We start from the raw sequence: 72,089 nt of genomic DNA, 5'->3' as shown, positions 1-72,089 counted from the left end.
AGGCACACGTGTGAAGTCGGCATGAGTGGTTATGTCAAAAGATTACATGTCCATGCGAGAGATGAAAGGAAGAAATGATGCGTTTACGAATCATAATAACACGTGCTAGATTACGGCCGATTGGAAGATGTACGACATACGACGGCTAGTTTGGTAAGTGTATATATTCTCTATTGCAAACTCTTATGCAAATGCTATAGGTATTCATAAGGTAGTCCATGTTCTTTTACGATGAGGAAGAGAAGGGAGTTTGTCTCACATTACTCCATATTTAGTGGATGACTACGTAAAGGATTTAGAGACCTCCGTGATTCAATTGGGGTGAGCCCGCACGCTCGACATGAGGAAGAAATGCCTCTATCAATGGGACATGACGTCAATGAAGATTTTTGCATGGATGAGATCATGGGTGACTTCGTTGAGAGAGAACGAGAGGAGGAGCCGCAAGCCACACTTGATGAAGATGAATTATGACAAGCTGCTTGCACTCCACTCTAACAGGGGTGTATATATTCCATCTTTCGTGCAGCCTTGGAATGACTAAACTTGCAAACCATTGATGGTTGGAGAAGTGTTAGTGTTACGAGCCTCTTTTGGTAAGTCCTTAACATTTGTGATTCACAATTCTAACATACCATACCCTTTATAAATAATATTTGAAATTCACTCAAACATTTTGTACACTCATGAAGAAGATGCTTCCTTCGGACGACAAGATGCCATGCACAAGGCCGCATGCTATGAGAGTATTGACAACACTTGGCATGGATTACGAATGTATACATGCATGTGCCAATGACTGTGCACTATTTGAGGGTGCTCATACAGATGCAACTCAATGTCTGAAATGTGGAGAGTCTCATTACCGAAGTGATTTGCAAGGTAGGAGGTTTCCTCTATAGGTGTAGAGGAATTTTCCTATCATACTCCACACTCAATACATGTTCTGTTACAAGTCTATTGCTGAACTCATGACATGGCATGCACACAATCGTTCCACTGATGGTATGAGAAAGGTCCCTACGGTTCACCGACACATGGCAACATATAGAGGAGAAGTGGTGAGAATTCAAGGATGAGCCACATCACTTACAACTTGGACTAGTTATGGATGGATTCAATCCACGTGGTCTCAAATCAACACGATGGACAACATGGGTGATAGTAGTGGACTACAATCTCCCTCCTTTCGGAAGTCAATAAAAATGGTCATAGGATGCTAGCTCTTCTTGCACCCGCAAGCATAAGGTTAAGAACATGGATATGTACCTTAAACCTTTGATCGAAGACCTTGAGACACTTTGACGTGCCATCCATGTGTATAATGTGTCTCGACCACTTACACAACGCAGCAAAGAGGTGACCGTAATTTTAATGTGGACGCTTGATGACTTCTCAGAATATGGATGGTACTTCAGTATGTTTTCTATTATCAATCACCTTCCATTTAGTTTGAATTATCAAATGTTAGATGGCTCTAAATATATTTGATTTGTGAATTATACATAATTAGGACTCACAACATCCGGTCACAATGCTTGTTTGATTTATGGGTCGTCACTTATTACATCATGGCCTCTGCATATCAAGAAGGTCGTCACTTATTACATCATGGCCTCTGCATATCAAGAAGGTCGTGTATGAAGACCATCATCATTTTTTTTCATTTCATGATGAGACATTTGTTCCATGTACAAAAGGAGTCCCCCACATCATCTAAGACTAGGAGATTGGAAAGTATTTTGAAGAGGATCGTTCCATACACCACTATCGGGAATGACAAGGTACTCAATATTCCTTGGTCTACCACATTGAACAAAGCTAAGATTCAATCATCTTCTAGATCCGATGCACATTATAAAAAATATATTATTGAATATTTTGGACCACACAATTAGAAAGAGAGATTCTTTAGTGGTTCGGTAGTAGGAGGACTTGAGATTAATTGAACACCTCCCCACCACTAATTGGCCAATAGTTCAAGAGAACGGGAAGGTAATTTGACCTAAAGAACGTTGGATCTTGACAAAGAAAGAGGAGAAGAGAGTAAAGGATCAAATTGCCTTCTTTTGTACCCCTACGGGTGTCATGCATAATTTAAAGGGAGCATTTACGAATACAAAGAAGAAAGGAGCAACTCAATTGTATAGTCGAAAAATGCATGATTGGTACAGGATGTCTCAAGTATATTAAATTTACTTATATAAGTGGCACGATGGTATTTCATTGTAATTACATTAATTGTAATGTTTTATGTTACATAGTTCATTCTTCACATATGCATTAGCAAGTGTGGGGATCAAAAAGTGTGGGAGGCCATCTACAAAATGGGGGCGGTGTACAGGTATGAAAATCTAAAATTCTAATACAACTTTATTTTATTGTTGTACTAGTTTATTAGATATGTCATGCTAATTAAATGGCCTCAACTCCATCTTAGGTACATAAGTTTGAAGGAGATGCATCCATCCACTATTGATGCAGCTCGAGTAACGGCAATGGAGGCAATGTGCATGATAGATGAGAACCTCCCACGAACTATCCTCACTACTTGTTCTTAGTCATAGAGCGAGAAATTACATATCAATTTATATTACCATAGAATTCTCTTCAACAAATCCCATAATAACTTATATCTAAAGTCCAAAAAAGTCCTTGTTCTTAATCAAGCTGCAACTTTGAAATATCCATCAAACTTTAAACCACAAACATATAAACATCCCATTGCTTTTTCGAGCATAAACTACATTGCCATGCTGCTAATATCCTCAGATTCTAGTCAGGATCACTACAAGGGATCGGGCTCATACCCGCGCTCCTAGCCGCTAAAAATGACTTGTGAAAAAAAGTAGCGGCACTACTACATATTAGCCTAATACCGGGGCTTGTACCGGCGCTATTAAACGGGGTCTAAAAAAGCCTCGTCATCGGTATAAGCGCCGGTATAAGCGCCGGTATCGTACCGTCGGTATACCTGTCGGGGGATAATACCGGCGCAGATAACGGCGCCTATACCGACGCTAACCGGGGGTAATACCGGCGCTTAAACCGGCCTTTATACCGACTTGTATACCGACGGATAAACCGGCCCCTATACCGTATCATATACCGAAGTGTAAACCGGCATCTATACCTAGCTATATACCGATGCTGATACCAGGGCAAATACCGACGCTGTAGCAGAAATTTTTTTTTGGGCAGAATAGTGCTGCCTGGCTGTTGCCTAGCTGCCTGCAATGAGCAGGATCAACAACAGCAGACAGACAGCACCATTCTGTCTACAATAGAGCACAAAAACAACCGTGCTCGTTTGCATATTTTCCTGATATCGACAAACAAGAAATTAAATTAAACATTAATACTCAAGAATGTTTTGATCATATTTCATTAGTTTGAAGGTCATCTTACATCATGGTAATGCCTCCCAATTGACGGTCTCTCCTTCTTCTTCAAGCATCTCAAACAAGGCCACAAGGCCATGTTTGTGAGCGTACTTCTCCTCTCGCCTGCTTGGTGGGCGATTCATGGCCAACTCCTGCACACACGATTAACAATTATAACTTTTAAAAAATCAACATTTAGCCCACATACATACATTCAAATAAATAAAATTGCTACAAACACTTACGAATTCATGGCGCATGGTTTCGTAACCACCACTCCCGAGATGAGAAGCCCCTATTGTTTGCAGTCTTGCCCTTGCCGCCTCTCTTTGTTGTTGAAACCTGTCTGGTGTCTCGGTGAGCTCCTGAGCAATGGCTACCCACTCCCTGTCATCTAGCCAAACAGGTTTCTCCTTCCCCTCTCTGAATGCGTCCCTCGCCTCTGACCTACGATGCCCCATCAAAATGCGAGCTGTATACTGTATCCACTCATTAGAGACGACATTCATAGGGTCAGATGGCTGGAACTCTTGCTTTATCTTTGTGTTTATATAATTTTTCTTTCCCTTGTCTTGCTGATCCCATTTAGTCATGACAGAGTCATGAAACTGTATAGTGCACAATTGTCGAATGCGTGTCTTCATTGCCTTCCCTGCACTATCCATTATTGGTGCCCCATCCCTAATTGTGTAAATCTTGCTGTTGTCATGGTCATGTGCACCCCAGGGAGTGGAAGGTGACCCTATGGGTGTGCTATCAACAGATGAGAGCGAAGGACGACGCTCACGTGGTGGTGGTGTCACAGCATCTGTGGCACTACCACCACAACAACCTCCACCTGAAGACCTACTACGTGAGCGCCGTCTATGTGAAGACGTGGTAGATCGAGCTGTAACAGGAGTGGAAGGCTGTGTGGTACGAGGTGTGGGAGCTGCTGTCGTACCCACGGGTGTGGGAACTGGCGTCGGGAATCCAGATGGTGAGGCAGATGTCCCTGCTCCAGAACCCCAATAACTCTGAGCCATGGCTCTCTGCTCTGGAGTCATGGACGAAAGAAAACCATATAACTGCTGGGGACTCATGCCCTGCGGTGTAGGATTAAATGAGAAATCTGGACTGTAGTCGTAGGGCGGTGAGTCACCCATGGCCTGTTGGACAAAAAACCATATGACAAACTTGTACGGAATGAAAATTACACGGTAAACAATGAATGAAAGAACCATAAGATAAACATTAACATTGATAAACAACATTGGTAAAACTCATCAATAAGTGGTGCCAAATATACATCCATGTTCTTCACCTTGTACTTTCCTGGAACTATTAATGAGAGCAACAGATGACCTTTCTTTATTGCTAACCATGGCGGAAGATTATAATTCACAAGGCAAACAGGCCATGTGCTCCATGAAGAGCTCCTTAAACCAAAAGGGTTTACACCATCCATTGCTAGGCCAAGACGGAGGTTTCTAGGTTCTTCCTTAAAAGCCGGCCATTTCTCTTCAATGTGTCTCCATGCGGGTGAGTCTGCAGGCACACGCATCACTTCATCTGTGGATCGAGTTGTGGCATGCCATGTCATCAAGCTTGCTATTGATTTGCACCTGAACATGCTTTTTATCCTTGGAATGATTGGAAAGTGCCTGAGAACCTTTACCGGGACAGCTTCCCCCTGAACATCTTCTCTATATCTGTTAGAGCCACAATGGGGACATTCTTGCAAATGCTCATATTCATGGCGGAAGAGGCAACAATCATTGCGACAAGCATGAATATTATTGTAATCCATGCCTATGGATTTCAATAACTTCTTCGCATCTGCACGAGATGGAGGCATCTCGTTACCAGGGGGCAATATTTGATCTTTCAAAAGCCTGCAAGTATGGCAATATCTGATCGTTACTATTAAGATTTTCTCAAGTACAAGTTGATAATTTAACATTTCAACAGTAGGTGTAATCTCCAAAAAAAGACCTTACTTGAATAGTTCAGTGACACTTGTATTAGACCATCCAAAAACTGACTGCAAATTTAGCATCGTAAGAGATGCACGCAATACAGATATGTTGGCACCATTGTATAATGGAAGGCGTGCAAGTTTACGCATGGCCTCTTCCTCTGGTTCATAATTTGACCGTTGAGAATGTCGTGGTTGATGATCTTCATGTTCATGCTCCTCGAAGAGAGCTTCTTGTTGCTCGATGAAGGCATCCAACATTTCTTCCATTGGACCTTCTTCCATTCCCTCGGGTGCTGTTAATTGAGCTCCCTCTGTCACTCCCTCCTGCGATATCCTCATCCTTTGTTGGGGACGAGAATTCACAGGCGCAATGTTATCAAGATGCGGCTGCACACTTGCTTGGTTGTACGATTGAAACCGTAAATTTTGCAAGCGCTCCATTGGAAATATTCCAGCATCATGAACATGCTCGTTGCAAATCCTTCGTTTTCGAAAGATTTGGTACTTACATCGCATGCATGGACACGCTATTCTCTCTTCAAGATTGAGAGGCTCCATCTAGCAGGATAACATGTATATGCAGCTCGTTAAACACAAATCAGCTTATCTCCTCTCCATACAAAAGTAAATAGAATTTGCACAAGGATGGAGAGAGAAGCTATCTCTATTCATAAATAGCTGTTTATATATAAAGACCTTATGCAATAATCTAAATGCATATTATAAGTATAAGCTTGCATAATAAGGCTGCAAGACTTATGCATAAGCTCTATGCATAAGCCTTATGCATAAGTCTTATGCATAAGCTCTATGCATAAGCCATATGCATAAGTCTTATGCACACGCTCTATGCATAAGTCTTATGCGTAAACCCTAGGATTGAATTACGGTTTTGTAAATTCCGCCAGAGTCTCCTTTGTAATTGAAACCAAATCTCAATTGAAAATGCAACTTCTTAAAACTTGTACGCAATACTCTTTGCATCCCACAATGTCATGAAAGATCATATGCATTTGCAATATCCACACAATATGACAGAAAAGGGGCCCCATTGCCCAAATGCATCCACAAAGTCGATGGTGAGGATTGTTGAGGACGCGCGTTGAAGCTTGCCGATCTCCCGGCCAAGCTCTTCTCACCCCTTCACCGAGTTTTCCTCCAAGGTGAAGGTTGAGGCCATTTCTTCACACCGGTGTACCTAATCCCCCTTCGTACCGCTTTACCAAGCAATCACGGCACAAAGAGTTCAAGCCATTCTCCCCTTGGCCTCTCCAACCAATGCCAAGGTACCCTTACACATTGCTAGATTCTAAAGAAACTTGAAGTGGTTGCAATGGTGAGTGTAGGTACAAAATGATGTGGATAATATCAAATGATAGAACAAGTTTGTTGGCTTACAAGCATTGAGCATGACTCATGCCCTTTTACAATTTAGAACTCAGCAATAAAGCATGGACTCATGCCTCAATCCATCATCCAAAAGCTCCATTGGAAATTAACAATTCACAATGCCCTCACCATGGCATTTGCATAAGCATTTGTTAACCACAATCAAGGCATTTGCAATTGCATTTTAACAATCCCTTTCATATAAGCCATATGCATAAGTCTACCTGCGTACGCTCTATGCATAAGCCATATGCATAAGTCATATGCATAAGCCTTATGCATACGCTCTATGCATAAGTCTTATGCATACGCTCTATGCAAGACTTATGCATAATCTCTATGCATAAGCTCTATGCTATATGCCTTATGCACTATTATGCTAACCCTTAATCCCTTTCACATAAGCCTTACGCACACGCTCTATGCATAAGCCTTATGCACACGCTCTATGCATAAGCCTTATGCATAAGCTCTATGCATAAGCCATATGCATAAGTCTACCTGCGTACGCTCTATGCATAAGCCATATGCATAAGTCATATGCATAAGTCTTATGCATACGCTCTATGCATAAGTCTTATGCATACGCTCTATGCAAGACTTATGCATAAGCTCTATGCATAAGCTCTATGCTATATGCCTTATGCACTATTATGCTAACCCTTAATCCCTTAAACATAAGCCTTATGCACACGCTCTATGCAATTACGCTCTATGCATAAGCCTTATGCACACGCTCTATGCATAAGCCTTATGCATAAGCTCTATGCATAAGCCATATGCATAAGTCTTATGCGTACGCTCTATGCATAAGCCATATGCATAAACTCTATGCATAAGTCATATGCATAAGTCTTATGCATACGCTCTATGCATAAGTCTCTTGCATACGCTCTATGCAAGACTTATGCATAAGCTCTATGCATAAGCTCTATGCTATATGCCTTATGCACTATGCTAACCCTTAATCCCATCACCCAATGGTGTAATAAACATGATCTTGTTTTACGTACATGGATAATAAAGATTGCAAGCTTATTATAGGTTTTATGCATAGATATTAAATTAATCCTATGTGTTGTAAGCTTACAAGAACCCAAAACTAACCCTAAACCATAAAACAAGGATGCAAAAATTCATATGAAATAGCATAAACAAGAAAAATCAAAAGAGGATCTACCTCTTTTTCGCAAAGCTGAAGGAGAGCTCGAGGATTGGTGAAAGATTGGTGAGGTGAAAGAGCTGCAAAACAAAATATTAAACAAACTAATTAGTAAATTAAACACAAAAACAAGAACTAATACAAAACCCTAAAATCTCTATGCATGCATTAGGAGATCTATGCATACATAGAGAGCTCTAGATCTCAACATGCATAGAGAGCCAAAAAAAACACAAAACCCTAAATGTCTTAATTTTTCAATTGAAAACTAAAAGCAATTGCAATAACATGTTAGGAGAAGGAGAAGAGGAGAAAAGAAGAATGAAGGAGAAAAGAGGAGAGAGGAAAAAAGAGGAGAGAGAGGGAAAGAGAAGAGGGAGAGAAATTACCTCTTCCGCTTGATTACTAGCGCACCCTCTGCGAAAAACCAGAAAATAGGCTCTCGGCTGTGAAAAACTTACGAGCGCCGGTATATGCGACGGAATATGTGTCGGAATATTCGTCGGTATATGCTACGGAATATGCGTCGGTATCGGCGTCGGAATAAGCGTCGGTATAGGCGTCGGTATACGCGACGGGAAATGAAAATTTAAAAAAACCCCGCCATACTTGTCTCCTCCAACATGACGACGGACATACCGACGTTCGACATTTGCGTCGGTATTTTGGCGTCGATATGTCCTCAACCTCTTGTAGTGCGGGCCCATGTATCAACGCGTGTATCATCGCGGCCACAGACATGCATGTAAAAGCGCGTGTATAGCACCTCTCAGACGCGCTTATACATGGGTGTGTAGCCGCGTTCTTTTCACAGACGCGTTAATACATGCAGCTATACACGCTTTTTTTTAATTTAGACGCGCTTATACACGAAAGTATAGCCGCGTTCTGTTCAGTTCAGATGTCTCAGACGCATTGATACCTACGTCTATACACGCGTTTCTTTAATTTAGATGCGCTGATACACGCGTAATTGTCAGTTTTGACGCATTAATACACGCGTATTTTACAGAGTATCTACGTAGATACACGGGAGTTTTAGCAGTTCTGACGCGTTTATACACGTGAACAGAGAGCAAAAAAAAAAATCCAGAGAGTGCTATTTGGTGCCTGAATACTGTTCCAGCATTCCAGCACCCAATAGCACTCTCTGGATTTTTTTTTTTGTGCATTAGACCATCCACGAAGAACATATGCACGAGGGAGATTAAGACAAGAACGACATGAATGCATACATTGTCAATACACGATTCAAGACAGACATGAATGTAATACTATCGATCAATCAATTCAATATTACTATCAAAATTTCATACATGTATACAAGGGAGTCCATATCTCGAAGTAGCCCATGGCTTCAGTTTACAAAAAAATATATACAATCACATCCTCAATATGGAATGTGATACTATAAGTCTGAGTACTACTCAGACCGAGATGATGACTCGGTGCTCCCTCCATGCTCAGATGAGCTCACATCGGTCGGAATGTCCGATGAGTGTAGTGCTCACGTCCACCCTCTGCAGTGGCGACCGGTGGATCATCAGCAGCTTGTGCCTGTTCAAGTAATATATAGTATATAAGTATATATATATGTAATTCAATAAACCAAAATCATTCGTTTAGAATTTTCAAGTACCTGTCGACCGTATGGTCTCATGGCCATCTCAAACTGCGCGTCCGTAATACGTCCCTCGACTCTGAAGATGGCCCACGTGTCACGTCTGCTATGCCGGCGAGCATACGCAGTATCGTGGGTTGTGGGCTTCCTCCCCGTAACCCGTCGCTGTATCATAATCAACACAATTTGTAAGATTAAAACAATCATAGAATCAATGAATTAAGTAAACAATCAAATAAAGTGGCAAGATACTTACGAACTCTGCCTCCCATGACTCGACGCCACCAGATCCGAAATGCGAAGATCCAATGGTCTCCATCTGGATCCGTCGTGCCTCCACATGCTGCCTGCTCTTCACGCCACCCTCTGCTCGTTTCTTTGCCTCCTTCCACTCGCGTTTGTGCGCAGTGGTGGCAGGTTTCTCGGCAGGATAGCCACCCGCAGCTACATTTAGCCGGTCATCGTACGCGAGTTTTTTAAGGTGAGATCTTTTATTACTTAAGATCTCCCTTATTCGCGTCCTTCCCCATACATCCGAGAATGTAGCATGTGGGGGATTGGGGTACCGACTATGTACAGCCTCTATCACCTCCCCAACTAATCGGCTATTTTGATCTTTAAATTTAATAAAACAATTTCTATATGAGTTTGATACTACCCCACGCATGTACTCCATTACCTCCCTCCCTCTCGCATCCATCACTATCCCGCCCCTATCCGTCACATCATAGCAGACCACTCTCTCCATCTCTCTCATCTCCTCCTCTTCCGAACTGTCTCCTCTAACTCTTCTCCCTCTATCTCCTCTCTCACCGCGTGCCCTACTACCTCCCCCACCTCCCCCACCAAAGCACCCGCCGCATCCTCCACTCCCACTCTTCCTACTGCTGCGGGTGGAGTCAAGACTGGGAGATTGTCTACGTGACGGTGGCTGTGAGCCCTGACGTGACGGTGGCTCTGAGGGAGCACATGATGGTGGCTGTGAGGGTATACGTGAGTGTGTCTGGGACGAGGTATGTCTCCTCGGTGTGAACGTGGAAGAGGAGAAGCTGCATGCCGTCTTGTCGGACTCGGAGGAATAGACGGCACTGGAGTGCCCTAGATACTCGCGGTAGGGGTATAGACACCAGGCAGGGAAGGAGGGGGATGGGCATACATATACTCTGTAAGCTCAACCGGACCAGGATGGCGCCCAAAATGATTCAGCATCTCCATCAGCCAATTGCTGTACGCAAATGGATCGGATGAAGAACCTGGAATATCCATAAAGAACCTGCAACAAACATCTTCATGTACATCATGGGCTGTCTCTTGACTCACACAAATATCATCATTCAAGTCAGCTGTGTTGCCTGCAAATCATGAATTCTAAAACACAGTCTCCTGCAGAAACGCGTGTATACACCCGTCAAAAAATGCGTGTATACACCCGTCAAGAAACGCGTGTATATCCGCGTGAACAGACTCTGCAGACAGAGTACACGCGCTTTTACACGCGTTTCTACACGCGACCTGCGAAAAAAAATTTTCAAAAGGACCGACCCCCGACAAAGACAAAGTGTCCTTATAAAAGGACCATTGTCGCCCCTGCCAGAATGTCAGAATCATTCACCCAATCGTGTGCACAGAAGCAAAAGGACGGAGACAAACCCAAAAAGCAAAGAGCAAATAGCATAAACAAATCTGAGGAAAGAGACAAGGCACAGGACAAAGTGACTCACCTCTGAAAAAGTGAGTCTTCTCTGCTCCTTCTCTGCTCCCTCCTTCTCCCGTGTGTGCTCCTTTCTCTGCTCCCTCCTTGCTGCTGGAAGAGGCGAAAACGGGCGAAAACGCAAGCAGTGTTAATATGTTAGTTCAAAATCTATATTTGGGGAAGGCGGGCTATTTTTAGTTTAAACATACCGTCACGTCTATAAACGCGTGTATATTCGCGTGTATGATATTTTAGCTGCGTTTATACACGCGTTTTGCAAAAATTACCCGCATTAATACATGCGATTTTTAGAAAGTAACCGCGTTAATACACGGAATTTTTAGGAAATAGCGGCGTCAATACACGCGATTTTTGTACTTTCATTAAAAACATATTATGATTTTGTGTTTTCTGGTTTGTACACAGGATGTCATCAACCTCTTCAAGCAGTTTTGGGAAAGATGAGACAATGCGTCATCGTAATCGCGATGTGCGGTTGGGACAACGGATCAAATGTATGTGTAATCGATATCAAGGATGCATTGTACGAGCACGTCGAATTACCTTGAATCACATCTCCATGTATGGAGAATGGAATCGAACAGGTTTAGAGGTGAGTAGATGTAAATTGATGGTATTCAAATGACTCATGGTATCCAAATTAAATTAATAGAGTTGTAATATATAAACTCTAATTGAAGCAGGATGCAGTACCACACCCTAACATGGTACCCTATGCGCGACGAGAGCACGTAAAGCGTCGACGAGATGATGCTGGAGCTTTGGGATCTATTGTCAGAGATGAGTGGGAAAGGGATGACAATAGCCCTGCACCCCACGAAGTTGTGGAAGAGGAGGTGCTTGATGATATGGTGCGGAATCTTTTTAAGGATGATCCCAAAGGTATGGACGACGATGATATGGAACAAGAGCATCTTTATAAGGCTTCATCGACACCGGTGTTTGAAGGGTGCACATTCTCTGTTTTACGTGCTTCACTTGAACTACTTAATATACAAACAGTTTATGGATGGAGCAATGCAAGTCTTGACGCATTGTTGAAGTAAGCATTCTAACTTACAAATTTGAATTAGTGGTTTAAGGTTTAGGATTTAAGACTAATTATAATTGATGATATTGGATGCAGGCTATTATCAAACATGCTTCCAAAGGAAAATAGACTACCCACCTCAAGAGACATAGCGAGGCGCTATGTGACATCTCTTGGAGGACTGGATTATGATAAAATACATGCATGCGTCAATGATTGCATTCTCTTTCGTGGGACGCATAAGGAGGCTCTACATTGTCCCACTTGTGGTGAAGCAAGGTACAGAACAGATATGAAGAGTTTTGATGTACCTCGTAAAGTCTTGCGACACTTTCCTATAATTCCTCGCATCAAACACATGTTCAAGTGCAAATCCATAGCAGAGCTCATGTCATGGCATTCCTCACATCGATCGGATGATGGCATGTGGAGAATTCCCGCAGACACTCCTGCTTGGAAGCATATTGAAGATGAGTGGCCCAGCTTTAAAACAAAGCCCAGAAACTTGAGACTTGGCCTGGGTATGGATGGAGTGAATCCATTTGGTTTCAAAAGCACCGCATACAGCGTGTGGCCAGTTGTGTTGGTGAATTACATCCTTCCACCATCAATGGCGATCAAGAAGGGACATCTTATGTTATCCCTTCTAATTCCAGGGAAACATAAAGTCAAGCATATGGATGTCTATCTTGAACCACTGATTGATGAGTTGGAGGAACTATGGAGAGGTGTTGCGGTGGTGGACATTAGTAGGCCTCCCTCCTCTCGACACTTCGACTTAAAAGCAGTGTTGATGTGGACAATGCATGACTTTCCAGGATACAGCGATTGTTCTGGTAAGAATTCTAATTACCTCCCTACCCTATTACTATTGGCTATATATATTAATTAGATGGTTTGACTTTATTATTCTAACTTTTATTTATATTTTAACAGGTTTGAAAACATCGGGTAAACATGCATGTCCTATTTGTGGCCCTTCGTTAGTACATGAGTATGCTGACGGTTTGTGTAAGACTATATTCGATAATCATCATCGATTTCTCCCCTCAGATCATCCTAAATATGTTGCTAGTAAGAGTAACATTCCTCCACAAACACTTCGTGCAAAAGATTGGAAGCGTATTTGGGAGTCTACAACTATTCTTCCTCCAGATGGCATGAACAGGTATAGTGATGTTTTTTTCAATCTTGTTTTGTGTAGTCTCTAATTGGATTAAAGGTCACATAGAGCAATCCCTTGTGTAGGTACTCCATTTTTTTTCGGCTGCCATATTGGACCCATCTTAAGATCAACCATCTTCTTGATCCCATGCACATCTTCAAGAATGTGGGATCTGGTATTTGGGAACATATTATTGGTAAACGAGACAATGTTAGCGTACGTGAGGACTTGCGGGTTGCAGGACGTATGCGTCAAGCTTGGCCACGAGAGGTGGGTGGGCACGTTCGTCTTCCGCCTGCACCATGGATTATATCAAAGAAAGAGGAGAAGCAGGTAAAGCAGGCCATCACCACTTTGCGTACTCCCACTGGATGCATGAGATCATTGAAGGGAGCCTTTACAACCACTAAGAAAAGAGGCGTTGAGCAACTATATGGGTTGAAGTCCTACGATTGGCACAAGATGCTTCAAGTAAGTGTTTTCCAAGTCTTGTACGTACGTTGAAATTAAATTTTGTAATGCCATAAACCATACATACATGTGCTCTTATGTGCGCAGTTCATACTACCTACTAGCATCGACCATTATGCAAATAAGAGTTTGAAAAAATGTATTTATAAGATGGGCGAGCTTGTGAGGTATGTAAAACCCATGCTCAGATCACCATTCATTATACCTTGCAAAATGAACGTGCATGAGGTATAACGTACTATTTATTTATTTTTCAGATATGTTAGTTCCAAAGCAATTGATCCAGCCACGTTGGATGATGCGCGTGTTATGGCAGTGGAGGTGGTTTGTTTGGTAGAGGAGACTTTTCCGCAAACCATTCTCACAAGTCAATTACATCTCATTGTGCATTTAGTGGACGAAATTGCTTTATGTGGTACTGTGCATGCACGCTGGATGTTCTTCCTAGAGCGTTTCATGAAGACCTTAAAAGACTTTGTGAGGCAAAGTGCAAGGCCTGAAGGAAGCATGGCCGAGGGTTGGTTAAAACAAGAGTCTCTTGTATATATTTCAGAATTTCTTGGTCAGGTGGACAGCTCTTTGCCACGACTATGGAGCAATGAAGAGGACTTGAGGATGACCTCTATTGTGCCTCAAGGAAAAGGACAGAGTAAAGTAATTGACAGAACATTGATTGATGATCTCAATTTCACTTGTATCCTTAATAGTGATGTGATGAGCAGATGGGTTACAAGATATGAGGATGCAAAGACAAAAAGGCAAGTAGAAAGAGCTCTCTTTCGGAGGCAACATGGCTCTCGGAAGGTGTACCCTAAGCATCTAGCAACACTTCCGAATGATATCCATGTTGATTGGTTGCATGAGGAAATGGAGAGAGCAGAGAGCGACGAGGGGCTGCATATCACGGCGGAAGAATGGGAGTATGCACGAGGATGCATGTCAAAGGTACATAGAACTAATGTTTTGCATTAGTTGTAAGTGATTTGCTTTTAATATTTATTCACATTGCTTACACAAATATTGCTTCTATTTTGGTCCAGTGCACTATGTTCAATGCTATATGGTGTGAAGGCAAGCATTTTCGAACACAAAGAATTGATGAAAAGAGAAATACACAAGATTGCGGTGTCATTAGTAGCTTTGAGGGAGCTAATGGAAAAATGGATGATTATTGTGGCATAATCCAAGACATATTTAGGCTTGACTTTCGTCGCTTCTTTGTGTATGTTTTGGATGTCAAATGGCAAATGAACGTGGTGGAAAAAGGGCCTGATGCAACGATAAAACGCCATGCAAGTGGATATGTAACTATTGACTCTACAAAGTTCTGGCAAACAAAGAAAGATAGGCTCGTATTGCCACAACAATGTGAGCAGGTATGCATTTTTTTACTAATGTGTTTCATGTACATATATATCTAAGCTCGCGTACCCCTTGACTTTTGATATGCTAATTAATTACTGTACTATGTGTATTTGAGTAGGTTATCTATCTACCAATGGTGCATGACATCAAATGGTGGTACGTCATCCCTATTGCACCACGTTCCAAAGTGATGTATAATACATTCACTGATATGGAGCATATGGAGGATGTAACAAGCTGCAATGAAGATGATGTCGAACATGCCATTGAAGATGTTGTGATCGATGATCAAGAAATAAGAGATGATCATGATAATGAGGATGAGCATGGCATTTCTCATGATCATGAGAATGACCCTACCATTGAGAATGATGGTGATGTTGATGAGGATGATCAGGACATTGATACCATTATCAATGGAGTACAGAATATCGATAGTGGAATAAATTTAATCGTAGCCTTACAAATTGATCAAATGGATATTGATGTTGATCGTTGGGCAAGGATGGATCTTATTGAAGATGAGATCGAACCCTAACCAATCCGTCACTAAATTGATGACATTTCTATCATCTCATATGCATGATTTATTTTTGAATATATTTCATTGTTGTAAATGCATGTAGTGGGATTGTGTAATGATGTATACTGTAATGTACTATGAGATGGTTTAAAGAAAATAGTTTTTAATTTTGTAAAGGAATTCAGTTTTTCTTCAGTTTTTCTCTGCCATGCGTGTATTAATCCGTGTATAGTGGCGTGTATTATTCCGTGTATAATAGCGTGTATTAATCCGTGAATATTATCGTGTATAGATGCGTGTATTACTGCGTGTATATAAACGCGTTTATACACGCGTTGATAAATGCAAATATACATGCGAACTTAAATGCTAAAATACACGCGCTCGATTCTATTCAAATACAGGCGCGACCATACACGCGTTCGTAATTTATTGCGTGTATGAAACGCGTGTATGGCAGCATTGTCTTGTAGTGGATCTTTTTCGTAAGCATGTCTCTATATATTCCGTGGATCTCCTAGCTGACTAAACTACCTAATGTTTTAGAGATAAGACGATAATAATTTTATAACTTGACTGTATATTTCTATTCCTCACACATTGGTATACAATATGATCCCTATTCATGTCTCTTGTTCACTCCAATATGGCCCCCCACACACTTAGAAAATGACCATGTACTAGCCTAGAAAATTGTAGAAGACGTGTTTCTTTTTTTCCAAGTATCTAATATTGGGTATGTTTGTAACTACACGTGTTCCTTGTCTTAATTCGAGCTTCAGGTTTGTGCTTTTCTCTAATGCCCAATCGTAGAGAAGTTATGGTAGGCCTATAACACTGAGTTAATTGAACATTGACTAGACAGAATAATTATCAAAGACAGCAGCCATTTTTCTCAAGCTGGGAACCTTGTTGTATTCATCGTGTGGCGCGACCGGTAGAGAGGACAATAACGCTGAGAAGCACCCCAGGACAATGATAATTCCAAAGGAAGCCAAGCCAACCCGTGACTGCACATGGGCACACTGGAGGCGACGCTGCACATGAAGGCTGTCAAAATGAAAGCGCGACGCTTCACATGGAGCAATGTCTGATCATGTGAAAGAAGGTGGGGCCATGTAAGGAGGCTGTTGGCTACTGGAGCAATGTTCGATCATGTCAAAGAAGGTGGACCCATCAACAGGGCCGGCAGATGCGGCGACCGGTACGGTGACTGCCACCGTACCCAACGTGGTCACGGTGACGGTCAATGTAGCAAACCTCGTGGTTATTACCGCTAATATTGGTCTATAGTGCTGAGGGTGGAGCTGCCTCACCCAAACCTCTAAATAAAACTAGTATAAATTAAGCAACGTCACTCTAGTAGTAAGCACGTCCAATATTGCATATCTGATCGTCTGCGTCTCATATTTCATGTACAATAAGTAGCCGATTATGCTTCTCAAACTCTCTCATCGCTTGTGTGTGTTACAGATTACCATATTGTATTTCATGTACAATAAATAGCCGATTATGCTTCTCAAACTCTTGTGTGTGTTACAAATCACCATATTGTATTTCTGTTCTCTTCTCTCTTTTTATATAAATATGTGCTGATGCTGCGGTTACAAAAGATACATGCGTTTTCAAATGGACATCAAACCGATGTGTGATTGGAGGGTTTATTATAACGTCACGCGTTTCATAGTTTAACTACTTGGTGATTGTAACTTATAGTAAGTTGTGTCACAGATTTGCAGCACTCCAATATGTGTGCTGTAGAATAGAAGAGAAATTAATGGTTTAGGAGGCATAAAGCAAGCTACTCTTTCAGCATTAGTTTTCCCCTATCCATTTATAACATGCAAAATTAATGAGTGAAGCTCAAGTCAGGTTTAAGGGAACCATCTCAGCCTCGAAACCAGTGTTCGAAAAAAACTATTTTCCCAAAAAGTAAAAAACCTTCATCTAAAAATTATGAAATTATTTATAAAGAAAATTTTCAAATTTTGAAGGTTTTTGTTCTACAACCCCTCAAAATCTGCAGGTTTTTATACCCTTAAGTTTCAAATTTGAAGGTAATTTTAAAAATCTGAAGGTGCAAATTACACTATACCCGGGTTTTTTTCGAACACTGCTCGAAACGATAAGCAAAAAATAAATCCTTGATTGCCAAGAATGCAATGGATATCATGAACAATGTTTGGTATTATGGCCATCAAAGCACCCATGCAACATCAAATCATACACTAATCAAGGCACTAGATCAAGTGATCAAACACTAGAAGAAAAAGAAAAGGGGGGTGTCACCCCAAGCGCCAAAACACTGCATTGTAAGTCATAATGAGTGGTGTCATTTAACGGCACAAGCAAGTGATATTAAAGGAGTGCTAAAGTTGTCATTGGAAAGTGATGTTTAATGTCTCTCTTAGCATCACGTTTCACTTACATTTCGTATATCCCAGGATCTCCCTTTTCAAATATAAATATGCTAATTGGGGAGTTCACTCTATAAGCAAATAGACCAACAGAAGTGCACACATTTGAACATCAAATTTGTTTCTTCTACCCTGAGTAGGCCTTTGATGATGAGATGTTATTACATACTAGGGTTCCCTAATCTAGATTGATTGGTGGGGCAGGTACATCCTAAATTTGGGCCCATATCTAAAAGGTGGTCCATGAAGGAAAAGAAAACAGTGGACATCTTTGTGGCCTTGATTGAAAATCGTTTAGGAAGAGGACCTATGGTGAAGATATGGATAAAAGGGGAGTATTTTGAAGAACAAACTCCCAAGGGGTTACCTTTGAAGTGTTGTTAGAAGGGAGTGGGACTAGAAGGAATATGCAAGTGGTTGAAACTTTTTTTATAAAGGGCTGTTGTAAACTTGTAAATATCATTATATTAATATATTGTTGTTTCCAAAAAAGAAAACCTATATATCTCACGTGCATATTCAAGGGGTATTTGAGCAATCCCTTATTTGCGAATTCTAGGTATTTAAAATGACTATTTTTATAGCTTGAAAACTTACACATTTTTTTTGAATCCATTGAGGTACCTTAAATGTATGTACACTTTTGATTAATTATAGGAGCCATAGGAGACCATGAGCACAAGATACACTGCCTCTTCCCTGTGCCTTCTTCCCCCCTGCACTTGCTCTTCCCCCACCTTATTCTCCCCCCCCCGCTTTGGTCTCTCCTCCTCGAGGTTTTCTTTTTTTGATCCACTGCTACCACCTCCGCCTCAACCTCAGTCCCTCCCACATTCTCCCCTCTTGAGCCTTCCCCGCTTCCCTCTTGGTCCCATGTGGCCTCCCAAGCACTTCCACCAACTACTACCAATAGCCCATGACGCTAGGAGGAACCTCTAGGAGAGATATAGATTGACTCATAACGTCTCAAAGCCCATAGCAATGACAAAGTTTGCTTTCCTAGTGGGAGCCCTCCCACTTGGACTTTCCACAACAAGATGGCGTCCTCAGGTCACGGGACAACCAACGGACTTTGTTTTCTTCAAATGTCTACCAATGCTTTTGCTCAAACCTTAGCTCCTCTCTCTAATTGTGTCATTGTTCACCAATCTAGTCTGACCAATTTGGAGAGTGCTACAATGATCTTCTCATTCACCCTGAGTGTAACAATAGAGCATGACTAGATTCCAGAGTTTGTCTCCTCCACTTTTCATGGACAGATGATAAAGATCTCTCACCACCTCGAAACTGCACCTCATAGACATTGTCTCCTTTTTTGCCTTGACCCTTGGTCCACATGGAGCCCAAAGGATCAAGCCACACTAACACCATGTTGCTCCCTCTCTCCAGTGCCCATAGACGAGCTTATCTCCTGAACAGCTCATAGATTGAGGTTCAGATGGCTACTGATATCAACTCTTCGTAGGAAAGGAAAGTGGACATATCCCTTGTCCGCGTGTCTTTATGAACTCAATTTGGAGACAAAGGCATAGGTGCACTACAACAAAAAGAGAGGGTAGAGGAGTTTATAGCATTGTGGCTTTTGTCAAAGGATCTACAAAAGTGTCGAGGCATAAGCGTCACTATTTTTTTGACGCTATAAGGGTCAATATATTTGCCATTAGAATCATTGTTATAATCCATGCTATAAGCACTCCTATACCCCACGGTATAAGCGCAGATATTTCCCAGTGCTAATAAAAAAAGACAGTGCCGCTATTTCCACTACTGAGCAACACTAATAAAACACAACAACGTCGCTATTTCTACTACTCAACCATGCTGATAAAAAATAACATCGATATTTGCACGATTATGGCACTGATAAAAAAGATAATACTCCAATATGTCCAAAAATTAATTAATTCAATATATTGAAGATAGTTCTAATTTATATAAACAAACATATCAATATATGAAAATACATAAATGAAATATAATAACTCCCAAAATCGTATTTGTATAACTAAAAATGGCATAACAGGTGAGCTACATCGAGTATGGCATTACATAACATAAAACACAATAGGCCGGTCTCATCCTCATCCTCCTCCTCCTGTTATGTTCTCTTATTGCCTCTTCTTTATCTTTTGCTCGATTATTACCTCTTCTTCATCTTCATATCTTTATCTTCAGGTTAAGTATTATTAAAACACAAATTAGAAACATTTCTAAAAGATTATCAAACCAAAGGAATTTGAACGTTTAAAACTTATTCAAATAAGTAACTTACACGGGTATAGCTTCATAGTTTAAATAAACACCCTGTTTTTGCAACCATTCAAACATGGCCAGGATCCCATTGCGATAAGCAAAGTGGTACTTCTCACGAGAAGGAGAACGGCCCACCACATTTTCCTACATTGAACACACATTAAAAAAGAACAATTTATATAAGTTTTAATTCTTTAGAAAACAAAGTTTTGAATACAAAATGTAAAGGGTTCAAATAATTACAAACTCAGCAAGGAAAGATGGCCTTCCACCAAATCAAAGAGTAGAAGCCCCTCTTTTATGTTATCGTACTCGAGCTGCGTCTCTTTGTTGCTTGAATAGATATGTATTTTTGCACTATGTCTTTTGGGCCTTCTTCCAATCTTTATTTGATTCTCCTGGGAGCTTGATGCCACCATGCTCGATGGACTTAGCAAAAATGATTTCTTATGACTCCATGTCCCCGCATATGATCCATCATCTTAAGGTTATTAAAATGTAAGTTGTGGTGTGGTACAAGGAACTATGTCTTCAATACACTTATAATGTATTGCTTCTTTGCATTGTCTTGATTTCTCCAATCAATGCCCCAAATGTTTTTGAACTCAAGATTTACAAGATTTTCAAGGTGATGCATGCATGCTATCACATGCTTCCTCTTTCTATCCTCAATGATTCTCCCATCTATCCTCCTCACACGGTAAGTGAGTGTCGTAGGGTCATAGGCATTTGGATCCACCACATATCGTGCCTGCACATCCTCTAATGGGAAATTGGAAGAAGACCTATTATTGCCCCCAAAACCACCCACACAAACCTTTGTGATCAAGGAGCTTGAGCCACTATGGCGTGGCATCCAGGTGCATGATGTGTCTTGGCCACTTACACAACATAGCATAAAGGTGAAGTCAATTTTAACACATGCATAAGTAGTAGAGGCAAAACATATGCAAGAAATAATCCTCGAGACCCAAGGGTGAAAAAATAAGAAAGAGTAAGTTCAAGGGGATTACCTCTTATACTTTTTAGAAGCTTGTGCACGATTGATCTAGCTTTTCAAGATTTTTTATATCCTTTAACCACTCACCATGACTAGTCATGGGGTTCTAAGCACCTGAATCCACATACCATACATCATCATTACATGCGGATAAATCATTTTTCGAAACAATATTAAGCACATGTGGCATAACAAACAATCTTTCATTGTCCTCATTACTTCGGATAGAGGATGCATAGTTATTTTGCTGCACTTTTCCACTTTTCATGTCATTTTGCTTCTTATAGCAATCTTCTTGCACATGCCTAGATTTGCCCCACGATAAAAAAACCTCGTGTATCATTTTTTCACCTTTCCCAATTTCCACGACCTCTTTGACTCTCCCTACCTCTAAATTGGACTCTTCCACCTGTTTGTTGTTGTTGTGATTCATGGGACTATTGTTGCTAAACATAATTTTGATTACTTGTTCGGCTAGCACCTTGGCCACGGCCTTGACCTCTACCTCGTCCTCTACCTGCACTTGTGTAAAAGACCTACTGCTTCGAGCTGCCTTTGTTTTGTGAAGTCTTCACCCAAACTCTTTTCTTCAATGATCAGCATCATTAACACCAAATCTCCAGAGTTTGAATAGATGTCTTGAATGCCTTGTATTGTGGCCTAAGACCACGTAGACATACTTCCACCTTATCATCATTCATCAACAACAAAAACACCAATAGATGCAAGGGATTCCACAATGTCCTTTATCTTCAAAGCATAATCATTCACTCACAGACATGTTTTTCTTCTCCATATTATGAAGCTCATTTTTCAATTGAATCTTTCATGCCTTGGTGTTAGTTTCATACAACTTTACCACGATGTCCCATACCTCCTTGGGTGACTTGGCATCCTGTATATGCCTAATCATGATGTCTTCTATGCTAATATAGAAAGCCAGCACATGAATTTTCTGACTTCTTGATTCCAATCCTTGTATTCTTTTACAATTGTAGCAGTTGGATTCATCTGAAGGTATCTCTGGTGCCTCCTCAAGTTCACCTTCAATGTAGTCCCAATAGTCTTTTCCCATCAAAAAATTTGTCAATCTAAACCTCCAATCATGGCAGATTGTCTTGTCAAGTTTTTCTGCAAATAATCTGGTTAATTCCATCATTTGACATCTTGTTTACAACACAAACTAACCAAAACACAGAACTCTTATTTGACCTGCACAAACTATTGTATTCTTTGTAGTAGCCAACGATACTATACTATACCCAAACTGTCACAACCAAAATACCCAAGCAATGACGTCAATTTGCATACATACACTCAATAACACTTGTAAGACCTCTTTGCAGTACACACAATGTCTGCACAACCAAATGCCCTTCCTGCAGTTCCAAAAATAGAATTTTACACAGAATTGAAACTTACCTCCTGCACTACACATGAATGCCTACAAACTGAAAAACGGAGGTCAAGACATGTTCGAAACGCATACAAAAATATTATCCAAAGGACAATATGATAGTTACCCTGCAACTCCGCTCCCATAAAGATAGCTCCTCAATTGGAGTTCGTTTGTGCCTCCTGAAGAGCTCCCGACAAGGGTGTAGTAGCCAACCAAAGGGAAAAGAGTAGGTGAAGCTCTTACCCTCATACCATTTCCTTTGCTTCTCTTACTTGTATCTTAGCCTCTTAGCATGAACCACGATCTGATACCATGAAAAGATGCAGGGAAGAAGAGACATTGAGCTCTTGCAAGCACACACACACTCACACAAACCCTAGAAGAGAACACACAAGATGAGAGGATAAGAATTGTTCTTCTTCTTCTTCTCAACAAAAGGGTTCTACCAAAAAGATAAGGAAAATACAACATAAGTACTAAAGTACTATGTACATGTGGTAATGTACATGTGGTCCATAATGTGAACACCCTAAGTGAGTTGGTTGGCAAAATCAGTATGCCATAACTCAATGGTGGGCTAAGTAGCTGGTGTAGTCCAGTTGTAGAATCATTGGTGAAGATCTATCACATGTCAAGATCCTACCAACCACGCCAGTGATGTAAGTGGCAGAAACGGTCACCGAGGCATCTCATAAATGTCAACTAGTGGTGAGCTTGACATTTCAACACTGAGGAGACTAAAAGTAAAGGTGGTGGTAGGGAGTTCAAGAATATAGATAACAATAAGAAGGAGAATGATTAAATTTGAAGATAATCTTCGTCATCTATTATTTTACTTATTTATTTTGAAACAATATTTTAACCTTATACACTTTATTCGTATCTTGTTTAACTTGATGTAGACCACTCTCAATATATGTTTGTGTTTTTGAATAAAGCTTTTTATAATATGTTATAAATGTGTATTTTTCATGTTCTAGATTTTTTTTTAAATGTGGGGAATCATATTATCATCTCATTAAAAAACAGTTTCGAAGCTTCTACTAGAAGATAACCTAGAAACAAAACATTTATTACTTTTTCAAACTAGTAAGATAGGGATGAATAGTATGGTTAAATATGTACCTTTGTGTGCAACATTGGTAGAATTCAATGACTACATTACCCTTCAAAATGGGGCTTATCCTTCAAAAGAAAGGTAGAAAAAGATTCCCTTTTAAAAAAATTATAGTACGCCCTTTTAATCACTTCACATAGAAATAGAGCTTTAACTTGAGGTCTTCAAAAGAAAGGTAGAAAAAAAAAATCATTTGTGAAAATTGTAGTATACCCTTCCAATCACTTCACATAGAAATTGACCTTTAACATGAGCCATTCACATGGAAATTGACCTTTAACATAAGCCCTTCAAAAGATAGGTAGAAAAAAGTTTCCCTTTTTGAAGAAAATGTACTATGCTCTTTAGATAACTTCACGTAGAAATTGACATTTGACTTGAGCCCTTCAAATAAAATATTGGAGTTTCCCTTGAAATAAAAATCCAGTGTTGTATTTGAAGAAATAAGTTACAAATACATATTTGCATGATAGTATTGTGTCACGATATAATTTTGGGTTCACTTCATGTAGCGCGTGGTCTCTCAAAATAATTGCCCAAGCCCAAACCTCGGTCTCAACAAATAAAGCCCATTCGTGGTGCTTAAGCATCTTTGACAAAACAAAAGGTGTTGTGCCACTTGGTAGTGTTTGTATTATTAAAAAGATTATATAAACAAATTGACTTAGAGTTAATTTAAACGATTAACACTTGAGATCAAGGCAAAAATAAGTAATTATGGACCAAATACATCATATTCACATAAAAGATCATGATCGTGGAAATTTCAAATGCTCATTCACATATAAAACAATTGAAAGTGATAAGGATAGATACTACCCTTGATATTTCAAAATTCAAAAAATTCTAAGCCCTTGGATCGCCAACACACTTGACCTTTGAGTAAGCAAAACCCACATACTACGTCCTACAAAGGGCCGGAAGAAAACCATCAAGCAGTGATCTGGTAGTAATGGTAATCGCATGTAAGAATTTTTACTACTTGAGTGATAACTAAAAGGTTTTATTAGTATCACTGTCACTGTAATTTTCACGGCTGAAATTAAGAAAAACCCGTTGTAATTTTGCCTAGCCTTGAATTTAAAGATTCAATTTTTTGAAGTTTTAATTATAAAACCTATTAATCTAAGCGTTTTTTCAATAAAAACCGATTCGCCTTGAAGGTCATCCTGGTTTTAAAAAAAATATTTCTGACACTGAAATTTAGTATAGTACCACAAATACGTCATTATAGGGCCACAATAATGTATCCCAGGGTCATGGGTGAACGGCATCTTTATTCGAGGTCACGGCAGCCCTGTGACCTGATCTGCAGCGCCCATATCTTCTTTACATGCAGACCTGTACCTCTTAGCCTCATACCTTGGGACAGCAGCAATTTATTTAATCGAGGGTCACGTGCATCTTGTAATTGTTTGAGCGTCACGACTCGGGGCCTCTGTCGCCTCGTGTAAAGATCACGGGTGGTGTCGGCTTCCGTTCGCAGAAAATAACGGGTAGAGGATTTATCACCGTTCAGCCTTGTTACATGTTGAAAGATTACAATCTTGAAATACAATATAGTGTTCGACATGATCGAGAAGAACAATATAGTGATCTATTCTTCATATCCCCTCAGTGTATAGTAGATATATATATATATATATAAGGTGGTTATTATAGCTGCGCAACTAGATGATGTTCATCACAGCGTTGAGTAACCGTGGATCGTGTCAGCGTAGGAGGCGAGGTTTCATCAGAGCCCTGGCAGAAGTCAATCACTCCCATAGCTTAAATTGTAGAAGCTTTCAAAAGTCCACAACTGTGAATTATGAGATTATGATGCCATTGATAGAAAATTAATTAAAAGGGGACTCTCTTTCTCTCAAGGTTTAGTCTGAATTTGTGTATTTAATCTGTTTGATGAGTATAGAGTTTCTAATACTTCCCTATTTGAACTTGACATTCAAGCAGTCCAGTAGCTCAAATTCTCGCATGAGTCTGTCTTACCTTCTGTCTCTTCGGCCAACAAATTTTGACATATGCTTACATTTGCTATGGAACACACATTGCAGCGACGATGAAATTCTAGGTCCAAAAATTCTAGGTCCAAGTGTGGTTAATTGGGACATAATACAATAAAAAAATACTCTTAAATATGCCACCTGATATGATTGATTAGCATTCCTTAAAATCAACCTTAAAAACCATTGTTTGACAAATATCATTTGAGAGAATAAGTATAACAAAAACATGGAAACCCTATCTATTAGTGATGCAACTATCTTGTGACATGAAACTATAAAATACATAACTCAGAAAGACAACTTAAATAAATATAAAAGTTACCTCTAGGCTTTGTCCATATTAGAGAAGTCCATCACGTGAGATGTAGAGTGACAAGTTTCTTGTTTTTTATGCCTTTGTCTCCAGCAACTTTCTCAAACTTGGTAGTTTGTTTCAATTAGATGTCTAGAAAATTTATCATCCAAAAATTCTTTTTTACAAATGATGACGAAAGCATATTTCACAAACTTGCTATCAAATAAATTGACATCCACAAAATTACTACCCACAAAAAATGCTATCCAAAAAATTGCTAGCCACAAAAATGCTATACACAATGTTGTCCACAAAATGTAATCCCACTTCCCATTTTAGCTAGCATGCCCTTAAGATTACCCTCCACTACTCCTCCGTCGTGGAGCGCAAACCCTCTCGCAAGTAGCATGGACGTTCTAGCGCCTCCTATTTTGACCATGATTGACCCTCCCCATAAGTCCTGGTACCCTCGTGTACTTGTGCAAAAACTTTCGTATGACATATCACAGACAAGGACCGTCCATACCAATGTTACAATGCATAGCATATCCATGTGCTAACGTGCCAATAATTTTGCACGTTGTTTTCATGCCTAGATGACGTGACTAGTTGAATAAGGAAGCCCGCCAGAGACTAGGCATGTGCTATTTGCTGACATTGTTTCATGGCTGGTGAACAGGTTGTTTTCATGCCTAGATGACGTTACTAGTTGAATAAGGAAGCCCACCAAAGACTAGGCGTGTGCTATTTGCTGACATTGTTTCATGGCTGGTGAATAGGTGTTAAGTATATATATTTTATGGGCTAAGATAGAGCTTAGGACTAGAGCTTGTTAGTGAGTGAAGGGGTGGTAACCGAACCTCACGTACAATTAATGATCATTGTGGGTCCACACACATTTGAAAAACCCACGTGGTCAAAACACTTTGTTGAGGACTCAAATCTTATCTGTTTGTCCCAAATGAGCAATAATATGTGTCATCACTTACACTTACACTTAATTTTAAGAGAGTGGGAAAGTTTGAGCTTCAAGCAAGTTTTAGAAGGATGCAAACTCTCATTTATCTACATCTTTCTTCACTTTCAAGCTTGCCATAGCTTCGGAAAGGCCTTTCTCCCTATCCTACAACACTACACTCCATAAATGGCATCAAAAATTTCCATCAACTTGCTAAAAATGATTGATTTTACGTTTGTTTTCCCAATTTGAGCCATCCCTCTTTTCTTTTTTAGAAAAATGGGAAAAACCCTCTCAACACTTTATGTTTGTGTTTGAACACTTTTGTCATGAAGAATTATGGTAAATTTGAAGATTTCAACCAAACAATCAAATTCCTTTTACTCTGGTGTAGCATTCTCTTGTCCTACATGTGTGTGTGTGTGTGTGTGTGTGTGCGTGCAAGTTTTTATAGGTTTTGATGCCGGTCTTTGTATGCATGTATGTATACACATATCTTTAACATAAAAAATTATGTATATATACACATGTGTACGTATACACATATTTTTTTGTTAAAGATATGTATATACATACATACCCACATCAAAACCTGCATACACCCGCGTGCATGCAAGCACGCACGTGCACACACACACGTGCGCGCGTGCGCATGCGTGTGCACACACACACGCATGCATGCACGCAAACACATGCATGTTACAAATATGAGCATACATGTATGCCAGACCACACGGATAATCAACAAATATATGTTCCCTCACACACTCAAAACATGTGCTCAAGCACGCCTGCACACACGCACATACATGATTAATTTCTCCCTTCCTCTGAAATTGCAAAGAATTTGAGTCTCCAAACCTCAAAATTCCCTACTCAATTGATCTAAAGAGAATTGAATCAAGCTAAATAAATTCTTGAGTCAAGGAAGTAATGGACTCTCATTCTGATTGGTAGTGAGGTAGAAGACTGTCTCTGTGATCATCTCCCTTATCTAAAATAGAATGGGCTACAAACAAAAAGGTTGAGAGGGGAAATCTAAGACTAATGAAACATGTGAAAAGAAAACCTTAGAGGAGTACCACTCATAGAAGATACTTGGATGCTTGTTTATTTTTGAAGTTGAGAGGATAGCAAGTCTACTTACTCTTCTCCAAGTCATACTCCATAACCCTCCTTGAATTCAATGATGTTTTTGGATCCTCTGCAATGGCCACAAAAATTTTACGCTCACCATCAGTAGAAGCAAAGTAGATTGCATTGTCCCATGCTAAATCTTTCAACCAAGCGACTTCTTCCATAGTCTAGTCTCCTCTTATGGCCCCATTTTGCACATACTCAAGGTCACACCCGTCTCCTCTACCCACCACAAAGAGTTGGTCCTTGCAAGCTACAATTGTCCTATGTAGCTGTGTGCACTGAGAATTTACATCATCATGATCATTAGGTGATGTAAATCCCTCCTTGGGAAAAACATCTTGATCCTTGCTCTCTGTGTCGTCATAGCCAATAGTCGCACCCAATTCCCTCCCCTTGTAGAAATACATGCTACATAGATAGATCTTTGAGGTCAGCTTGTTGCTCCCAATTGTTGTACAATGCCAGCCATAACTCTTAGCATCAACCTTGTAGAGATCTACACATTCCTCCTAGGAATGGGTCTTAGAATCGAAGCATGATATATGAAGGGTTGATGGAACTAGAAAAGATGGGCACACTTGAATATGGCACAAAAGTAGGTTTGAGTGCACAGAGTATCAAACGCTTCCTGACTAGAGAGTCGCCCGATAGTGCATATTCCGCAATATGTTGCTACTAATTTGCCATGGATAATTCTATGAACTCATAAGCTTGAGGTGCGATTATGAAGTCGTAAGTGTTTTACTTGATACTTGATAGAAATCACTTCTCTGAGCAATTCCTATTACTCTAAGAGAGAGAGAGAGAGAGAGAGAGAGAGAGAGAGAGAGGGTAGAGATATATATATATATATATATATATATATATATATATATATATATATTTAGAGAATCTCAACATCTCTCCCTCTCTACAATACACACATGCTTGTCTCCACACACGACATCTAAATTTAGAGAAAAAAGAAAAAAGGAGGAGGTACCTATACTCTCTATCATTAGGCAAAATATGGACTCTCATTTTTGCCCCTTAAGGATTTCCGGACCTCCTCTCTCTAGAGAAATGGGCTTATTTGGTGAAATTTTTACAAATCAACTCAAAAGTGAGCGGAGTTTGGACATTTGGAATCTACTCTTTGAGACCTTTCCAATGATATATAGATTAATATGCAATTTTGAATATTCAAGAAGTTCCTGAATTGGTGATGATGTGGCATGTTACATGCCACATCACAACGTCACACCAATTTGGGGACTTCTTGAATAATCAAAATTTTCCATCATACTATATATCATTGGAAAGGTTTTGATGAGTAGATTCCAAATGTGCAATCTTCGCCAACTTTTGATTTGATTTGCAAAAATTTCACCATGAGCCCATTTCTCTAGAGAGACGAGGTGTGGAAATCTTTAAGGGGCAAAAATGAGAGTCCATATTTCACCTTATGCTCTTCTCTCTCAGACACACAAATCTACAATTCCGTGAATCTCTCTTTCTCTCAACATAGATGCATTAGATTAGAGACATAGAAAGAGAGAAGGCAGGGAGAGAAGTCATGCCTTTACTCTGTCACACGCTTGCACATAGCTCCAAACTTGAAAACTTCCATGGATTTTGCGCCCTTCTCTGCTGCATATAGAGATATAGAGGGAGAGAGAGACTTGCCCATTTTTAATGAAAGTTAATCTTTGGTAATGATGTCATGTGGCAATTTAGTAAAGTAGATCCTAATTTTTTTCCCTTCAAAACTAGTGGAACACACTACCCTTTTGTTTAGGGCAGTGCCAACAACAAATCTTTTTTTCTCTTTTCCAAAGCTTCTTTTAGCTTTTCCAAAAATGACACCTTAACTTTGAAGCAATGGTAACCTTGGACATGCCGAATAAACTCCAATAAGAATTTGAAGGCCACCCCACTAACTAATTTCCCCAAATCCTTACTGATAAACACTAAGTTCTAACTAGTTTGAAGGGCCAAAAATCATCAAAATTACAATGACAAATAGTAAACGGTTGCCAAAACATTTGAGCATATTAGGTCATATTTCTCAATATGCCTTGTATTTTTAAAAAATTTCCAAAATTTCTCAACAAACATATTTTAATAAGTATCTTATTTTGAGTTCTTGCCCCCTATCGTAATAATAATAAGTCTTAAGGATTTTAAGAATGATTTTTTAATCTAAAGTTATAGGTTATTGCAATACTCAAAGCTAGACCTAGATTTTAGAAGATGAGATGAATTTTTAGACCAATTGAACCACAAAATGTGCTACTTAGCTCAACCTAGGGTGAAGCTCTTGTGTCATGTGGTTTCTCAAAATGATAGTGAAGTGGATCCAAACTAGTGATTAAAAGCTCACATGATCACTCAAAATAAAACCAAAGAAAAATCTTTATTGAGAGAGTGTAGTACTTGTTACAAATTAACACTAGTTTGGTACCAAAACAAGACATAAAAGTGTCCTTTTTGGGTAATTTAAAAAGAATAATTGTGTTGAAGTTAGGTAAAATTTTGAAGATTCCTTTTATAGACCTTTCCTATACTACTTGAACAATTTTCTAAAAATATTTATTATGTAAATATAAGACTTTTATGATATTGGTATATTATTATCGCAAAGTACAACCGTGATGAAACAACACATTGAAATTCAAAAATATGAGCAAAAGGGGTTCTAAAGAAATCCCTGGTATGGGATCAAAATTTCTTTTAGCTCCTTCGTATTATAGTAATCATCGATGGTGAATTTCATCTCTATTAAAAAATAATGTTTTAGTTTTATTTGCCAAAGCCGTATCAAAACAATAATGGATTTGTGAATTTTACGTAAAATTGATATATACATTTCTAGTAGGTCCAAAATATAATGGTATACACTATTGCTAAGGTATTTCATAGCTTGATTCCATAACATCATTCATATATGACTCTATCTTATAGGAATCATATCGAACTAACTTGTATTATAATTTGCTCACGCAAAAATCTCACTTTTATAATTTTTAAAAAAATTAAAGTATTTATTTATTTAAAACATAAATGTTATGTTTGTATAAATAGTTTACAACTAACTCCACATAAGAAATGTATTCTAGGCCAATAGCTGAGCTTGCAATATCGCTTTATCCTATTATTTTGAAATCTACGTTAATGTTTACATAGCCAAAAACTAAAAAAGGGCTAAATTTTTATTATGCACATATTCTAAGATACTTTAAAAATCTCCATTGGATCATTACAAACCTATAGAAATCATGTACATTAATCTTAATTGAGAGAGTGTAGTGCTTGTTAATGTCTACCAATTAATGCATTTAAATGTATAGACAAGGTTGGCAGAACCATTTTTGGAGAATTCAAGTTTCTATGGTTATTAGCGTTTAATAAACATTCTGGATGATCACATAAAAATATTTAATATTTAGTGGTGAGAAGAGATCCTTTGGGTGTGTCACGCGCCCCAGGATCGAGGTCGCGGACATCGGGCCGTAATGCAACCCGTGATGCATATATGTGATATAGCTCGGCTCCATTGGCCGTTGAGCGCGTCATAGCGCGATAAACCTTGTTGGGTCACACCCATCTCATGTATCCCCGGCCCGGCTCGAAGGCCTTGGGGTCTCGGGTCTATCCATCCAACTCGAATCCATGATCCAACCGGCCCGGTCTCATCGGCCCGTCGGCTCGGCACGGCTCACCGTCCCCCGGCTTCGCCGTTTCCACCGTTTTTCCTTCCGTCGGTTCCGTTTCCGCTTCGGCACGATCGCCGTCAAGGTGGGGAGGGCATCCCCCGGGGCACATGGCACCTAGTAACCCCCACCGCAACCCGGGAGGCCTAATGTGCCTACCCGGTGCGTGAGTGCGTTCTAGTGTGCCTAGATATGGGTCCGTGTTTCGCCGCTCCTTACACTTCCTCCCCATATAGATGCATAGTATTCGGTGCGGTCAAGTATCCCTCGAGAGCACCACGTGAGGCTGGATAGAAATCCCAAGTCTCCCTACGCCTCACATACACCCCCCCTTTATGGAATTGACGCCCTCGTCAATTAATTTTCGAACTCGAAGGGAGTGCATTTATATCATGTTTATTCTCCAACAAGTGTTTGTGCCTAGAATTAAGACAAAAGAAAGCGGGAGGTCTTAACCTTGCTTTATAGCCATGAGCAAAGTCATTGTCTAACCCGTTTACAACTGTGCATATTTTTGTATTTTTATCTATTTTGTGGCCTGGACTTCAAGCCCCCGCTCGAGAGTCCCCCGAATCCCCAATGTGCGAGGTACCATAAAGCTGCATTGGACCCCGCTTTGACTCCTGTCTGAGCCGAATGTAGATATCTTCAAGACAAAGCAGCGTTTGCCTGTTTCTCCTGAATCAAGTATGTTTTGGCCTTCTTGAGTTCCCGTTTACCCAAGAGTTCCCAATGATATTCCCATCTTCTAGGAGGTCGACCTCACTGATCTTCATAACCTTGTTCCACCTGGTGTCTCATCTCACCAATCTAATCATTTGCCATTCCAATCCATGTTGTCGACATTGTTGAGGACAAGGTTTTCCTGGTCAAGCCAAGCCCTAGCTATCTTGACACCAAGATAAGCTTTGCATGTTCTTTTTCCATTGATCCCTTGAATCCGTGGGTTGTGATGAGCCTATAGCTCGGGTATTACCCATAAGTACTACGGTGCTGAATTCTTCTGGGACATGAGTTACAGTACCTGACTAACGCTAGCTTCGGCCTGCAATGATTCGTGTCCTTTCTGTCTTCTGCAACCATGTGTAGGTTCTTTTGACCATTGTGTCATGATTAACCTGTTCGGATCTGGCCATACAATCCTTGAGTTTGAGCTTGCTCTAGCCTTCATGACACCATGTTGGCCTTTACATAATCTCTCGCCTTTGGATGATGCACCTTTATATTTGTGAGCCTTGATGCTCGAATGTTTGTTTGCTCATACTGCACGAGCCTAGTTGCTCAGATATTGAAGCTTGAGGACACAAGTAGCTTAGTAGGCTAATCCCAAGTCACCTGTTTTGTTCGTCCTCGAGCCTTTGAGTACATGTTATGCATCCTGTTTGCCCTTTGAACGGCTAAGTATAGATGCTACCAACAAAAACCAAGTGTTGTCTGGGAATCCAATGAACACTCTGCCACTAAGCATTCACCCATACATAACACAATTGCCACCTTGTGCATATGCAGTTTTCATCTTTAACTTCACTTGGCCCAAGTTTCCCCATCTGATTCTGATGAGAGCAATTGCCACCTTGCTGCTACATCCAACCATAAGTACATTGCCACCTACACTCCTGGCTGTTTTCATCTTCAAGTTCCCCTTGGTATGCATATGTGCCTTCATGGTCCTAGCTTGACCTCTCATGTAGCACGTTGTATTCAAAAATTTGTTTGCCCTCCCTAGATTTCTCTAGTCTGGGTCTGCATGGACTTCGAAGCGTTTGATACACTAAGAGTCCATGGATTGTAGCTCCGGTTTTGTGACCTTTTGTGCGATACTGGTTGCACGGCCACTATGATATGACCACTATGTTGGGTCCTTCTGATGATATGGTATATGTGAATGGGGATTATTGGTGCCATGATTGGACTCACCCTCACCCGAATGATGTATCTTGCCAGCTTTACTTGCCCGGCATATGCCAACCTTCTGTCAACACACATGATGATATAGATGATGGGGTTATTGGTGCCATCTTCGGTCTTACCCTCACCTGCACATCAATGGTGAGCATGGCTTCCGCTTCCCAGTCGCTTCCACCAACTCAAAAATGAGGGTTCAAGCCTCGTAGATGCTGCCACTTGCAGCTGACAGGGGGTTCAAGCCCCTTTGATATATTGCACCAGAAAGTGGGGGTTCAAGCCCCTTGGATGCTGCCCACTTGCAGCTGACAGAGGGTTCAAGCCTCTTGGGTATGATTGCATCTGAAAATGAGGGTTCAAGCCTCCTGGATATGAATGGGGGTTCAAGCCCCTTTGAATGTGATTGCCACTGAAAATGGGGGTACAAGCCCCTTGGATGCTGCCAAATCGCAGCTGACAGGGGGTTCAAGCCCCTTGAAATATGATTGCATCGAAAATGGGGGTACAAGCCCCTTGGATGCTGCCAAATCGCAGCTGACAGGGGGTTCAAGCCCCTTGAAATATGATTGCCTCAGAAATGGGGGTTCAAGCCCCTTGCATACACTTTCATCTGATATGGGGGTTCAAGCCCCTTGCTCAATCTGATACCTTCATGATCTCTGAAAAGATGTGGTGGCTTCATTGCCACAAGGCTCATCATGGCCTTAGCGGACACCTTGCCGCCTAGCAGCAGGTACAATCCCGCTTGATGTATTCTCCAAATGATTCCTCTTGGTGGTTTTGCATTCACTGCTCTTCCATGTTGTATGATATATATATGAGAGTACCATGCTGACACAACGGTCCCATACCCGCTGCATCAATCTTCAAAAGACAAGCTTCCAGTCCCATACCCGGTCGCTTTCATGGCCCCTTTGTTTTGCTTCCTTGATATCCATATGCATATGCTTCATGATTCATCTATCTCTGCACAAGAACAAGTCTTCTCCGCCAAGGGTACTTCATACCTGCCTCATGCTAGTCTCCAGCTTCACAACTACAAGCCTTCACCTCCAAGGGTTCTTCGGTCTTGCATCATGTCACTTTCAACCCAATATAACTGCATCCTTGTAGCTTCACAGCTTTGCATTTCGGCCAATGACCTACTTCAAGTTGATCCGGCTTCCCACACCGTCTCTTCTTGGCATCTGTATTGCCGTCTATTCCACATGCTGATTTTGCTCAACTCCATATGTTCATGCATTCTAGGGATCCACCAACCCATTAGTTCAAATAAATGATGTATCTTCCAATGATGTGCCTCCCGGATCACACCGTTCGGCTAAAAAATGATCTTGATATGGCGTTTCCAGCCCGCAACCACAAAGTCGGGTGCTGCTGGTCCGAATGTGCCATCATATCTTGATTGCCGTTTTCTGCAAATCTCCACCTTCCATGGTGGTAAACTCATGTGAGGTCCCAAGCCCGCTGTTCTTCTGACTCGAAGTGCTGTCAGCCCCACTAGGACCCAGTTGCATATATCTCTGACTCTCTTCATATGAATGATATGGGCCTCTATCACAGAATGGCCCTTGCCAACAACTCAGTTGGCAATACCTTCCCTTGTATCCATACCAAGCATTCCACATGCCAAATAGCTCACTGGTCAACTATGGATTTTCACAAAACAGACTGCATAACTGCATTCTACTCGAAAAACTGATCACTTTTCATATATAACATGTCTTTAAATTCCATCATTTGGGCCTCCGTCCAGAGCTGCCTTGTTATTCAAGAATCAAGCTTCCTGTTCTGCAGCCTGGGCCGGCGGTCCCGACCAAGCATGCCATCCTGTACCTTGCGTCCACACGCTCGTGATAGGTATATGTAATCATGGGCAAATTCCATCGTCTTGATGCTCAAAAATGCGTTTTTCTGCTGTCGGCTACTTTTGTGCCGTCGGCTCTGTGGCCGTCATGTAGTCCTGCTCAAATTGCCGTTTTTGCCGTTTTTCGGATTTCTTCCGCCTGGCATCATACGCCCCCATGTGGGCTTCCCAATGAACTCTGCTCTGATACCAAGTGTCACGCGCCCCAGGATCGAGGTCGCGGACATCGGGCCGCAATGCAACCCGTGATGCATATATGTGATATAGCTCGGCTCCATCGGCCGTTGAGCGCGTCATAGCGCGATAAACCTTGTCGGGTCACACCCATCTCATGTATCCCCGGCCCGGCTCGAAGGCCTTGGGGTCTCGGGTCTATCCATCCAACTCGAATCCATGATCCAACCGGCCCGGCCTCATCGGCCCATCGGCTCGGCACGGCTCACCGTCCCGCGGCTTCGCCGTTTCCACCGTTTTTCCTTCCGTCGGTTCCGTTTCCGCTTCGGCACGATCGCCGTCAAGGTGGGGAGGGCATCCCCCGGGGCACATGGCACCTAGTAACCCCCACCGCAACCCGGGAGGCCTAATGTGCCTACCCGGTGCGTGAGTGCGTTCTAGTGTGCCTAGATATGGGTCCGTGTTTCGCCGCTCCTTACACTTCCTCCCCATATAGATGCATGGTATTCGGTGCGGTCAAGTATCCCTCGAGAGCACCACGTGAGGGTGGATAGAAATCCCAAGTCTCCCTACGCCTCACAGGGTGCACCACATTTCACATTTGGTGTTCGATGGCCACCATAACCTTTGTTTGATGTCATATGTTGTCTTGAAATCCTTTTATTTTACACTTAGAGCACACACAATGGCCTGCCACAATGAGAGAGAGAGAGTGAGTGAACGAAAGATTAAATCCATGAGAGCTTTTAAAAAATGATACATTAAAATTTCAAGATTTCCCGAGAAGAGGGAGAGAGGGGGCTTTTTAACGTCGTGGGAACATTCCCAAGAGACCAAATTGATTTAGAGCGAGCGAGAGAGTCTAATCCATGAGGGGCTTTAAAAAGTAGGAGAAGTCTTAAGTTATTATGTTAAAACCAGTTAAAAATTGAAGATGGCCTGCTGCCTTTGGTTATAAATAATAGAAAATATAAAAGGCAAATAAAAAGGACAAGATCACAAAAGAAAATCTGTGGCTTTTTGCTCTCTTAAAGAGAGAGAGAGTAGCTTCAAGAAACTTGTAGAGGGAGACGAGAGTGAAAGAAAATGGGTTTGCCCACCTGCAGCATGAAGCTTATCACTCGCCTCTCTTTTTTCTTTTATTTTTTGAAAACAAAGAAGTTTTTTCTATATTAACATCAAGGAGCTCATTACATAGAGTTCATCAATCTAATCACCCTAGGCCTAAGGAGGAGGTCAGGGCAAGAAAGAGCATCTTCCAGCATCCTGTTCTTTAGCAGCTTCCATGGCAGCTCATGTGTGTATAGCCTTAGCTGATTGAAGACCACCTGGTTTCTAGTTATCCATGGAGCCAAAATCTGAGGGAGCTGTAGAGCCAACCATATTCTTCTGAGGCAAATGTCAGTGTGCCAAAAGTGAGCTGGGAGCTGCTAATCCTGAACCCTGTAGCTGTGTATATGATATGCTTCAGCTGATGGCCCCATTCTTTCACCACTGGACATTTCCAGAATTCATGCTTGAAGGTCTCCCTTTGCAGCCCACATCTAGGACACATACCATCTGAGATGCCTTTTGTGTGGAGCTTAGAAGCTAATGGGAGGACACCAGTTATGACTCTCTACAAAAATAACATGCTTTTCAAGTCAATGTGCAAAGCCCATATCTTGGAGGTAATGCTGCACCACCAGCTATTGTCCTTGTGCATCTTCCATGCTTTGTTATATCTAATGCCAATATCCAATCTGTTTTGAGGTGGTGGTAGAAGATGGAAGTGTCTGCTGGCCACCATGAGACCTGTTTCCCAGGTATACACCAATCCCTAAACCTGTCTGCAAGGTTTACTATCATGGGCACCTTCAACTGAAACACCATGGTGCATGGAGATGAAGCTGCCCTTAAAGTCAAGCACATGGGCAATAATGTGAATCCCCTTTTAAAAAAACTATCTAGTCGCAGACTTCAAATGAAAAGCAGGGGATCTTTAAAAATGAAGCTCCAGTACACACATTCAGCAGGGAGGGAGTTTCCTGTATATCTAAACCTGCCATCCCAGATTAAAGAAGCACCACAAAGTTTCCATGATTTGACTAGCATTGATGCAACCCTACCTGAGACCTTCAAAGGAGCATGAGAAAACAACTTGTCTCAAGGTGAGAGCTCCCACAACCCATGAAAGTGTACTGTACCCAAGAAGATAAGTTTCCACAAGCACCATGTCCACATCAGATCCCTAGAAAACATTTGTTTCAAGAGTGTGGCTCTCCTAGCCATAGTGTGAGATTTTATATATAAAATTCCTAGCCCTCCCCAAGATATGGGTTGAGATATACTGTCCCAAGAGACCATAACCAGGGGCTTCTTACCAGTCCCATACCAGAAAAAGTCGAGCAAGGCTGCATTGATCTTTTTGATGTGACTGTCCCTCCAGTCTAACAGAGGTAGATAATACATGAAGCAGGGCAAGAAGATGGTCTGCACAATTATGAGCCTCACATGGAGTGGCCATTCTGAAGCCTTCCAATAATTTATCTTAGTTTGGACTCTAGACATTACCCAGTCAATAAGCACAGCATTAGATACATCCACCCCAATTGGGTACCTTAGATGTCTGAAGACATGAGCAGTAGGTAACCTGTTACCATCCCATATGAGTGCATCAAAGTCATCAGCAGAAAGGTTTATCACATTAGATTTCTCAATGTTTAAGTGCAGACCTGCAGCAAGGGAGTACATTTCAAGTACTTTCATATAGTTGTGCACATTTACATCACATGTTTTGAGAAACATTAGTGTATCATCAGCAAACCCCAAACCAAAATATGCTCTTATCCCCAACCTGCAAACCCAATCAGTTGCTTGTTTATTGCAAAACTTTCAAGTAGACAAAACAGAGGATGGGTGGCCAATGCAAACAGCAAGGGGCTCAATGGGCAGCCCTGTCTCACAGATCTCTTGATAGGGATAGCATCAGTAAGTCTCCCATTCACATTTATGACAGATTGAGCTCCATGGGCAAGTAAGTAAATAATATTGGACATCCTAGTCCCAAAGCCCATCTTGTGCATTATACATTTAATGAAATCCCATTTCACAGTATCAAATGCCTTAGCAAAGTCAAGTTGCAGCATCACCAATTTCTGTCTAGAAGCCAGTGCATACTCAATCCCCATCTGTACTGTCAAAATATTGTCGTATATAGATCTACCTCCCACAAACCCAGATTGGCTTTGATGTATATGCTTTTTGAGGTAGGGATTCAGCATGATGGCAGCAGATTTGGCCATAATTTTGTATGTTATACCCATCATAGTAATGGGTCTCCAATGAGACAAGGAGGAGCAAAAGGCTTGTTTGTGAAGGAGCTTAATAATGCCTTCCTTTAGTGTGGGGTTCATGCATTGACTGGCCCAGGCATCATTTATAGTGTCCACAATTACGGGGTGGAGGTGCTTCCAAAAGCGCACTATGCATTCTTCTGAGATTCCATCCAGCACCCAGGGGTTTTTTCATTCCCCAAATGCATAAGAGCATAGTGAAGTTCTTCTTTAGTGAGAAGGGATTATCCAATCTAGCTGCAGTGGAGTCATCAATGCATGAATCCACATACTGAAGGAGCTCCTCCACAGCCTGTGTTTGCTCCACATTACATACTAGTTCTGCATTTAGCACCTTCCCAAAGTGCTGTGTACATTCCAATGCAATCTCTTGACCAGTTGTGAGCATAGTGCCATCACTTCTTGCAATTTTACATAATGTGTCCCTGTTTCACTTATGAGATAGCTTCTGAAAGAAGCCTCTTAAAGTACAGAGGATATCCTTCAACTCCTCTATAAGCTCTGAAGACAGAAATGTATATATAGAAGAGAGAGGAATACAATGAGAGATGGCTCAAGAAACTTATAGAGAGAGGAATACAATGAGAGACGGCTTAAGAAACTTATAGAGAGAAAGAGCAAGGAGGGAGAGAGATGAAGGGACCTCGACGTAGTGACAGAGAGGGGGGTACTTCAGGAGAGAGAAGCTCAGAGAGTGAGTGTACATTTAAATGAGAGAGCTGATTGGGGGCAACATCACATCTTAAGCAATGTTGCCAAGAGTTTTTGCAGACCAAGAAATACATATATACATACTTCATCCTTTGCACATGCCGCAAGTGAACCCATGATCACTCTAAACAATACTTCCAAAACAAAGCGATGTTAAACAACATGTTACCATGATAAACCACGTTCTTGTGTTGTCAACATGCCTTAAAAGACGTTGAAATGACACATAATTCTTCCAAACCAGCACAACGCATCTATGTTAATCATCTAACTTATGGATTCGATCTTGCCAGTAAATTTTAACAGAAATAAAGCTAACCAAATAAAGCTAACCAAGTAGAGAGCACTCAACAAGATTACTTTGGGTACACTCATTCTGCTGCCTTGGCTAGTGTATGCAGAGATGAGCTTCTTAAGCTACGAATTAAACCAATTAGGGTTTACTCTATTTCAGCTACAAATTAAACCAATTAGGGTTTACTCTGTTTGACCTGCAAATTAACACAACCATTCAAAGGGATGGATCAGGCTTTGTTACCATAGACTCAACCAAAATATGGACAAATCGAAGCGACACCTTTGTACTTGCAGAGACATGCAAACATGTTTACTTAACTTTTATGCATGTATATTAATTACGATAATAAATAATGTACATAAGTATATGACATACTCATGACGTACTAATTAATTACTCCATATTGTTAATTGCCACAAATCCAACATGGTGGTATGTGATTCAAGTAGCTCCACATAGCAAGCAAATATATGAGGAGCACGAGCTTATTGAAGAGCAGGATGAAGGAACACCTCCAATATACATCGACGATGGTCAATCCAATGTCAAAATTACCACATTAGCAAGCATCAACATATTGATCGTCCAATAGACATCAATATTGAGGTAGATACTGGAGCAATATTGAGGTAGATACTGGAGCAATGGATGATCTTTCCAAGGGAGTACTGGAGGAAGATGAACATCACGATGAAGATGATGATGACACAGAAGGACTAATGGAACTTGATGATGATCAAATGGGTGAACTTGATATTTTTATTGATAACTATTGTAATTTTGATGATGCTTAACTTTATTAATTAATATTTTCCAGCTTTAATATTGTTAAAAAAGAAAATGTATTTTAGATGCGTTTACAAGGGGCGGCTCTATACCGAGGCTGTTACCCTTCATTGCTCTAATAAATCAATTCTTTTCTATGCACTCCCATTTTCCACACGGTATCATTGCAGCACTTTCCTCGTCTCTAAATCACACGGTGCATTTAAGAGGGGGTTCAAGTGGGATCGACGGCTGAGGGGGCCCGATTTTGGGCGGGGCCGATCCGGGCCGTCGGATCCCCGAAAGTAAACTAGGGCCGAAAAAAAACTCGGCCTCCGAAGTAAACTAGGAATCCTAGTTTACTTCGCAGGCCGAGTTTTTTTTTTGTAGGATCCCTAGTTTACTTCGCAGGCCGAGTTTTTTTTTTTGTAGGATCCCTAGTTTACTTCGCACCCCCGCCCAAAATCGGCCCCTCTCACCCGTAGATCCCACTTGGGGGGCCTCTTTAAGGCACCGTGCCATATAGACCCGAGGGAAGCCCACCTAGATTCAATCCTAAAAGAGCCCCATCGGGATCTGGTCCTAAAGATCTACCAATTTCTAGCAATAGTCCTCAAACAACGAATCCACCTTAACACAATCCTAGAGGGATCCCAGATTTGAATCTTGTTCCCCAAGCTGAACAAGAGCATTTGACAGTGCATGAAAAACCCAAGGCCTTAGTCTACAAGGAACCTGAATCTAGGGAGTACATGCTAGTAGACAAGTTTTAGCTAACACCAAGCAATTCTGGTAATGAAGAGTTACGCTTGTACAATAACGAAAATGGAGATTTTTTCCAACTTCTACTAAGAAGTGGCGAAAGAATTAGCCAAAGTGAGATGCCTAGATATCCTATGGTATACAAGCGTCTCCATGTTCATCATCTCACGTACTCATACAAGGACCAAGAAGGAAACGAGTATATGCCATATTATATGGCAAATGATGTGAGCAAGGATCCTAAACTTGCATCCCTTGCGAGTCATCTCCAATCCGATCGCACTGAACAAACCATGAGTGCACTACCTCACAAAAATCTACTATGCCAATTCTAGATGCTATGCAGCAAAGGGCAATCCCCTTGTCTAGAATATGTGCACAATGTGGAATTGGCCATCTCATCCCAGATTGTCCATTCAAATACATTTGGATGAAATCCCAAGCATAAGAAGCTATTGTCTATAAGGACTAGAGCTCGAGATCATTGCCTAAGGCGAAATCACCACATAGATCACCGCCCGAACGGCAAATTTTGCCACAAAAGACTATGGATCTCATTAGGTCCCAGGTAATAGAGTCAACATAAAGATGGATCTCAACTTCAAAGGTTAGAACCAGGGATTTCACTGACGTAAACGAAAACATGTGAACATGTTAATAACATATGTTAATAACACAAAAAATCTTGTGATCACATGTTATATTCACAAAGCTTTCACAAGGGCCTAAAAAAATTATCTTTGTCGGGCATAAAAAATCTTCTTAGATGGCCATTGACCTGCTATTATGTGAAGATGGTAACATGAGAACATGTGAATAGCTTATTCCCATGTGTAGCCAAGCTTTTAAGGGGTTCCCAAATGGCAAGTGACCTGTTATTTTGTGAACGATAACATGAGAACATGTGAATAACTTGTTCACGTGTGTTATTATCACAAAAAATCTTGTGATCACGTGAATATTAAATCCCTGGTTAGAACATAAAACTTCAGAGATTTTATGTGCTCCAAAATTTCCTGTAGTAGGATCATCACGAGCATACAACATAAAGATGGATCTCAACTTCAAAGGTTAGCTCTCATTAACATGAGTGTGGACAGGAATATGATGTCCCATCAAACTTGGTGTTTACTTGGTAAGCCATATCTTGGTCTAACAACCAAGTTTCTTCAAAAAGCTGGAAATGTGTTTGGTGAATGCTTAGGAGTTATTGAAGTTTCCTTGAGCATTGACTATTACTCCCAGGTAGGAAAGTTTTTTGTCATGGCTCCAGGAAAGAGATAGTTCTTAGTCGAGCATGGATGGCAAAACGAAACTTCATAATAGGGTGGACTCAGCACGTGGCATTCCTTAATGAAGATCAAAAGGTGGTGATAGTTAAGCTAGTGCAAGGCGTACCAGAAATGTCACAAGAACTTTTGGAGCACATAAAATCTCTACCATAGAAGCCTACAAGCACCGCTAGCATATTCCATGAAAAAGGAAAGGCTAAACAGGAAGCAACCTCACCCCCACTAGCGAGCCCATTGACCTCAACCTTGACAACAACCCAGGACTATTTCAAAAACCAGCTCACAAAGGAGCAACAAGCATCTTCATTGGGAACAACAAGAAAATCACAAGGGACAAAACAAAGGTTCCATCACCACATAGCAACATCTTCCAACCAAAATACCCATCACCAAGAGCATGCAAGCGACAACCACGACAAGTGTTGGTGCCAAAACCAATGGTAGAAGCACGTAGATTATGTGATGGAGACAAACACAGTTGGGTAGAACACCAACCACCAAAAGCATCAGGTCAAGCGGATGGCTTGCAACTCAATGATCATTGGAAGCGCCACGATACAATCAAGGTAATAGAGAGCTATGACCAAAACCAAATTTCCTAGCTTACAACGTGCCTTCCAAGCCAACGGTTCCAACACAGGAAGACATGAAAGAAAAAGAACAACCACTTGGAATTCAAAGCGGAGGCACAGGAAACCAAAGCAAAGACAACAAAGACAAAATCACATTTCAACTTTTGGAAAACCCAAAGTAAATAGCACCTCTGTGAAGACATGGATCCCTAAGGAAAAACTAGCTCAAATGTCTACAAATGGGAGCCAGACTTAGTCAGGATCCTCGCTTGGAACATAAAGTCTAAGGCCTATAGGGAATGGATTGTTCCACAAGATTTCATAAGCACACAAGGCTACTATGAGGGATAGTCATCACAAATTTGGTTACCAAAAGCTCTGATGCAAAATCGAGAAAGCAGCAAATCCTCACAAGAAAATTGGCTTCAAAAATCAAAACCCAAGAAGTAGTGGAGGCCAAGAAAAGTTGCTTCCAAGATCTCCAGCTGTGAGGCTACCACATCACAGATTCAATCAAAAGGACAAAGGTGGGTAGCAACAAACACAAAAGATACTCACTTAAATAAAGCCATATGAGTTAAGCAAGAAAATAGGTGGATTCCCAAGAAACTTGTTGTTTGCCGCAGAAGACCCCCTAACCTCTTCACAGCCAACGTCTAATACATGTCAACAATGGATCCCCAAACAATGCTCTACTGAATGTCAAATGAGATTCAGGGATTCTTGAGTCAAAAGATGATGTACCACAACGAAAAGTACCTTTGCAATTCTTCATGCCTAACAATCCTCTTTTTAATCCAAGCCCAATTTTAGAGATGGATCCAGAAGGGAAAGATATATTTTGCAATGGAAGCATTGACTAGCTTTAACATGGCAAAATGAAGGGGAGTCCAAAGTTGACAACTCTACCAAAGGAGCTCCTCTATTCAAGGTACGTTAATCTCATATTTGTGTACTTCAAGACAAGCAAAGAAAGTCGAAGTCGCCACCAACCAAAAGTGTTGGTAGGCATAAGAGTCAAGAGTCGGGCAGCCAAGCCAATAAATGAGCGAGGCATCAATCCCAGAGCTTCAAGTCCATATTAACTCTGTGAATACGAGTCGTAGCTATTAGGCTATTGCTCAAGCTGGAGAGTTGAGCTAATTAAGTTGTGTTGCTCATGCTAGATGAGATAAGCATAAGAGTCAAAGTCTAGATTATTTTAAGTGTTGGTGGAGTGGCGGAGAGTCCTACACTCACGCACAAGTGCACTATTGAGGAGAGTGGAGAAACCTTAACATCAAAAACCCTTTTAGGAATGATGGAAGCTATTGGAGCGCTTCTAGGTGCTTTATGTGCTACATATATTTCTAAGAAAACCCATCACAACTCTTCTCTCGCATAGCATATTGTTTTAATTGCAATTCTGTGTATGCATACTAGGTTGTCCCACCCTTGGACACATGCATTAGGCACATTTCTTACTCACCCATGCACTAGCACCACATGAGCAACTATCCATTAAAACTCCAGCAAGTATACTTCACCAATAAGATCAACAAGCCAGGGCACTTTTATCTAACTAGGTTTTTCTTACTTTCACCCATGCACTAGCACCACATGAGCAACTATCCATTATAACTCCAGCAGGTATACTTCACCAATAAGATCAAGCCATGGCATTTTTTATCTAACTGGGTCTTTTCTCCTCGACCAGATCTAGTGTTCAGCACCATAAACTTTTTCTCTTTTAAGAAAAATAAAGCCCTCATGCAAGCTTTAATCTACATCAACTATGTCCATGTAGGACCGAAGAAACCACAAAAATATCAAAGAGTTACATCAACATTTCCCACCTCAAGCGGCGGCAAGCCATTGAAGTGACAAGACATGCAGCTAGCAGCCACGGAAACGAGCTTCATCAAAAAACACCCAAAGACACGGAACTTCGTAGAAGTTCACAGCTCAAGCTGCTACAGCTCAACAACACTGCTCCAACATGGAAACAATATTTTCTACTAAAACTCCAACCCCATAAGCTTCTTGCCATCAACACCAAAAAGCCTATAAACCCTCACTCCAGCAAAACTACCGGGTGCAAACAATCATCTCCAACAAAACGCACCCAAGGACATGCGCAATTTAGGAAGGGGGGAATGTTCCGAGAAATACGAAACAGGAGCAAATACGGTGTATTCTGAGAAGGACAGAATGAAGATACAGTGCTACAGGAATGCGATGGAGTTACAAAGTAGTGGTCACAGCAAGTCCAAAAACGTGTCACATTATTTTTAAGCCAAAATCAACAATGTAAATATTTCCCACATGTAATTCTGTGCTATTGTAAGTGATAAATGGGCTCCACAAGAGTTGCAAGTTGTAAGTCACAGTGCCACAGTGACTAGTGAGCTTTTAGTTTATGCCTAGTGTGTGTATTTTAGTGCAATGTTGGGTGCCCTAGGTATAAAAGATAACTTGTAAGGTGTGTAACCACATTCTTTGAGTGCATTCTTTTGAGGAGTGCTTAGTGAAGAAGATAATGGAGGCTCTTGAGCTTTTTATGGCTATGTAGAGAGCTATCATTTTCAATGCAAGGGCTTACATCTTCTCTCTATGGCTCTTCTATTCCATGTTTGTGGTGTGTGTGTGTGTGTGTGTGTGTGTGTGTGTGTGTGTGTGTGCACGTGGTTCGCATTGGCGAATGCTTGAGCTTGCTTGTTTCTTTCCTATGTATGTGTATGCCATTATAATTCCAAGTGTGCATGATGATTGTTGATAGGATTAGAGGAATGTGTGCATGGATTGCCTATGATTTGATTAATGTGTGCTAATCTCATCTAATCCAAGAATGCATGGTTGTTGAGTACAGTGTGTGTGTGTGTGTGTGGTTGAGAGAAGCAAGTGGATGCCCCCATTCCTTTCATGTTGAGTGGTTGAGAGTAGTAGATTGAGGAGAAGTAGGGTGGGCTTGTCAATCAATGGCATTTCCCCTCTATTAGCTTCTTTGCTTGCCTCATAGAATCCTCTTCTCTATTCTTCTACCTATTGAACTCTCTTACTTGTGAGATGCCGTCATGCCCTAGCCGGGTAATGCGATCCTTGGATGACATTTTGTTCAAGGCATTGCATCTTCCCTATGTTGCAAGATGCCCCTTTAACATGTCCTTAGCTTGACAAATGAGGAAACTTGACAATGAGCTAGTCCCAATCTTCCCAAGAAGCATCTTCAATTGGGTGACCCTTGACAAGCACCTCATGCAATATGCGGTTTTGCGATATCCTTTCCTTTGTTTTGAGGATTGCTTCTGATCCAGTCACAAATTTTCCCTGGGATACAAAATCTACATGATCACTAATTAGAACATGTTGGATTCTTGGAATATAATCTTTCAATAAGCTGACATGAAAAACATTATGAATTTTCAAATGAGGAGGAAGTAAGAGTTTGTAAGCTTGCTGACCAATCCGCTTTATAACTACATATGGTCCACAACAGTGCTCGACAAAAATGGCATTGTGACGTAATTGTACGGACTGGATATTGAAAAAACTGGCTACAGAACTTTGACCATGCCCTTAAATTTAAGGGCTAAAATTTCTTAGTTTTAGTGTATATCACCGGCAAAATCATTAATATTAGCACAAAATACCGGTTTAATTATCAAATGCCCTTATTTTTAAGGGTTAGGAAAAAGGTTTTTGTCGAGCTCTGGTCCACAATATCATGCTAAATTTTTGAACTTGCCCAACCATAAGGAACGGGTTTCACTCTCAAAAGGACTATATCTCCTTCAAGTTCTCTAGTCATCCTCTTTAAATTTTCATAGCCCGTTTGCCGGTCACTTGCAACGCTGAGTTTTTATCTTATAATCTTGAGTTCTTTGTCCATCTCATTGCGATACTACTAATTTCCCTTTTCCATAGTGAATATCGGCCTTGTTTGCTCTTAACCAATCCATCCCTAGGATCCCATCAAACTTTCCTAGTTTCATCACCCTGAACTTGTGGACACTTGGATGACCTTGAAAGGTAGATTGTAAGTCTACTACTCTTTCTTTGAGAGTGACAACTGAACCATTTGATAAGTGAGATCTCATTATTTTTACAATTAAAAACCCTTCTTAACCTAGATTCTCTAAATGATTAGGAGAAATAAAGAAATGAGTTGCCTGAATCTACCAAGAGGGAGAAAGAGTTACCTAGGCATTCCACCGGTGTTTCGATAACTGAGAACTATCAATAACGCCCACTTGCATCCAAAGCCACATAGATCTTGTTAAAATTACAGCAATGTGATGAGCTATGGTGGATCAAATGCTAGAATCAACATCATTAACAAAGAGATTAGATGATAATTAAGATGTGATTAGTGAGCAATTAACTGATAATTAAGATGTAATTAGTGAGCAATTAATTGATAATTAAGATGGGATTAGTGAGCAATTAACTGATAATTAAGATGTGATTAGTGAGCAATTAACTGATAGCTTAATGTAGGCATGGATAATCAAAAACTAGCAAGTTCTCATTAGGCCAATGCCTCAATTTATAGAGTTTACATCCAAGCATCTAATCCCACTGATTTCTCCTTGATTCACTCCACCTCTTTTGCTTGATTCTCTCCACCTCTCCCAGAATATCTCCACACCTCCTAAATCTCCTCATGCTGCCCTTTATTCTCTCCCAATAGATTCTTCTCACCTTTTCACAGGTTCTCTCACATTTACAGATTCTCTTTTACAGCCTCTAGCCAAGGGCTTGTTCTCACGCACACCCTATTCACTTGTATATTTCAACACCTCCCCTCAAGTGAATACTTCTAGGACACTTGGACCCTATACCAAGTGTCCCTCTTACTTGATAGTCTACGACCAGTGCCTCAAGTGCCTAAACTCATAGTCCTTGACACTCTCTCTCTCTCTATGTGTCCAAGGCTACTATAAGTGCCCGTGACCTTGACTAAAGTGCTCACACATACATCTACCACATGGCCTACATCATCGGTGGCTCAAAGGTGGTTTTACTTTGTTGGGAAGGTTACATTAGGTTGTGGGGTTTCTCTCTCTCTCTCTCTCTCTCTCAGAAAAGATGATCCGACTCCACTTCTTTAGGAGCCTCCATGAAGTTTGCCAATGTCGTTCCTTCTCCACTGGGTTTGCTGTAGCAGTCTCTTGGCATGTGTCTTGGCTTTCTACAGTTGTGGCAGTGAAGGTCCTTCCTCCTACTTTGCCTCTTCCTCGTCCTCGTCCTCGTCCTCGAGAGAATCCTCCTCGGGTGAAGAATGCTTTTTCTTCTCCTGTTGAGTCGAGCCATTTCTTCTCTTTGCCTCTGCTCTCTTGCTCTAGTAGAGCTCCTTCTATTTCTTGTAGCTTCAATTCAGGTACATTCTTTAGTGTTGCTACAATATTTTCATATTCACCTTTGTCCACACTCTTCAGAAGCACTGCTAGTGCCTCATCATCTTCTACCTTTTTGCCAATAGCTGCCAGTTTGCTCAATGCTTTTCTATCTATTCAAGTGTGTGATTAAAGGTTCACTTTCCTTCATATCCAATTTGTAGAATTGCATTAATAGATTTATCTTTAAATTTTTAGCTTATGTGCCAAATAACTTATTGAGTTCATCCCATGCATCTCTTTGCCCATTGTATATCCCTGTGATGTGATAAATGATTTTATCATTTAAACTGAGTGCAATAAGCCCCAATGCTTTTTCATTCCTGCTCTTCCACTCATTTTCCCCTCTCACCTCTGGGCATTCATCTCTTCCCTCAACTAGCCCCCACAAATTTTTCCTCATGAGCAGATACATGGTTTTTGTCTGCCATGTGTAAAACTCCCCATTAAATTTGGCTATCTCTTGTGCTATACTCATGATGATGTGAAGGGGGTCTTACCTCTTGATCCAATTTCAAGATTCAAGGGAAGTGTCTACCCTTTTATAACTCAATCTGGTGTTTAGGAGATGATTACAACAGATTTATCAGCATAAAATCACCAAAAATTACATTAAATCAAGGGTAACCAATTTGTACGGAATGGTTGGAGTATCAAACCATCTCCGAATTGCAATATGAAGTTATAGGGATCTGTATCAGATACCTAATGGTTAATTTGAACCCTCAATTGTACCAAAAAATAGTGATTAACATTGATTAATCATTGATTAGCAAATTAATCCTCTATTTTGTGTGTAGAAAATAGAGTATGCGGGGAGCCCAGATCTGAGGCCTTAGAGTTCAAATGAGCTCAAATGCTTTCAAGGACATCAATAGCAATTAGTCTAGTAGAGGATTAAGCCAAGAAACACAAGATTTGACCAAACATTGAATGCTTAATCTCTGTTTTACCAAAGTCACATGCAGATTTTATGAAGAGCTTGGATCTCACTGTAAACTTGATCAAATCAAATTCTAACTTCACCAGCTTGTAGAGCACCCTTGAAAACCCCTAGGACCAAGAGGAATTAGACCCATTTGATCTGGAATGCAGTAAAGATTTCAATTTCTCCTTAGAAAAACGGTGCCTGCTGCAAATCAGCAAAAATTGTGAGCTCTGGTAGGCAGTTTGCTGCGTTGATTCGCTTAGCTGGAGCACCAATGAAGTAGCTATGTTGGGCTAGAAGAATTTTCCCTAATAAGTCAATATTATATAAAATGGAAAAAATCCCTCAAAATGGGAATGTATTTAAAAAAATTGTTTTGGCCATAACTTGAACATGCAAACTCCAAATTTGTCGCCGGACAAAGTAGATGTAGATTCTACTTTTCAAGCTCTTTCCAATGATATGTCACATGAATATGTTTTGACAAACTTTTGGATGAGTTTACCATACCCCCACTTTTTTCATGGGAATGGGATTTTTTCCACTTTATCTAATATTGACTTTAATGTCTCTCCTGGAGGGAGATCAAGCCCCTCCAGTGGTGGCTGGGGGTACAGAGGGCTAGTTGAAAAAGAGGTACAAAATCTAATTATCTACTAATCCTAATTAGCCATGTGATTAGCAAGATAATGGGTTCACAAATTGATAGATTCTAGGGTAGGCTCTGATACCATGTTAAAACTATAGCAATGTGATGAGCTATGGTGGATCAAATGCTAGAATCAACATCATTAACAAAGAGATTAGATGATAATTAAGATGTGATTAGTGATTGATAGCTTAATGTAGGCATGGATAATCAAAAACCAGCAAGTTCTCATTAGGCCAATGCCTCAATTTATAGAGTTTACATCCAAGCATCTAATCCCATTGATTTCTCCTTGATTCACTCCACCTCTTTTGCTTGATTCTCTCCACCTCTCCCAGAATATCTCCACACCTCTTTTGCTTGATTCTCTCCACCTCTCCCAGAATATCTCCACACCTCCTAACTCTCCTCATGCTACCCTTTATTCTCTCCCAGTAGATTCTTCTCACCTTTTCATATGTTCTCTCACATTTACAGATTCTCTTTTACAGCCTCTAGCCAAGGGCTTGTTCTCGCACACACCCTATTCACTTGTATATTTCAACAGATCTTGGCTCTTTCTTCGATTTTTTTGCCCAAAGTAATTTCTTTAATTTCTACTTGGTTAATGGTTTCACCTTGATTTGCACGTGGTCCTCTCCCACCTCTTCCATTCCTACCACCTCTGTTTGATTTCGGATTAGGAGTTGGAGTATGGATGAAAATAGGCTTTTGAGCAGCTTGGTACATCAAACGCTAAGATGGCAAGGGTCCAAGATTTGGAAGAGGTGGTCTTGCTACCTGTCTGATGGGGCTAACTGCTTGGTTGATTCGAGGTTGATTCTAGAACTGAAGTTTTGGGGGAGGAGGGAAACTTGGGGCAGGGGCACTACTTCCTTGACCTTGAGCAGCCATGCAACATAGCTATCAGCAATTTTTTCAGACACTGAAGATTTTGGATTTTGCTTCTATTAGAGCATTTGCAAGGAAACCAAGTCAGAGAGCTTCTACCTCATTTGTGAGGTTCCCTTCGAGTCCAATGATGAATCAACTCACGCTTTGTTCTTTTGACATGAAAGGTGCATGATGCGAGAGTCTGAAAAACTCTCCATACCACCACTAGTCAACCTTTTCTGAAACAAAAAAGAAACTCATTAATCTTTAGGGTGGTGAAGTTAAAAGGGAGATATCTTTCTCTCAACCTCAACTTTATTTTGTTCCATGTCTCAGTCCTTTTCTTTGACACTCTGGTTCAAACAGTTGACCTCGTACCATGTCTTGGTGGAACCGCCAAGCTTAGCTCAAGAACAGACACTTTTTGTGGTTTCATTGTACTATGCTAACTCAAAATAGTCATCCATGTTGATGATCCATTCATCTAAGACTTTTGGGACATCGATTCCTTCGCTGATGAAGGAATTTGGTTAGAGGGATTTAATAAGATTCTTGAAATTTTCATCTTGCCCAAAGCCTTCTAACTCAAGAGGAGGAAAAGGTTCAGGAATTGCAATTGTGATAAGAGCTAATATTGAACCAAGAGCTGAGAAAATTGGCACTGCTCTACAATTGGTGTTACAGCTATGGCAGCCATGGGAGCTACTGGTGCCATACGAATTTTTTAAGCTACTAGAGCTACTGGGGGTGTGGCACTAAGTACTGCCACTCTAGGTACTGCAACATCTAGCATAGCTTTGGAAACACTTTTGTTTACTAATCCATGACCATGGCCTTGGGCACTGGCATGCTGAATCACTTTGGCATTTGTTACACCTCCAATGAATGCGACAACCTTCTTCCTTGTCAATGCCAACTATACATCACGGCTATACACCTCCAATGACTTTGACAACCTTCTTTCTTGTCAATGCCAACTATACATCATGGCTATACACCTCTAATGACTCTGACAACCTTCTTTCTTGTCAATGCCAACTATACATCATGGCTATACACCTCCAATGACTTTGACAACCTTCTTTCTTGTCAATGCCATAGTATACATCACGGCTAACATGTTTACATTGTATATTTTGGATTGGTGATTGCCGCTTGTATATTCATGGTGCACCACATGGCTTACTAGATTAGGTTTACATTAGCATGGGTGACTAGAGACTTTTTAATCTTGGCCACCCACCAGTGTGAATTCTAGGGGATTGATATAAAAGCCACAATGTAAACCTAAAATGTATTCTTTTGGGCATGGTTTGGAGCTTGGGAGTGAGCTTGGAATCCATGTGCAAACTATGGTGAATTATTAGAGCTTTTCTCTTCTATCTTGCCTATCTCTTGTCTCTCTCTTACATATTTTCTTGTATATTACCTTGCCCCAAGCTTGTGTGAGTGTGTGTGTGTGTGTGTGAGTATAGCTTGCCTATCACTTGCCTTCTTGTCTATGTGTGAGTGCATATATGTGAGAGTTGTGTGTGAAAAGAGAGGGTGAGAGTGTGTGTGAGGGAGAAGAGGAGGAGCTTTGTGGCTACACTTGAGGCGTGGCGTGGTGACGGCGGGGAAGGAGCTATGGGAGCATGAGTCCTTTGATGTTGCAATCACAAGGAATCCCTAGATTGGCAAGCAAGTGAGAGTTGCCTCCATTTTTGCACTATGTTTCTCATGGCATATTGAGTTTGGGAAGAGCTTCACTCTCTAAGTGTCACGTAGGCTGTAATGCCTGTGACCGACGGCAGGCCGGATGGCCATGTCCGGGGTTCAGTGGGAGAGGACGCCCGTGCGGAGTCATGGGCGGCCAGGCTAGTGTGGACGGCAGGTCACACACTATATAGCCTGGGGGATGAGGGGCAATCCTCATTCTTCCTCTATGGCTGGGTGGTGAGCCAGAGGCCGTCCCCTCTTGTGGTAATGCCCGTAGCGGCGTTACGGGAATGTAACACTGGTATCAGAGCGTGGTTCGATGGGATTGTCAGAGCCCGCGCGTGACCGGGGGACCGGAGCCCACTCGATGGTTTTCGACCATTCGTCTCCTTATCCTTATCTCGAATGGAGGGTGTGGAGGGAGGCAGCCATGGAAGAATGGAGGGGAAGAACTCTCTCTCTCTCTCTCTCTCTCTCTCCCCGACACACACACAGCAAGGAAAATCAAGTAAGCAATTTCCGTTTTTTTTCTTTTTCTGTGTTGAAATCGTTTGAGTTGCAATTCGTTGTGTGTGGAAGAGGTGGGGGGGGCGAAGAGCAGCCCCCCTGTCTGCGAAAGCTTCTTTGAAGCTTGGGTGTAGGGCTTGAAGCTTGGGTGTAGGGGCGAACGCAGCCCCCAGCCTCACGTCTGACCCGCGGGCTGTTTTGCAAGTACGGGCTTCGCTGGTGTTGTTGGGGGCGAGTGCTGCTGAGACAGAACTTGCGCGCGCTTCTGCCTGTGCTGCCAGCCAGGCCAGCCAGCCTAGGCGGCGGCGGCGGCGGCGGCCAGGCCGGCCAGCCAGCCAGCCAGGCCAGCCAAGCGGCGGCGGGCGGCCAGCCAGGCCGGCCAGCCAGCCAACCAGGCGGTGGCCAGCGGCGGCCAGCCCAGGCGGCCAACGTTGTGTGGAGCTGCTGCTGAAGGCGGCGAAGATCGTTGAAGCCGAGCTGTTGAGGTGGGGCGAAGTAGCGTGCGCCGTTTGTCTGGGCGAAAGGCCTCAGCGGCCAGGGGCCAGGGCCAGGCCAGCCCAGGCGGCCAGCGGCGGCCAAGCCAGCCCTTAGGCGGCCAGCCCAGCGGGCGGCCAAAGCCACAACCAAGCGCTGCAGGCACCAGCGGCAGCTTAAAAAAAAAAAAAGGTTAAAAAAAACAATTTGTTTTTTTTAATATATTTTTAATTGTTCATTTTTATGAATAATAAAAATATAGGCGGCCAGCCCTTGATACCGCATTAGGCATGCCTAGCGCACACCTGGCAACGGGCGGTCAGCCTGGACACTCCTCACGGGCGGGCGGCCACGCCCGAAGCGGCGAGGGCCGGCCCGGCCCGTACTTTATTTTATTTTATTTATTTATTTAAAAAAAAAAAAACACAAAACAATGGTACACCCCACGCAAACAAACCCAACACGGTCGTCGTGCCGTGTGGCCGTAGTGCCTGTTTTCCACGAGAGAGACCCACCGCACACGACCGTAGCGTCGCGTGCTAAGAGAGAGAAGTCCCACGGCCGTAGTGCCGAGTCCTTCGAGACAAAGCCGTTCTATGGCCGTTGTGCCTAGTGAACACGTCTATGACCGTAGCCCGCGAGAATATGCGCAATGCCTGCATCCTCCAATGTTTAGTACCAGTTGTGGACGCATTGGTAGAGTCCAACCCAGTCGTGCCGTAGTGCACCCTGGCCATTTGTGGCATAACGCACTTGCTCGTGCGGTGCACGTACGTCTAAGGGTGCCGTAGCGTGCCCATGTCTGCTGAACCATTGACAGTCTTGCACACACGTCATGTCATGGCGTGCACATGTTGGTGTCACGTCGTAAGTGCACTCATACCCACATTGTGCCGTAGTGCACTAGAATTTTTTTTTAAGGTGGCAAGAGGGAAATCGATGGTAATGTTCTCGCGTAGTTCGAGAAGTATTCGTTGACAATACATAAATACATGATATATTCTCTCTGTTAGTGGTTTAACCATGTGGTTTACCACAAAGTAATATGAGAGCGGATCAGACACATTGTTCTTGTTGAAAGTCCACAAGAAGAAGTTCGTGGCTCCAATGTGCTTAGACCCAATGAAAATTGTCTACTTGGACATGGTCCATTGTGACGAACAAGTGTAGTCCATAGAAACACTTTTGCAAGCGCAGTCTTGCCATGGTCATGACTTCTAAAATTGGTCAATGGCATTTAAGATAGCTGGGATTGAGGTCGCGTTTGTCGATTACCTGCTAGTAGCCTTGATCACATGACCCCATTGGCAACGTACTCTCTAGACATGACTAGTGTTAGACTCTGGGAGCGTAGCCTCGCCAGATTTCAATTTCCACTTTTGCGAGCGTTGTCTTGCTAGAGTTAAAGTTTTGTTCGGACAAATTTCTGTTTGTTTTGTAGTGACAAACAAATCTGAAGGGGTATAATCTTGAGATGTAATGCTCAATGCCCTTATAAATAGAAGTTGATCGAAGAGAACTGTTCTTAAACTTACTAAGCATGGTTTTCTCTTCTTTTTATTGCCATGCGTTGACATCCCACTGCTCGAGAGTTTGTGGTGATCTTTCGAGGGGGGAAAGAGCCTTTTTATATGTCACATCAGTTGGTTGGGTGGTAATTTGATGGTATGGGACATCAATTCTCACGGAATCGATTGTAGTCTTGGTGGAATGGGACGCCAAGGCTTGTGCATGTAACTTGACTCTTTGGCAGGTATGTATGTACACTTGTCTGTAGTGATAAAGTGTGCAAGATAAAATTTGAACTTTGAAAATTACCAAATATAGCCATAAGTTGGGATAAAACCCAGTTACAGAGTTCGGAGAAGCTCTAGGTAGCAAGACCATGATGGTGTACTAGTGCTAACAGAGTGATTTAGTTCCGGAGTGATCTAAATCTAGAGGTTAGCAGTAAGACTAGTTTGGTTGGACAGTTTCATGCATGGGGGACGCCCTATAGCATTTTGCAAGTGTAGTCTTGCCTATGTTCAACATAAGTGTGCGATTGTGAGCACATTTTAGTTGCTACCATATGAATTTGGGAAATATATTACTTTCCTACATAAGCAATTGTAATATTGCATGACAGGCTATGTTGCTTACAAAGTTCATGTGCGTGTAAACCCTATAAGTCGTATGACCCCTTGGGAATGAGTGGAGCATTCCATGGATTTAATAAGGTTTTACATGGCAATAGTGAGTAGTATCTCACTCCAGATGAGCCTAATTGTTGTTAGTATCGGATCCGACATATGAAGTGTACATAAACTCGGGCTGAGTTAGGATAGAAGGCTAAGCCGGAGAGCTTAGTGGTAAATCCTACTGTATCTGGTGAGTTTTGACTTAACCGGAGTGTTAAGAAGTAAACTCAAAGTCTGGAACTGAACCGGAGTGTTCGGAGGCAGACATATCTTTTGTTAAATCGGAGAATTTAGCAAAAGATGAGCTTAGGGTGAACCATGGTACCCAGGAAAAAAGCTCTTCACACTAAAATAGTGCACAATAATTTTAGGGTGATAAAAATCCATCTCGCAGGAATGTTTTACAACTTTCCATAAATGATAGATGAAGACCATGTACTTTACGGAGTTAAAGTACATAGGTGGTGACTTCGGCGCCACATTTTTTTAGGAAGTCACCAGTGGTGTGGTTAGGTCGGCCGAGACTCCACAAGACCTATGCACTAGTTTTTAAGTTGACCTCTATGATAAGGACGTCCAAAATTTCGTGTTGTAATACCAGAAATTGTACTGCAATGTGCAATGGAGGGGTCAATTTGTGTAGTCACTTCTTAGCAGCAAGTGACTTAAGCATCTTGTTATAGATGGTTGTATATGGTACTCCCACTCGGGGGAGGTACGCCATTGGGTACGGAGTTACTCACAGACTAGTATGGAGCTACTAGTGTGATGATAGTGGGTACGTAGTTACTCACTAGTGTGATGATAGTGGGTACGTAGTTACTCACTACTAATACATAGCTGCTAATAAAATTAAGATCCTCGAGTGAAAGATACTCTAGATCAACATTTTAAATTACCGAACCACAATCCATGAGTATCGAGGTACTCATAAATATGTTGACGTTGCTCAAATCGAGGGACCGATTTGTTCGATGGTATGGAATAAGCAAGGAGAGCGGAGTAACTTAAAAGTTACACATCACTAGTCTTAGTGAGTTGTCAAGGTCATCCGTAGTTTGATGATCCCCTCTACCTATCAGATAACATTCAATTTTGCAAGCCCTGGCATTTAATCCGTAGTGATTATGAGTTGGGTGTGAGATATGGTTATGAAGTTCTTACAAGAGTACTCGTTTATTTGCTAGTCATTGGTTATAGCTCGGTAGAGATTGCCACCTGTGGTGATGGGTAGGTAGCTTTGCCGCTATAATGAGGAGGCAGCAAATAATGTTCTCATAGTTATACTTCATACCAACACCAAACAGGGATAGGATGAAATTCCTAAGTTCATCATCACGAAGTACTGTGATGTTTGCATTTATATTGAATGTATGATGTAATGAGACATAGGGCTTGTGTAATTACCATCAATTATCTAGCAACCTATGGCTTCGCAGAAAGCTCAGTCATTATCTGTGGATTGATAATGTGGTTATTAGTAGTTTGGAATTTTTCTTGATAGATGGTACAACCCACCCAAATGATTCATAAGTGTGTAACCGCTTATGAAGGGTGATAATATGCAACAATGAAGCACTTTGTTACAAGTGTGAAACCACTGATATGTTGCAAAGCAGTTTATCAATAGTACCACCATATGTGCGTAGACACTATACCACATCTTCGGTGCAAGATGTTTAAAAGTTTCTTGGAATATTCAAGAATAAAATATAACGGTCTAGATTTATTCTTGGACCTATGACACTAGCGCGTAGTCCGCTTGAGAGTAGAGTTTTTGAGGACAAAAACCTTTCTTGAGGGAAAGGAGGGATATCCTCAAATATCACATAAACTGGAATAGTTGTGTGAGTCCAGACAATACTGGAAGGGATGTGTCTGGTAATAGCAACAAAGATTTGTAAGTGATTAGATGTAACTCCAGACACCCGTAGTGGTGCAAGAATCTTTATCAAACATCTCCACATACTATATGATCTGCCTCCGCAGATATAGTATGGCATAAGAGATAGGAAGTTTGATAGTTATATTTGAAAGGAAATTTTCAAAAGTTACATTTACTCTGAGTTAGAGTGGAGTTTAACCATCCGTAGATTGATGGTAGTTAGAAACTCAACAAGATTCTAGAGCATATGCTTGTGCAAAGATGTTACTCTAAGAGAGAAAGTATCTCTCAGCTTTGGAACTAATCCTTGTGATGCATGATTAGATTGGCCGTAGAGCTTTCCAAGGAGAAGTTTTAACAAGTTGGTGATGTAACATGGTAGCGTAGTCTACAAATATCTAGTAGCATGGTCTAAAAACTTGCGCTACTAGAAGTGCTCTCTAGTACATTAGCTTCTGTGCTAATGACATGATGCAAAATCAAGGCATGAAATTTGCCTTAAGCTTTTGGTTGAAATACCAAATCATGGCTTGTGTGAGTATGATCCTGTCTTTACAGAGGTCTGGTGCGCTGTACGCGTACGCACTTTGTCACAGCCTCGCCCACCTTCCTCGCTGGCACGTAATGCTAGTCCGGAGAGACTGGCCGTAGGTGCGGCGGGTAGCGAAGCGAGAGTTAGTCCGAAGAGGCTAGCCGAGTCTTCGGGGTATAGTTTTGATAGTCCAAGTGCGGGTCATCCTGGGATTCAGAAGACCTATGCACTAGTAAAAAGACACTTTTATTGGCCTACTTTGTTTAAGAACGTCCAAACTTATGTGCTGAAATGCAGTAAGTGCCAGGTCAATAAACATGAACGTCTTAAGGTGGAAGGATTACTCCATCCGCTGGAGATTCCTCAAGGGAAATGGGAAATCATTTCCATGGATTTCATTACCGGTTTACCCAAGACGAGTCGAGGGAATGACTCGGTGTGGGTAGTAGTGGATAAATTAACTAAACTGGCAAAGTTTATTACCACGAAGAAAAACTGTAAAAACGCCAGAGTTGGCAAAACTCTTTATTGAACATCTCTACAAGCTATATGGCCTGCCCGCAGATATAGTGTCGGATAGAGATAGAAAGTTCAACAATCATTTTTGGAGGGAAGTCTTCAAAAAATTGGATACTACTCTGAGTATGAGTATGGTAGATCATCCGGAGTTTGATGGTCAAACTGAAAAAGTTAACCAAATACTCGAGGATATGTTGCGTTCTTATGTAAGTAAGAAGCAATCAAATTGGGAAGAATATTTGCCCATATTGGAGTTTGCTTATAACAACTCCAAGCATTCAGCGACGACTGGATTTACACCATTCATGTTAATGTATGGATTCCAGCCGAGATCTCCAATGGCTGTAGGCCTAGAAAAGGAGAAGATTCAATCTGTCAAAGATTTCCTTGAAGATATGAATGATATGCTCAAAGCTGTATGCGAGAGCATTCGTAGCGCACAGGATCGCGCTAAAACATTTGCCTATAAAGGACGCAGACAAGTGACCTTTGCAGAAGGTGACTTTGTATTTTTAAAGGTTCCTGCGTAGTCAGCAACCACGCAAACGGGAAAGTGTGATAAACTTTCTCCTAGATATTGCGGTCCTTTCAAGGTCCTTAAGAAGATTGGGGACGTAGCCTACAAACTTGAGTTACCGGAGAGTTCTCAAGTTCATCCTGTCTTCCATGTCAGTAAACTGAAGAAATCAGTTCACGGGTTAGGGAACGTAGTTTCTCTAGATATTTTGGTAGAATTGATCACTCCACCAAAGATACCACATGAACCGGAAAGGATTCTTGGGTATCGAGACAGAAAACCCGACATAAAGTGTACTAGAAGGTACTTGTTAAATGGACAGATAGGGATGAGGAGGTAGCTACCTGGGAACGCCGTAGTGCAATTTCCAAAAGGTTTCCCCAGTTTGTTTTCGAGGACGAAAACTCTTCTTAAGGGGGGGGTAATGTCACGTAGGCTGTAATGCCTGTGACCGACGGCAGACCGGATGGCCATGTCCGGGGTTCAGTGGGAGAGGACGCCCGTGCGGAGTCATGGGCGGCCAGGCTAGTGTGGACGGCAGGTCACACACTATATAGCCTGGGGGATGAGGGGCAATCCTCATTCTTCCTCTATGGCTGGGTGGTGAGCCAGAGGCCGTCCTCTCTTGTGGTAATGCCCGTAGCGGCGTTACGGGAATGTAACACTAAGGCTTGAGAATGGAGTCCTAGTGCCAATGCCTTAACATTTGGTTCCGTTGGCCGGGACCTCACTCTCTTGCCAAGCAAAATGTATTCCTTGCTTGCTTGTTTAGGTTACTAACAAGTTTGGAGTGGAAAAGAAACTAACAAAACTCCCCAAATCATGTGTTTTTGCAAGTTGTTACATTAATTTCATGTTTTTCATTATAATTTCCATCCCTTGTTACCCTTAATCTCTCAATTTCATCTTTGTTTTGTCAATTTCATCAATTTGATTTCGTTTTTGCACCATTTTTTCCTCTTTTTTTTGGCTTAATTGAACCCCTAAATGGTGGAATTAGGGAAAACAAACACCACCATTGCGTCCAAAGCATGCAAATTATTCTATTTGCATGTGTGTGTGCACGTTTTGGTGAGATTTGCATTTGATTTTGATGCTTGGGTCAAAGAGGGTTTTGCATTTGAAAAAATCTGGTTTTTGGTGTAAAAGTATATATCTAAATGCTCATTTGACCATTAAATTGTCATAATTGGCAAAAATGGACACTGACATTGTGTCCGTAGCATGCCTATTACCCTATTTGCATGTGTGTGCACACAAATCAACAACATTTTACTTTAATTTGATGTGTGGCAAAGGGGATTTATGCATTAAAAAATTTCTAGTTTTTGGCATAAAAATGAAAAGAAAATTACTCATTTGATCATGAAATTTGAAAAAATGAATATTGTAAGCATGTCTAGGGCGGCATGAAAATTAGTCCATGCGGATATGTGTGCACACATTTTGGTGCGATTCTAGCACCTCATTGGTCTATAAATTGAAGAGGATTATTCATGGTAAAATTATGGTTTCTTTTTCATTAAAAAGAGACCAAAATCTTTCATTTGGGCCATTCTATTGGCAACATTGATTGAAATGGACACCACCTACTTATGGCGCCACAATAGCCCGTCGAGCAACCAAAGCATCTGCAAAGTTCCTCTTCTTGTTAACAGTATAGGAACGAGGAACACTTTGTAGCACCGCCATGCCAACTCTCTTCGACTTTCAATGTCAAAAAGTGCCCTGTAGTTGGCCATGTTTGGGCAGATCGATCAGAGCATCAAGCACGCATGCTTGTGATGAAGGCGTGAAGTTTTTGAAATAGGAATGGAAGATTACATGGGCACGACGATGCACCCCTAACTTTGATAGTTCTTTCCTATCCACACTATGGGCGCCCAAAGGAGGGCGGGTGGCTTCTTATGGAAGAGAAGGGGACTCAGGAAGGGTGGGTTCATGTGGATTATCTAAACTAAGGGGTAGTGGGGGGGAAGACGACGAAGGGAGAGGAAGTGGAAGAGGAGAAGTAAGGCTTGGATCATGGCCAAAGGAAGGTGTTGCTCATTGACATGCTCTCTCTCTTTCTCTCACGAGTTACCCTTTTCCTCTCCTCCTCTTGAACTTGGTGGACGGGGGGAAGTCTAGTCCTATCACGTTTCCGACTCCTACGACTTTGAGAACCCATTCTCAGTCCTATGACTTTGAGAACCCATTCTCAAGGAAACTAAGAGTAAAAATTATGAAGGCTCAATGATGAGATAGTACTTGAGATAAGTGTGGGATAGTACTAGAGATGTGTGATTATACAGAAAACATAGGTTATACACTTCAAATTTCATTGGATTTTCTATCTAAGATTGATTGGATAATTCAGATAAACATAAAGATAAACTATTATCCACTTAAAAATCAATATTATTAATAATATTTATTAACAAGTCTAAAAACATAAATATATCTTTTATTTTATAATTATATAACTGTATTTTCTTTTAAAATGTATTTTTTTAAAATTTTATTCAAAGATTTATCCTACACAAAATATTTTCAAGAAATATTAAATTTAAAAATTTTATTTTTTAAAATTGAATAACATGAACTTTCAAAATAATATTATTGATCTAATTTTAAAATATAATATTTTAAAATTAGTGATTTTAAATTCTTTTATATTAATAATTTATATATATTTTATTTCTCTAAATTACTAAATTAACTTTTTTAAAAATATATTTTTTTCAAAAAATGGGGAGGTGGGAAGGAGGTACCACATGTCACATGCGTGCATGACACATGGCATTCTCTTGACATGTGGCACTATTATGGCTGATGTGGCAATTCCATGATGTGGCATGCCATGTCACCAAGTGTGCGAGGTGGCATGCAAAGGTGACATTAATGATGACTAGGATGATGAGGTAGGGAATCAACTAGGTTGACCATGTTGACATGGAGGGTGGAGGTGGCAAGCTACTTATGTGGATCCTCTCGAAGCTGATGACATAAAGTGGCATGCATATATAAGATTTTTGCCTACCCAAGCCTCACACATGGAGTGATATCTAGGCTTTGAAGTTTACCAAGCCTAGATTTCCAAACCTAACTAGGATTGGTTTTAGACTTGAAAAGGGAAGAGTGGACACAATATGGGAATTTTCACTTGGGTGGATTGAAAATGGACCTTCCCATACTCAAATTAAGCCAAATATTTTTTAATAAATTCATGGCAACAAGCATATTGATCCCTAGAGTTTTTAGATTGAAAGATTCAATATTTGATTTTCTAAAATTAAATTCACAGTCAACAAATTTTCCAAAGTAAATCTACAAAAATCCAACTCTGTTAGATTTGTAATTTTACCTTATACCCACATTCTACTAATCTTTCCCAATCTAACCATCACTAGATCCATACAATTTGAGCATTTTCAATGGTAGATGTGGTGGGAGGACAAAATAGTATGTTTTTTAACAATTCTAATGCCTTTTAAATAATATAGAAAATAGTAGAACACATTAAAAATTACTCGATAAATCAAGTTAAGCTCTATGTTATTTGTATTTGTGATATGTAATTTGGGAACATCATATGAGTAATGATGTAAAAGTTATAAGCAATTTACTCACATTTAGTGTACCTATCTAAATCTCCGACAGGGCCTGTATACAAATTTGGTTCTCAAAGAAAAGGAGATTTGCAATTATTGGATATTCAATCAGATTATAGTTTTAGGTGCCCAACTTTGCATATGATGTTTCATTAGAAGACCTTGAAGTGGAACTCCTTGACTAACTAGGAGAGATTGGCTATTCTTCTTGAAAAAATACATGTTTTTAGGCTAAAGCCAAGGGCACCCACTACATGAAACTAGATAACCTCATCTTGCAACCACCCATGGGAGGACAAAAATCTCCTGCACAATGCGTTCCTTGAGTTCCACTATTGGTAGAGGATAGATCCAGTATTCATTGTCCTCATTTCTTATTGTGCTTAGATGTAAGAACATTTTAATGTGTTGATTGTGTTAAATATCCCAACATCATCAATGTATTTGAAATAATAACTAAAAAGGACATGGTACCTTGTACGACGGGAATAGGAGCCAACAGAGCATTTGAGTAGCCCTTCCTATGCAGATTTTGATGCAAAGTGGTCATCTTCATAATGATCTCTAGCATCAATTGATTGTAAATAATCAAAACTTGCATTCAAGTGAACCAACACCCGAAAGGCAATTTAATGTGTGTGTGTGTGTGTGTGTGTGTGTGTGTGTAGATGTGACAGAACCCCAGAAATACTGGACAAGTTTTGATGTTTTACAATACAAGAGATAGGAATTGTCTACATGATGTTAGACTTTTTTTCTTCTAGATAATATTTCTCAAGTAAGTTTAGACAATATTTGACTAGGATTTGTCTAGACGATATTAGACTTTTATCTTCTAGAAAATATTTCTCAAGTATTTTTAGATGATATTTGTCTAGAAATTTTCTCAAAATACTAGTCACTCATCATGTTTCTATTAGATAGTACGCTTTGTGTATCACTATCTAAACATTTATGATAGTCCATAGTGCATCATTCTTACCAAATTTTAATGTAGGCAAGAACTTGTACTTGTGACTTTAATAAAGAAATCCTAGTGCAAATAATGGAAAGAAACATATACAAACTTGATTGCAATTTTTTGTAACTCCAAACGTAATATTTGAGTCGCTATTACTTTACCTGCCACCATCCAAAGAAAATTGGTTAGTAAGAACTACACCACATTCGATGGGAAGACAAGTATCAATGCAATAACAAATTTGTTATCACAAATATAATGCTTAAAGTTATAAAGGATCAAAAAAGTTTGTATCACATCACACTTTACACACCATATTATGGACTTTGTATTGATTTTCCATTTTAAAAAATATCTTTTTTTTCTTGCTTTTTTTCGGATACAAATTTTTCTAGAAAAAATGCAAGACATCTATTACTGTCAAGTGTAGTCCTTTGTCATAATTTCTGAGGATGACAAAGAATTCACGTATTAGTGATTTAAAAAGGAAACTGAGAGAATGTGTGCTTTAACAAGATTAAGTGTAATTTCTCTATCTTGTGTAGAAAAGAGAGAGAGAGAGAGAGAGAGAGAGGGAGAGGGAGAAATAGAGAGAGAGCAAAAGAGAAGCGCATTAAAGAAGAGAGAGAGAGAGAGCAAAAGAGAAATGCATTAAAGGGGAGAGAGAGAGAGAGAGTTAGAGAGGGCATACCGTGATGAGACAAATCTTCAACAATGTCCAATTAACCCCTCTCTTCTCTCCTAGATAGATGGGGATGGGAGATGGAAGATTTGACATTTAATTTCCCATTAATCTTTGAACTCCCACCTCTTGATATTCTCAAAAACATTCCTTTTTTTTTCTGGAAAAATCAAGCTTACAAAAATTTATTTGAATGCAAGCTTGAAATTTGTGTGTGTGTGTGTTTTTTTTTTTCTCTATTGTGTGTTTTTGTGTGTGCATTAGAGAGAGAGAGGAGTATGGTTGCAGATTGTTTGCAAGGGGGGAAAGAGGACGAAGGAGGCGATGTCGATGGCGAGGGACGACGTTGTAGACGCAAGAAGGCAACGCGAGGGCGAGTGGCAATGCTGTAGAGGCAAGAAACGTCGTCGCTGCTCAGTTCTGCTGAACAATATCTCCCTCCAAAAAACTGAACAACCAACGTCTCCTCTACACCCATCCATTCTACAAGTTATCGCCACCAAATAGTGGTGCTCTATTCTACCGGTACTTTAAACATTTATCTTAACCTAAAAATGAAAGTGTTTAGGCTTAGCATTGGCGTCTTGCTCACTTTGAGACCATGCTCGCTACTCACTACCACTGAAGGGATGAGCTAGAGGCTTAGTAAACCTGGTGCAACAAATGGCTTGAAGTTACCACCAAAATGGAAAAGGGTAGCACTCAAAAACATCTTGACGACTATCACTCCACAGTCAAAAGCTTAGAGGCCGAGCTGCCAAAAGAACATGATAAAAATGAAGCATTGCAATGGTCTAACAAAACGTTGCAAAAAGCAAAGTCTCACAGGGTTTAACAAATGAAGAACATAAACCCTTTCGCATCAAGGCAATCTGACCCAGAGACACTACAAGCCCAAAGAGGAGAGATGGATGCAAAGGCACTGCGTAGAGTTCGGCAAAAGTGGGATGAACTCCATCAAAGGGTCCACAACTATGACAAGACCATCGCATATATCTAAGAGAGAAATGAGGAGTTGTTGCAAAAAGAATCCTCCAAGACTCTCTCATTTCCAGCAAAGCAACGCTTCTCTCTCTCTCTCTCTCAAGAAGATTAGGTCTTCGTTCATGGGGTTCTAGACAAGGGTCTACTCCGATTCAAACAATTGCACAAAGAAGCTCTATCCTCCAGCGTACATACCCTAAAGAATCCAAAGGATTACAGATTTCTCTTCAAGGACCTCCAATCTGTCATAGCAATCTTAAAGAAGTAGGAGAGGTGTAATCTTCTTCACAGTGCCAATTTCAGATTGGCGATGTCGATTTTAGGATTGATGAGCATGGGTCAAAACTTCTCAAACCCTTCCAAGATATCCTCTCAAAACTAAACTGCTCAACCATCATTGAAGCCCGTTACACTGAGAGGATGAACAAAGACAAAACTAGCCTGGGAGGACTCTCACAACATTGCAATGAGAAGTCTCCTCCCATTTTCGTAAAAGGTGGCACCATCCTTCCGCTCCAGAGAGAGGACCCGTCATACAAGAATTCCCTTCCTCCTGTCAATTTGACACCTTTGACTGGTGGGAGCTGTTAAGCCCATAGGAGAGCCAACACATCAAATTGAACAGGGGGAATCAACAGAGTTATTAGTGAATCAGCCCTAAGGAACCACACCCCAACATTTGACGTTCTTCCGGAAGGATTTTCCTCTACATCCTATACTAAAGTTAACACAGGTGGAAGAGAAAATTCAACATCTGTGGGAACTGTTCGGAGATAGCCACATCAACCTATCAAAGAAGTGCTTCTCGAAAATGAAAGAAAAATATAGCAAGAAATGGAATCTCCCTAATGATCCATTTCTCCTTCATGAGAGGCTCAAGAAGATCACCTCAATGCCGTATAGAGATTGACATTGCAAACAATCCTGATTTCTACACTCCGCCTTGGGAAACAATGCTTCAACACCAACCTTCATGGTGTTGCATGTACCTTAGAAGGGAAGCATTGTATTGCATCTACAAATCTGTCCCAAGCGACATTTGAGCTGACTGACTCTTCTATCCTACGGAAAGAAGCTGGACATGGGAGCCATGGAAAGAGCTACAACAAACAAATACACGCATATCATATAGCTTTCCATTACTCCTGGTGGAGGATTACAGTGGAGGATTACAATATGATGGGAGAATTTCAAGCTGCACTGGTCAATTTGATAGAGGCTTGGAATTCAGCACCCGATACAACAATCGTGGCCACTTCTAGGTTTCTCAAGTTAATCCTCCTCCTAACAAAGCTCCAGAACTTGAAGTCCTTTGAGTGGGCTTCAATGACACAAGTCTACAACTTGTCTAAAGGCCTAGATTTACAACACGTCTATCAATACGACAGCAAGGTGAAGTACCTCCCAGGAAACTAACTGATCACCTTTGAGGATATGTTTGACACATTTTTTTGGGATCTAGAAGAGATGCTCTTCTTCACGCGCCACAACCCATCACCAACTGCGCTATGAATGCAAATTCACGGACAAGACCCTCAAGCGTCACACCAAAGCATCCCCCAACCACAACCTGATGCGGAGGACGACATCCAGAATTAGAAGTGGGCAATGTTAACCACTATGGCTCCCATCTTGGGAAAGCAAGTTTCCATCTCGGCAATGCAATTCCCCATCCATGGGAAGTAAAAGTATATCCCGACAAGGCTCCCAACAACCTTTAGGATGTGAATCGTGCTCTCTTGTAAAGAAGAAACCACCATATACATTAATTGTTAGTTTCCCAGATAAATTGTATCAGTTTTTTATAAGCCCATCCATTATTTTTGCCGACATTTGTAATAAAATTTTTCATCTCTAGAACACTGTCAATTGTATTCTAGGTGTGTTTGCAGCATTCCAAGGCCGATATCGTAAGCCAAGAGCACCATTTAGTGCCAAAAAAGTGCTTAGGTCCATAGTATGGGCACCCGAGACAGTTTTTAAGGCCACTATAAAGTCGAATGTGAATTTTGGAATGCAATAATTTTGGGATTTTGGCGCAAAAACGAGATTGGTTTTTCGTGTTCTCAGTGTGTCTTCTTTCCTGCTGCATTGTGTATGTGAAGGAGGTTGAGAGAGGCTTGAGAACTTGGAGAAGGAGCTAACATCTCATGCACATGCCCCCTACATGCATCTCTACGCCCGTGGGGCAGTCCCAGGAATTGCGGCGTCTCTAACAAGCAAGAGAGGTTAGTGACACACCTTGTATCCTCTCTCTTTGATTCAAGGCTTCCTCCTCCTTGTTATGTGTGTGCGTGTGTTGGTTTTAATGCATGCTACTAGCTATAGCCTAAGTCCCTGACGATCCGTTCTCTCAGTTGTGGAGTTCCCTGCATAAGGAGGTGAGGCAAAGAGAGAGTGGGAGCGAATCTTTCTATTCCTATCCACTTGCATAAGGGGAGGGAGGAGTGAGGAGGGAGATAGCTTAACCAACGGCCAGGCAGAGAGCACCAATAAAATATTGGTAGCCATTCTAACCAAGACGCTAGGCGTAAAATGAATGGATTGGGAGCTAAAGCTATCTAAAGTCTTATGGGCTTATCACATATCTTACAAGGTTGCCATGGGCTGTACTCGATATGAACTAATCTATGGATTAGAAGACGTAATGCCTTGGGAATTCCCTATGCCTAGCTAGAGGGTAGTTGTTGTTGGAAAATGGGATGGGAATGCGCTTTGTGATCATATCCAAATTCTAGAAAGGCTCAATGAAGAGCAACACATTGCACTCCATAGATTGATCACGAAGATACAACAAAGGAAAAAATGATACGATCATCACTTGAAGGACAAAAACATACATGTAGGTGATATGGTGTTCTTGTTTGGTGTTAGAAACAAGAAAAAAGAAACTTAAATACATCGATATGGGACCATTCTGGGTCTGTGAAATCACACAAGGGACTGTTAGGGTAGAGACACTTGATGGAATTGAAACTCTAGGATTGTTGAATGGTAGCAAATTCAAATGCTACCATGACCCCCTGACAATCAAGATGATTCAAATGGCACACAAAAAATAAGCTGCAAAAGAAAACAAACTTAAAAGCATTAGGACTTGTTTGGGGTCTTCTTGGGCCCTTTAATTTGCCCCAAGCCTAATGACAGTCATTAAGGAATGGTGCAATGGGAGAAGGCCATGTGGAGAAAAATGTTGGGTTTCCCTGCCCCTAATATGTAGGGGTCAAACTTGAATCATACGTTTTTTTTTTAAAGAAATTGGGCTGAAAATGCAAAATCTTTCAATAAAATCAGATTTCCCACCTTTTTTTAATAAAGACAGCTCAAACTGGCATAAATGACCCCACCTCAAAAAGTGGGCTAGGGCCAGAAACGCCCCCCCATCATTATCCCTCATTTAAAGCTACTTTTCCCTCTCCCCACTCCCTCTTCCTCTCTCTAAAACTAGCAATTCGGTTTTGAGTCTCTCTCTAACTAAAAGAATCTTTTTTGGCCTCCTCCCTCCCCATTCTGCCTTCCCCTTCCCTCCTAAAGTTAGATCTATCTTTCTGTGCCTTCTTGGCTATGGAAAGCTTGGAAAACAGTCCACTTTTTCCCCCATCAAGTCCATCCTCTCTTGCTTGCACACATTCTTCACTCTCCTCTTGCTAGCTTATACACATTCTTGACTCCTCTTGCCAGCTTATATGCTCTGCTAGCATTAGGTTGCAGAGATCTTCTTGGCTATGGAAAGCTTGGAAAACAGTCCTTTTTTCCCCATCAAGTCCATCCTCTCTTGCTTGCACACATTCTTCACTCTCCTCTTGCTAGCTTATACACATTCTTGACTCCTCTTGCCAGCTTATATGCTCTGCTAGCATTAGGTTGCAGAGATCTTCTCACACACCTACAACTTCATAGCATTTAGCTTAGTCGGTTAGCCAAGCACAATGAGTCGCCGACCTCGTTCAAGGGTGGAGTCCTTTAGCAGCAGCAACGAACAAGACGACACTGGCTTGTGGGTTACAAGCACCTTTGCAAAAGGAATGTGGGTGACGATGCGTCCAAGCACAAGGGGAGCCCACAAAGTCTCTCGCAGATACATAGGGTTAAAGTCACACCATTGGAAGGGTCGCATAGTGGATCTCAAGCAGGGGGCTGACGGAAGCAAGCAGGTGATGATCCAACACGTCTACAAGGCATCGCAACTCCGTGTTGACAATGCCAATCACAAACGCTTTCCTGCAAATTGTAAGTTTTATTTGTGCTTCTTGTTTTATGGGCTGCACTGAGACATGCTAATATCATTTCATGTTACGGAAGCTTGATTTTTTCAAGTGTGTTCTTGTAATGTTCTGTGCAGACATCTTTCCGTCGACATTTGTGGAATGGGAGCCTTTAGAGGCCCTTTCTGGAACCTTTGAGGCGCATCACTTTGAAATCGGCAAGCTACTATATACTGGTTGTTCAACATCAGAGCTTTTAGAGCGCTCAGTTTTCTTCTTTCATGCAGAGTATATTGTACCCACGTCAAGAGATGGTTCTGGGACTCTACGGAGGCTCCCTACACCAAGTCTCATGGACCATGATTGGCCAAAGCCCGACAATACTTTGGTTGCACTAACCAGACGTCGGATTGAGATTGATGTGTGCAATGCAATGAAGTGCACCTATGGGTCACATCGTGCGACTCTCACGTTCTTCATGCCTTTACATTTGTTTGTGTTTTTGTTCAAGGAGGCTGATGTTCACCGGACTCCTACAATGTGGATTGCAAAGGGAGGCACAGTAATGAGTGCCTTTTTGCCACCTTCGTGGGATTTGAAGGTTATTCAACATCAGGGTGACAAGATAAAGTGCATGGTGGTGTCGGAGAAGATGGTCGTTCGGTACCAGCTTGGAAAGCAACAACTCTCTATTATCTTTCCTTACAGACGTTGGAAGCTGACTGGAGGCGAATGGCAAGCACTCGATTCGGACATCAACGATGCAGAACAGCTTGATGTACATGTTAGCATGCAAGCTGATGTGTGGGATATCGTAGTAAATGCTAATTGGAATATGGCGAACCTAAGGGAGTACTTAGGCCTTAGGTTTGCACTGAAAGGTGACTTTTCATTTGTGATTGATAACACACCTCTACGTAAGAGGAAAGAGGCATCTTACTTTTGTAAAAGCATTCCCTTCCCCAGATGTATCCATATCAAGCAAGCTATGTAACAGATTTTGAGAGATTAATTCAAAACAATTTTGGCTACTCGCAATTTGCGTTCAATTTTGTGCACTTTTAAGTTTTGTCGCGTGTTTTTATTTTTTTGGAGGTTTTAAGTGAGTTTTTAAACATAAAAAATTTTTTAAAGACCTCTTTATAAGTCACTTTTGGCCACTTTGAGTTCATCTCCTCACTCTCGGCATCTTTGCGGTCCCCTCGCCTTCTTCGCTACTCAAGCATGGCCACCCCCGCCCAAGCTCTCCTATCTCAATTGCACAAGCTTGACCTCGATCACTTGATCGAGAAGCTTGCACCCATCTTTCAGACATCTATTGACATGGAAGGCACCGCCGAACTCCATAATGACGTGTTTGGGGCGTTCACTAGCTACATGGACACATACATGGCTGAATATTGTGTCAACTTTGAAGACGAGGAGGGAACTTGGGTGCCTGTGGATCTTATCAAGCATACCTACAAAGCGGACAAAAATTTCAGGTTTAGGCTTGCAAGATTCCTCAAAGGCCTTAGTAGCGCATATCTAAGGGAGGAGGAAGAAGATAACCTCGTAGGTCTTGGAATGGGCAACATTGGCACAAGTTTTTTGAGGTGGGACATGACTCTTGCCCTCCTGATCTTAGAGGGAACAGAGAAAAGCAAGGGAAAGAGGAAGGCCACTCCTCCAAAGAAAGCCACACCTTATCTCTTGATCAAGGAAGCTGACCCAAAGGAAGAGATTGTCACCCCAGTGCAAGAAGCATCTCTTGCACTTGTGACTCTGGCGGAAGAGCCGCAAGCTG

This window comes from Cibotium barometz, chromosome 31, assembly GCF_041138505.1.
Source record: "Cibotium barometz isolate CiBa-2024 chromosome 31, ASM4113850v1, whole genome shotgun sequence".
Lineage (NCBI taxonomy): Eukaryota > Viridiplantae > Streptophyta > Polypodiopsida > Cyatheales > Cibotiaceae > Cibotium > Cibotium barometz.
This window is presented reverse-complemented; position numbering follows the sequence as displayed.